General features: G+C 43.8%; 2 protein-coding genes across 2 annotated transcripts; both read right to left on the minus strand.

The window, feature by feature from the left end:
- Positions 1 to 28,408: 28,408 nt before the first annotated feature.
- Positions 28,409 to 29,377, minus strand: LOC309560977 (olfactory receptor 6C74-like; the record flags this gene model as incomplete). Its single annotated transcript, XM_082264682.1, has 1 exon — positions 28,409 to 29,377. The coding sequence occupies one exon, from the start codon at positions 29,375 to 29,377 to the stop codon at positions 28,409 to 28,411; it is 969 nt and encodes a 322-aa protein (XP_082120808.1).
- A 23,610-nt stretch (positions 29,378 to 52,987) lies between these two features.
- On the minus strand, positions 52,988 to 53,929 carry LOC309559785 (olfactory receptor 8A1-like; the record flags this gene model as incomplete). The annotated part of the gene is made up of 1 exon (XM_082263219.1): positions 52,988 to 53,929. One exon carries the CDS (start codon positions 53,927 to 53,929, stop codon positions 52,988 to 52,990), a length of 942 nt encoding a protein of 313 aa, XP_082119345.1.
- Between the last annotated feature and the right edge of the window lie 18,160 nt (positions 53,930 to 72,089).

Raw genomic sequence — 72,089 nt, forward strand, 5'->3', positions numbered from 1 at the left:
TCCTGGGGTGTGTAGTTCTGTTCTCGTATAAGGCTATGGAGCCATTTTTGGTGGGGACTACATGCCACAGAATGCTTTGCTGATTGCTGCTGATTGGCTCTCTTTTCCCTGCCAATGAGGATGCATAGGTGGGAGCAGAACAAACAGAATCAGTGTCAGTGAGGAGAAGGAAGGGGGAAAACCCCCCGCAGGGGCTGACAGACATTCTCTCCCTCACTGAAAGCCTTGGTCAGCTTGGCATGGTGGGGGAGATGCAAGGCACCCACTACAATAGTATGAGCATGGAGTGGTATATGTGTTTCAAGTCTAGCTTTTATAACATTTCAAAATCTGCAAGAGGAATATTGGATTCCATTTTTTTTTCAATACTTAGTTATGCCATGCTCTGCTGGTGCAATGTAAACTGTGCAAGTGGACATATATTGACACTCTTCTAAAGTCCCTAAAGTCTCTGTTTCCTTAACAAAGAATCTCACTCAACTTTTAATTCTGCACAGAACCTATTGAACCCCATAACATCAAGTCTAATGGGGTTGTAGGGAGACCCCACAATGAGCCTAATGTGAGGTAGAGCTGGACACCATGCTAGATATGCAGTGGAATTGTCCTAAATTATTTAGGTACTAGAGATACCATGAATAATGTATTTTAAATGAACCTAACCAATGGCCTTGCAAGATATATATTGGGTAGATGAGGAAGACTCTACTACAACAGTATTTTGGGTGACAAAAGGGCCCTGAAATGATTACTTATCCTGAAACAAATGTTGCTCTTGACTCCCACCGCAGTTTTTGTTCATGTGATCTCACTTAGCCTCGGTTCACACTAGGGCGACCTGTGAGGCGACCTGGTCACCTCACAGGTCGCCGCAGGTGGCCTCCCATAGGGAAGCTACGGACCCGTTCTAATAGGAGCGACACAAGTCGCTCCGACCTAGAAAAAGGGTCCGGAGCTTCTTTGGGGCGACCAGGAGGCGACCGCCATAGACTTCAATGTTATGAAGTCCGTGGCGGCCGCTCCGAGGTCGCGGCGCGCTGCTCGCACCGCGATCTCGGAGGTCGCCCCTGAAAGTAGCGTCGCGCTAGTGTGAACCGGCGCTTAAAAGAGCTTGGAAGACTTATGTTCAGGCAAATGACTTAGTTCAAACTTTTTCTTACTATAAGCTGATATTGATTGACCTCAGAAATGTAGTAGTGTATCAATGGTCAGGATAGAGTAGACAACTTCATGAATACCAAAAAGGCAATAGGTTTGATTTACTAAAGGAGTAGAGGCTGTTCACGTAGGGAGAAGAATGTTAACTTGCCAAAGAGACTGTCTTCTTAGCTTAGTAAATAAGGTAAAGCTATGATCATTGTGACTCTATAATCATTATGAACCATCCAAGCTAGAACCATATTTTCCTTCTTGCACATTCTTGGCTCTTGTGAGCAAAGCTGAGCTGAATAAAGTGAAAATGTACTTTGCAAAGTGAACAGCCTATACTTCTTTAGTAAATCAGCCTCAATGTTTGAAAGTAAAATACAATAATAAGTTAGCTGCAGAGAGATTTTAGCATAAATTATACTAATCCACTTACCTGCTCAGTCAGGTAGCTGACTCCTTATCATTTTTGTTTTTTTTGACAATTTGTACCTTATATTCTTCTAATGCTGAATATTGTACCAACATCCCCATGAGAACAACAAAGATCAGTATTAGAGACAGACTGGATGTCTCTATCTATCTCTTGTCTATAATCTACTTACTATTATTTGAATGTGTTTTAAATATTAGTCTTTAATTAGTATTGAAAGAGCAAGTTGTGCTTGTTGAAATCAATCTACACTCAAGAAATGTTTTACTTGCTTGTTCTTGTACCTCCTTATATACTGTATATATATATATATATATATATATATATATATATATATATATATATATATACACACGCACCACACATCTGTATGCCTTTAATTAATCCACTGAGTATTTAAATGTCGTTGCATATTGATCCCACAGGACATATCAGAAATATTATAAATAGTAACCCTTTTATTCACATTTGTATTAGCAAAAAATAGCTTTTTTTGCCTTAATTATTTCATAAATACAATTCATATGAATGTATTCATTCACGTAGAAAGCCATTTTAGCCTTCTTTTCATGCAAAAAAGGACATCTTACTAACACTTTCTGTACTAAAGCCTCACTTCCTAGAGTTGACATTCATACCTTCTTAGGCAGTTCAAAATAGGTCTAAACCTCCTCACTAAAATGCCATGTAAGTTTCAACACATTCATGTAACTTTCTAAAGTTTGTTTTAAATTTATTAAAATCTGTAGCCTTTAATAAAATAATACTTAGTGATTCTGAAGGCTTTTGTTCATGCTATTCCTGCTACGAGGTGACAGCCATCTCCTAAGTATGCATTTGTGTTGACTCCCTGTCCCTTGTTGAGACTACAGGCAACCATGCCAACACTAACTGTGCAGACACGAAATTCGTCCAGAGTAATGGTGTGCTGCAGATGATGGAACAAGTGCATGTAGACAGGATGAAGTTCTGAGAAGGTGGGGTAGATCAGCAGCAGTTAGCTGAAAAATAATGGATGATAAAAAGGAGAAACAAATGGCCATTGCTTATGATACACAGTAGTTTAGCAGACTAAATGTCATCTAGTTAGAACTTAGTTAGAGTTACTTCAAAAAGGACTTGAAACTATACCTAAGTTGACAGGGCATCATTTTCAAAGTCCTTTTTTGCTCCCTATTTATTGACTATATTTGAATTTTTTGGCTGTGTTGATGGGATTTGGGCTTGTGTCAAAGGACAAATGCAGCTTGCTTTCAGACACATTCTGATGGATTTGACGTCCGTTTGAGATGCTTTAGTGTTTGTTGACAGGTACATTTGATCTGCATTGAAACGGAAACTAAACCCTCCTATCCTTTACAGCCAGCTTTTGTCTTTTCTGCAGTTGTCACAGTAATGCACATGCAATCAGTTATGACACCAGCCAATTGATGGTTTGACAGTTTAGTTGAGAGCACAAGCAAATGTGATATATATCATTCATGACCTTGAATGTAATTGCTTATATTTATAACTAATAGATTTAGTTCCCTTAACATCCCTCTGATATGCATTTTCCTTTTTTCTAAGCCACATCAAGCTTATTTTTCATTACCATGGACTTGTATCAGGAAGTTATCCTTTGGAGATGAAACATGGTCCTTTGACACAGGACCATACACATCTTCTAAGGTTTACTTTATCAAAATGAAACTTGGAATATTCAGGGCCGTCTTTAACCACCTCCCACCCGGCCATAGTACATATACGGCCGGGCGGGAGTCTCGTCCTTCTGAATGGACGTTCCGGAACGTCCTTCAGAAGTAGAGAGATCGCGCTGCCGCGGGCGCGGCAGCGGCACGATCCCGATGTGCCTGTGTCGCTCGGACATACGGCAACAAAATTCGGCAGGAGGGCCCTGTGATTGGCCCTCCTGATCACATGACAGCTGTGTCCAATCACAGCTGTCATGTAATGTAAATACAGCCGTTGTAACGGCTTTGATCTCTTCTTTTCCTCACACAGATCCTGTCAGTGAGGAGAAGAAGAGACAATCTGTGCTGCAGCCAGGGAATCAGTGAGTGTGAAGCATTTTTTTTTTGCTAATTACACACTGATCACCCTGTTAGTGTCCCCAAAACACAGTGTCCCCAAAAACAGTGTCCCCAAAACACAGTGTCCCCAAAACACAGTGTCCCAAAACACCGATATAAAAATCATCAGGCGCACATCTGTCCGTGGATCATCCCGCGCACATAGTCACCTGATCTGCTACACCTGTCTGATCTGACACATCTGTCCGTGGATCATCCCGCGCACATCGTCACCTGATCTGCTACACCTGTCTGATCTGACACATCTGTCCGTGGATCATCCCGCGCACATCATCACCTGATCTGCTACACCTGTCTGATCTGACCCATCTGTCCTTGGATCATCCCACGCACATCATCACCTGATCTGCTACACCTGTCCGTGATCTGACGCACACCTGTCCCAGTGAACATCTCACTTCAACATCTGTCCCAGAAATCATCTGTGCACATCTGTTCACATGGCGAAAAAATTTTATAGCGGTGAGGAGGCTGTCCAAATTATCCAGAGTATATCAGATGAGAGTAGCAGGGAACTCTCTCCGTCAGACTCGGATAGCGAGTATGAGCCAGTAGAAAGCAGTGGCTCAGAAATGGAAACGGAGGATGACAGAATCCTTACAAAGAGGATCAGGAGATTTGAGCAGGCGCAGGCTTCTACCAGCAGCGCAACAACTCCTGAGGCCTCCACCAGCCGCGCAACAACTCCTGAGGCCTCCACCAGCCGCGCAACAACTCCTCAGGCATCCACCAGCCGCGCAACAACTCCTCAGGCATCCACCAGCCGCGCAACAACTCCGCAGGCATCCACCAGCCGCGCAACAACTCCGCAGGCATCCACCAGCAGTGCAGCACTCCACGTCCACGAATATACGCAGGCATCCACCAGCAGTTCTGCAAGTCCTAGTGCAGTGGCAAGCGCAAACAGGGCATCATCCCTGCATGACAGGCCAGCTGCTGGTAACGGGGCGTCCCACCCACAACGAGGCAGGGCCCATACTAGCCTTCCGGATGTTCTGTTATATCCGACATGGCTGCCCGATACTTCAGCAGAACTTGTAATTCCCCCTTTTACAGCACAGCCAGGCCCTCAAATCCAATCAGATAATGTAACCCCACTTTATTATTTTCATTTGTTTTTCACGAATGATCTGCTGAACTACATCGTGGAGCACTGTACGCCAGCCAACATATTGCCAGCAATCCGGATTCATCCTATGCCCGCCCCCTTGTTTGGAAACCCCTCACCGTGGAAGAATTTAAACTTTTCCTTGGACTGACCCTCAACATGGGTCTGACAAAAAAAAATGAACTCCATTCCTACTAGTCTACCGTACCTTGCCATCATATGCCAGTCTACTCCTCTTTGATGCCCAGACACCGTTATGAAATGATAATGCGATTTTTACATTTCAACGACAATGCCCAGTGCCTCCCCCGAAATCATCCAAATTATGATAAATTATTCAAAATTCGGCCCCTAATCAATTTTCTTTGCTCCAGCTTCAAGCAAATGTTTACCCCTGATAAAAACATTTGTGTGGATGAATCCCTAGTCCACTTCACCGGAAGGCTTGGAATAAAACAATACCTCCCAAGTAAACGTGCCAGATATGGGGTAAAGTTTTACAAAGTATGCGACAGGGCCACAGGCTACATTTTCAATTTCAAAATTTATGAGGGAAAGGACAGTCAGATAAACCCCCCTGGGTGCCCTACCTATATCGGAACAAGTGGCAAAATTGTCTGGCAGCTGATAGAACCACTGCTTGGGAAGGGTTACCACCTATATGTTGACAATTTTTATGCAAGTCTCCCACTTTTCCGCCATCTATACCTAAAAAAGACTGTGGCCTGTGGGACAGTACGGTCCAACCGCAAGGGCTTCCCACAGAGATTGATCAGCCAAAGATTAAATCGGGGGAAAAAGCCAGTATGCGCAATGAAGAGGTACTAGCTCTGAAGTGGAAAGATAAAAGGGACGTCTACATCCTTTCCACAATACATGAGGACACCCTGGTGGAACTTCAGACAAGACGAGGTCCCATCCAGAAGCCAAAATGCATCCATGAATATAACCTATTCATGGGGGGGGGGGTGGATATGAGCGACCAGCTGATGCAGCCCTACTTGGCCACCAGGAGATCACTGTTCTGGTATAAAAAAGTCGCCATTTATATAATTCAGCTAGCCCTGTTCAATTCCTATGTCATTTTTTCCAAGTGTACCCAAGGATCCCTAACCTATTTAAGATTTCAAGAGGACGTTATCATGGCCCTTCTCTATCCCCATGGCCACCCCCCCCCCCCTGAACAAATTCGCTCTGATGCATTAGCCAGACTTCATGAAAGGCACTTCCCGGATATCCTCCCTTCTACCCACACAGGCCACAGACACCAAAAAAAATGTCGTGTATGTTCACGTAGAGGAATTTGCCGCGACACCAGATACTACTGTCCCCAATGTCCCTCCCAGCCAGACCTCTGTATTGTAGGGTGCTATTGTGTTTATCACACTTCAGTACACTATTAGTAAAGACATTTTCCCAGTTTACACTATCTGCTATTTCTGTGTATGACCCGGACTGTTTATCGACTATGATGTGAAGATATTTTTTCAGTTTCTGCTATTTCTGTGTATGACCCAGACTGTTGAATGACCATTCTTTTTGCCTGCCTCCTGGAACTGATTATTTGCTCTGCCACTGTACTATTCAACACAGGGGTCTCACACAGGTGAGGGGCTCCAGAATAGAATTTCCGAGTGGAGAAAACTTTTTTTTCTCGAATTAGGGTCTGGATCTCGGAGGCTTCAAAGAGATTTGGGTGGGAGAAGCCTCTACCTCTGTCCTCAGGTCTTACCTGACCAAGGCCCCCAAGCCTTATAGTGCTGCCTGCTGCCACCTGAACTGGCCATGCCTATGCCTGCCACCTGAACTGGCCATGACTATGCCTGCTAACTGAACTTCTGCCAGGACCAATACTTTGGAATATCCCTGCCTGCTGCCTGGAAAATTCCTGAACATCTCCATTGGCTGCCTGGACCAATGCTTTTCCTGTGCTGGGACCGTATTTGTGCCTGCTAAAACCACAGGTAATCATTATTTTTACCCTTTGCTCAGCAGAATGTATTTTGGGTTGTAATTCTTGATCTGTACATGCTATGTGTTAGAAGCCTGACTGTGCAACTTGGATGTTGGACCTCTGTATGTGGCCAGGCTGTGGAAAAGTCTCACACATGTGGTATCGTCATACTCAGGACGAGTAGCAGAATGCATTTTGGGGTGTAATTTTTGCTATGTACATGCTATGTATTAGAAATATCTTATAAATTGACAACTTTGTGTAAAAAAAAAATACGTTTTTATTTTTTCCCACATTTTCCAAAAACTTGTGGAAAAAAATTACATCTTCAAAAGACTTATTATGCCTCATAGAATATACATTGGGGTGTTTTCTTTCCAAAATGGGGTCATTTTGTGGGTAATTCCATTGTTCTGGTGCTCCAGGGCCTTCAAAAATGTGATAGGTTGTTAGGAAATGAAATGTGTAATTTATGGCTTTCGAACGCCTGACCGTGCTACTTGAATGTTGGGCCTCTGCATGTGGCCAGGCTGTGGAAAAGTCTCACACATGTGGTATCGCCATACTCAGGAGGAGTAGCAGAATATATTTTGGGGTGTATTTGTAAGTTTATGTATGTCATGTGTGAGAAATACCTTGTTAATTTAACAATTTTGTGGGGAAAAAAAATCTTCATTACCAAAACTATTGTGGCCAAAAAATTGCAACTTCAAAAAACTCACTATGCCTCTTACTAAATACCTTGGACTGTCCTCTTTACAAAAAGTGGTAATTTGGGGGGTATTTGTACTCTCCTGACATTTTAGGGTCTGAAGAAATGAGATAGGTAGTCAGTACATCAGGACTGTTAAATTTTCAATGATACGTAGCCTAGCTTGAGGGCGCTCTAACTTTCACAAAAACCTATTTTCATACACTTATCAGGATTTTTTTTACCAAAGACATGTAGCAGAATACATTCTGGCCTAAATTTATGACAAAATTTGATTTTATTGGATTTCTTTTAAAACAGACAATAGAAAATATAATTTTTTTTTTTTCGCTATTTTTTCGCTTATATCACAAAAAATAAAAAATCCAGTGGTGAATAAATACCACCAAAAGAAAGCTCTATTTGTGGGAACAAAATGATATAAAAATTCATTTGGGTACAGTGTAGCATGACTGAGTAATTGTGATTCAAAGTGCGAGAGCACAGAAAGCTGAAAATTGGTCTGGGAAGGAAGGGGGTTTAAGTGCCCAGTATTGAGGTGGTTAATATAGATTGGACCCAGGGCAAACATTTTCTTGGGCCCCCCTGCCCCTGCAATCACAGTACCCCTTATCACATCGCAGCGCCCCGTTACATTACAGCCATTTACACATCACAGTGGCCATTTACACATCATGGTGCTCCTTATTACAGTGCCCAATTACACTTATCGCACTGCTACTTTAAAGTGGAGTTCCACCCTAAATTTATACTTACCTCCATCTTCTCGCTCTGAGTCACCTGAAAAACAAATGGACGCAGAAGAGGATCGCGCTGGCTTCAAGCTGCCCACACCTGAGATGGCAGCGCTGGACAATACTTTTTCAAGGTAAGTATTTCTCCTAAAAGGTAAGTGCAACCCGGGACAGATCAGAGGCTAGCCATTGTGGAATGTACTAGCCCTGACTGTCCCGGGGGTATTTTTACTAAAAAATGTATTCCCAGGGTGGAAGCTCCATTGACATCTAGGCGTCGCGGCTGGAATCGCCTCAATTCTGCCTGCAATCCCACATCGCCGCAAATCATGGGATGCTGTTGTGATCCCCATCACTTTTAATGGCACCCCCATCACAGCGCAATTTTGTCGCGATTGTCATCCGATGAATCACGGTAAAATCGCGCAAACAGAATCGCAGTATGCCTAGTGCCAAAAAGAACTTCTTTTGGGCGACAGTTGTACCACAATTCTGTTTGCATGATCTTACTGTGATTCGTCGGGTGACAATGGTGGAATAATCGCGCCACAATTGGGGTGCCATTAAAAGTGATGGGGATCACAAGGGCATCCAGCGATTTGGGATTGCAGGCAGAATGGCGGCAATTACGCCTGTGATTCGGGACGCCTAGCTGTAAAAGGAGCCTTCCAGATTACAGTACCCTTTATCACAAAGCCCCTTTTTACATTACAATGCCCCTTATCAAAATGCACCAAACTGATAAAAATTGTTATTCAAAGTGTGACAGCGCTGAAAATTGACCTGGGCAGGAGGGGGGGTAAAAGTGCCTGGTACTGATGTGGTTATAACAGAAGAGACCCTAGTGGTCCCTTCTGTTATAAATGCCCCCCGTGCCTGCCAGCGATAATGTGATTTGAGGATTTGAGTCACGTATGCGCAGCTCGCATAACATTTAGAGAAGGCTCTGTGTGTTACGGCTATGTCACCCCCGTGCACATGTGCAGGAGTGACGTCACTGCATCCTGTCCATTCAAGTCAACTCTCCTTCTCCTGGTTTGAGGCCATGTCCTTGTGTTCATATTGAAAACATTGTCCTTCTGAACCTTATTCACACAATTAACATACACTATATTACCAAAAGTATTGGGACGCCTGCTTTTACATGCACATGAACTTTAATGGCATCCCAGTCTTGGTCCATAGGGTTCAATATTGAGTTGGCCCACCCTTTGCAGCTATAACAGCTTCAGCTCTCCTGGGCAGGCTGTCCACAAGGTTTAGGAGCGTGTCTAATGGGACTCTGTCCAGGTCAGTCAACTTGCTCTACCCCAAACTTGCTCATCCATGTCTTTATGGACCTTGCTTTGTGCACTGGTCAAAATCATTTGGTGGACAAATCAAGGTCCATAAAGACATGGTTGAGTGATTTTGGGGTGAAGGAAACTGACTGGCCTGCACAGAGTTCTGACCTCGACCGGATAGAACACCTTTGGGATGAATTAGAGCACAGACTGTGGGCCAGGCCTTCTCTCCAACATCAGTGCATGACCTCACAAATGGGCTTCTGGAAGAATGGTCAAACATTCCCAAAGACACACTCCTAAACTTTTTGAACAGCCTTTCCAGAAGAGGTGAAGCTGTTATAGCTGCAAAGGGTGGGCCAACTCAATATTGAACCCTACGGACTAAGACTGGGATACCATTAAATACAGCATACAGAATACAGAATACTTTATTAATCCCACAGGAAAATTGGGAAATTGTTGCAACACAGGCACACTTAACAAAGGCAACACAAGATCACAACAATGAACAGAACAAGATACAAAAACACAACAAAATTACCAACAGTTACCAACTAACAGCCATTAGCACCAAATAAAGCAAATTAAAACGACACTACAAATAAAACTATCTATACAATTAATATACAACATAGGATAAAATCAAACTACCAAATGCAAATAATCCACCAATTTCTCTAACATTACCCCAAATAGTAACTAACATAATACCAACATACTTTAAAAACAACATAAAATCCTGCCCACGTGCCTGGACTGGAACCTGACTCAACGTAGCGGTCCAGGCACGTGGGCACTCGTGGAAGCCTGAGTCGGCCACTCCTGCCCCTCCACAGTCCAGTGCTCCACTGACAGTCACAAGCTCTCTGCTCAGGGAGATGTGAGAACCTAGTGGTCATCAGTGTTTGATTGCTCGATTCTCAATGTTAGAGGTGTCGGGGGACAAATGCAGCATCGAAGCAATGCTGCATCCACCTAGGTAAGTATGAATCTTAAAAAAAAAAAAAAACATACTTCTCTTTTAAAAAGCTGGAGGGCTGTAGCTTAAGGATCCCTGTTGTACACCCACTGTTGACCCCTGGCATGGTGTGTTTTGTCTATGTTGCTCTAGCTTTTGTGAGTATATCTACTTTTAATAAATCATGTGGTTTTAGCATACTAATGTATGGTACTTTATTCTCTCCTCTACCCATTATTACTTTTAGGTGCTGCCTTTGGACAACCAGTGAAGGACCATGGGGGCGGTAGTGGTATTCTGAGTGGTGGTCCACCAATTGGATGATTGCTGTGCTGTTGATTTCTTAGCACAAGGAGATCATTACTGTTTGGAAAGGGAACTGGCACACATGTCTGTGAAATGGTTTGGAATTCTTAAAAGTGGACTTTATCATTTTCAAGATTTCACATTTGGATTTGGCAATATATTTCTCTTTGAAGTTTACTTCTTTGTTCGGCAGAAGTGAATTATGTGTTATGAGACTGCTACTTCATCATTTACTTGATGCACATTGTTTATTATGGTTTAATATGAGTTAACCTTATTTTTTTACACACATATTTTTGTATTTATCACTACAGAGATATTGGTTTGGCACACCATTTAGAGTAATATGTTTTATAATTCCTTTGTGTCTGGAATATAGGTTGCTGCATTACCTCCTTTCACACAAAGCACACAGTTTTTTTCTGTGTTTATTAAATCTGTAGCTTTCATTAAAATAATACTTGGTAATTTTGAAAGCCTTTGTTCATGCTATTCCTGCTTCAAAGTGACAGCCATCTCTGAAGTATGCATTTGTTTTGTCACCCTGTCCATGGTTGAGCCTACAGGCAGCCATGCCAACACTAACTGTGCAGGCACAAAACCAGTCCAGAGCAATAGTGGGCCACAGATGATTAGGGATGATCGAACGGTTCGGGTCGACCATCGGTTCGACCCGAACATTGGATGTTCGATATTCGGCCGAATACCGAACTTTTTGCGGCAAAAGTTCGGTATTCGGCCACCAGAACCGCCCAAAATGCACTGGGACAGGAACTGGGCTTTAAAAGCCCGTGATTGGCCCAGAAACGTCTGCAAAAGCCAATGAGGGGGCAGGAGTCTCCTAGGAACGTGATTGGAGTGACTACGGGGACCAGAGGCCAATCAGGAGTGAATACGCCCCACACTATATAAGATGGCCCCGCCTAACCCCTAGCACAGTTATCCAGAGCCTGTTGAAGAGAGTTGAAGCAGTTCTGTCTGACTCCTGCTTGCTACACTACATTTCCTACATATCGACTGGTTCTAAAGCTCCATATAGCAGAATTGTATTTAGCTTACAGCCAGTGTAGTTAGATACAGCGATTGTGCTGGTTCTTAGAGTTAACAAAAAAAAAAAAAAAAAAAAAAACTTAGGGAACAGTGTCAGTCTTCTGCTGTATGGAGCTTTCTATTTAGTGGAAAGGGATATCTAGTGTAGTTAGGGAACTTTGTACTACATTAGTTAGATTTGAAAATTTAGTTTCTGTAGGGAAAGTGTGAGGGTTCTGTTTAGTGAGCACGTGGCACAGTGCTGCTGTATCACAGCAGGTATACGTGCTTGCTAGGCAGCAAAATACAGTGACAACTTAACGCCTGTTGTTCAAAGCGTTAGGTGCACTGTACAAAAGCCTTTGCAACTGTGCGTGACACGCAACTGCTGTGCTGTATCCAGCGACAACTGTGGGTCGCATAGCAGTGTGCGTTTTTCACCGCACACAGTTGCCAACGCATCAGTGACAACCTAACGCCTGTTGTTCAAAGCGTTAGGTCCACTGTGCAAAAGGCTTTGCTACTGTGTGTGAACCGCAACTGCTGTGCTGTATCCAGCGACAACTGTGGGTCGCATAGCAGTGTGCGTTTTTACACCGCACACAGTTGCCAACGCATCAGTGACAACTTAACGCCTGTTGTTCAAAGCGTTAGGTGCACTGTACAAAAGCCTTTGCAACTGTGCGTGACACGCAACTGCTGTGCTGTATCCAGCGACAACCGTGGGTCGCATAGCAGTGTGCGTTTTTCACCGCACACAGTTGCCAACGCATCAGTGACAACCTAACGCCTGTTGTTCAAAGCGTTAGGTCCACTGTGCAAAAGGCTTTGCTACTGTGCGTGAACCGCAACTGCTGTGCTGTATCCAGCGACAACTGTGGGTCGCATAGCAGTGTGCGTTTTTCACCGCACACAGTTGCCAACGCATCAGTGACAACTTAACGCCTGTTGTTCAAAGCGTTAGGTGCACTGTACAAAAGCCTTTGCAACTGTGCGTGACACGCAACTGCTGTGCTGTATCCAGCGACAACTGTGGGTCGCATAGCAGTGTGCGTTTTTCACCGCACACAGTTGCCAACGCATCAGTGACAACCTAACGCCTGTTGTTCAAAGCGTTAGGTCCACTGTGCAAAAGGCTTTGCTACTGTGCGTGAACCGCAACTGCTGTGCTGTATCCAGCGACAACTGTGGGTCGCATAGCAGTGTGCGTTTTTCACCGCACACAGTTGCCAACGCATCATTGAGAAATATGCCTGGTAGACCAAGAAAAGGCATACGTGGCCCTGCTGCGGAAAGGGGCACAGCTTCTAGGGTGTCTAGAGGCAGGGGTGGACGTGGTGGTCAGTCCTCAGCCAGGCCACCATTTGGATTGTTCTCCGGCAGTGGCCAAGCTATACGTCCACAGTATGTACAGGAGGTGGTGGACTATATGAACAAACCCTCATCATCGGCATCATCTGCAACTACAGTGACCCAGGCAGAGAAAAGTGGTCAGTCTTCTGCAGTTGTCAGAACAAATACAGATGAGTCCATGTCCACCTCATGTCCTCCCTTAGACCCAATTTCAGACATGGCAGAGGAGTCAGCTGAGCTGTTTGACCACAGTGTCGGCCATCTACTCCAGCCTGATGCTCAGTCCTTTATGGAGTCTGATGTTGGGTCTGAGTTTGAGGAAGAGGCAGAGCAAACAAGAGGGGAGAGCAGACGGCCCGCTCCATCTAAGGCCGCACCTGTTGTCTCCCAGGCCAGGCCTGATGCTCAGTCTTTGATAGAATCAGATGTTGGGTCTGAGGTTGAGGAGGAGGCAGAGCAAACAAGAGGGGAGAGCAGATGGCCCGCTCCATCTAAGGCCGCACCTGTTGTCTCCCAGGCCAGGCCTGATGCTCAGTCTTTGATGGAGTCAGATGTTGGGTCTGAGGTTGAGGAGGAGGCAGAGCAAGCAAGAGGGGAGAGCAGACGGCCTACTCCATCTAAGGCCGCACCTGTTGTCTCCCGGGCCACTATACACACCTCATCTTGCTGGGCCTTTTTTGAGACATCCCATGCAGATAAAACAGTTGCGATCTGCAAGATTTGTAAGAAGGGTATAAAACGTGACAAAAATGTCAACCACCTGGGTACAAGCTGCCTAAACAGGCATTTGACAACCCACCACTCGGCCCGTTGGCAGGAGCATTTAAAGAACCCACAAAAGGGCCAAAGATTGGTCAGTCGGCCTCCTAGTTCTCCTCGCGCTCCTCCTCATGCTCCATCTGCTCCACCTGCTCCACCTGCACATCAGTCTGTTCCTGGCCCTGCTATAGTCACTCGTCACCTGTTGGCAGCCTCCACTGGCAGGGATGATGATATAGCAGGCAGTGTCGCATCTACCTCCAGCACACCACCAGCTGTATCATCTAGACGCCAAATTTCGATTCCACACATGCTGGAACGAAAAAAAATGTATACTCCCCGCCACCCACATGCCCAGCGTCTAAACAGTAGTTTGGCTAAACTACTGGCTCTGCAACTATTACCATTTAACCTGGTAGAGTCTGCTCCCTTCCGTGACTTCGCAAAATGTGCAGTTCCACAGTGGCAGGTGCCAAGTCGGCATTACTTTTCCCGTAAGGCCCTGCCATCCCTATACCAACATGTGGAAGGCAATGTAGTGTCATCCCTGGCCAAGTCAGTCAGCCGTAAGATACACTTGACGGCTGACACTTGGTCAAGCAAACATGGGCAGGGACGGTACATTTCTGTCACTGCTCACTGGGTGACACTGCTTGCCAGTGGAAGGGATTGTAGCCAGGGCTCGGTGCTGCAGCCAGTGTTGCCCCCACGTCTGCAAACAGCTGGTGGTGTCGCTGATCCGGGTAGATCGATCACTTCTACCCCCTCCTGCTCCTCCTCCTCTACCTCCTCCATGCCCTCCTCTGCAGAATGGTCCTTTGAATATGATGAGATACCACGTAAACGTTCAAAGGGCTATTCTATGTCTCAGGCCAAAAGGTGTCACGCAGTGCTGCAGCTTGTGTGTCTAGGGGACAGGCAGCACACTGCCCCTCAGATTCTTGGGGCTCTGCAGGCACAGGCCCAGAGGTGGTTGACACCACGCCAGCTGCAGCCAGGGATGGTGGTTACTGATAATGGGTCAAACCTCCTGGCCGCCCTTCGTCAGGGAAAGTTAACCCATGTGCCATGCCTGGCGCATGTCCTGAATCTCGTGGTACAGCGGTTTTTGAACTCGTACCCGGGAATGCAGGATGTGCTAAGGATGGCAAGAAGGGTGTGCAGTCACTTCAGGCGGTCGTACAGTGCCACTGCACGTTTGGCCGAAGTGCAGCGCGAGTTTCACCTGCCGGTACACCGCCTCATCTGTGACATGCCCACCCGCTGGAACTCCACCTTGGCTATGCTGCAGCGCCTGTACACGCAGCAGAGGGCCCTCAATGAATACCTATGCGAGTACGGCACCAGCACTGGCTCTGCGCGCCTGGGCTTCTTTTCACCACGGCAGTGGCTTTTGATTAAGGATGCATGCGCTGTCCTCTCGCCATTTGAGGAGGCCACAAGGATGGTCAGCCGGGACAGCGCATGCATCAGTGACACCCTACCGGTACTGTTTTTGTTGGAGCACACTCTGCGTGGCATTATGGACAGGGCACTGGAGGCAGAGCAGCAGGAGGAAGAGGAGGACTTCCTTGCCTCTCAAGGCCCCCTTTATCCTGAGAATCCTGACCCCATTATGCCTAGCTCCCAGAGGCCCGAGCAGGATCCAGGGGTGGAAGAGGAGGAGGAGGACGATTCTGCGGGAACTTTTGCAGGGTTTGAGGAGGAGGAGGAGGAAGACATGCGGCAATCTGCAAGGCCTAGTTTGACTCCCTCGGGACACTTTGGAGTAGTACGTGGCTGGGAGGAGGAGGAGCCCGTTGAAGATAATGTCGTTATGAGTGACCCCGAGGAGTCAGCTTCTCAGGCCTTCGCTAATTTGCGACGCATGGGAAACATCATGCTCCAGAGCCTGCGAAAGGACCCCAGAATCAAGGCCATTAAAGAGACTAACCACTATTGGTTGGCCACCCTACTTGACCCCCGGTACAAGTGTAAAGTCTCGGAGCTTTTCCCATCCACCCATAGAGTCCACAGGATCAAATCCCTTGAGGACAGTCTCAAGAGGAATCTGGTGAACATGTTCCCCGACTCCCGTAGGGTGCAGGGGCGGGGACAACCTACCATGGATTCTACTGGTGGTCACGAGAGGAGCGTTGGAGAAGGCGTGCGGTTGACGGATGCCTTTCGGTCTTTTTTTAGTCCTCACCGCCCAGGCCTCTCAGCTGCCACATCGCATCGACACCGTCTGCATCACATGGTGGACGATTACGTGAGGGCACAAAGTGACACAGAGGGCTTTTCATGTGACGAATCCGATCCACTGGCATACTGGGTCTTAAGATTAGACCACTGGCCAGAACTGGCCCAGTATGCCATGGAGTTGTTGGCCTGCCCTGCTTCCAGTGTCCTATCGGAACGGGCATTCAGCGCAGCAGGAGGATTCGTCACAGACCATCGAACTAGACTCTCCACCGACTCAGTCGACCGTTTGACATTCATTAAGATGAATCAGTCGTGGATATCAAGCTTTGATGCACCTGATGCAGACCTTGTAGACTAGGCTATCGTTGTGATGTGGCAGTTGAGCCTCAGTTTAAGCCTGGACCATGGTGCCACCCTCAAACCCTCCTCTCATTCTCTTTACGTTCACAGAACCTCATTTTGGTTATGACAAAAACGACAATGTTTGCGCACCTGTTCCACAGGTGCACACCTTTACAATTTTTGGGCCTCCTTCAACACCAGCTCTTTGGGGTTAAGGTGGGGAGGCTATGCTAAAACAAAAACGACAATGTTTGCGCACCTGTTCCACAGGTGCACACCTTTACAATTTTTGGGCCTCCTTCAACACCAGCTCTTTGGGGTTAAGGTGGGGAGGCTATGCTAAAACAAAAACGACAATGTTTGCGCACCTGTTCCACAGGTGCACACCTTTACAATTTTTGGGCCTCCTTCAACACCAGCTCTTTGGGGTTAAGGTGGGGAGGCTATGCTAAAACAAAAACGACAATGTTTGCGCACCTGTTCCACAGGTGCACACCTTTACAATTTTTGGGCCTCCTTCAACGCCAGCTCTTTGGGGTTAAGGTGGGGAGGCTATGCTAAAACAAAAACGACAATGTTTGCGCACCTGTTCCACAGGTGCACACCTTTACAATTTTTGGGCCTCCTTCAACACCAGCTCTTTGGGGTTAAGGTGGGGAGGCTATGCTAAACAAAAACTACCATGTTTGCGAACCTGTTCCACAGGTGCACACCTTTACAATTTTTGGGCCTCCTTCAACACCAGCTCTTTGGGGTTAAGGTGGGGAGGCTATGCTAAAACAAAAACGACAATGTTTGCGCACCTGTTCCACAGGTGCACACCTTTACAATTTTTGGGCCTCCTTCAACACCAGCTCTTTGGAGTTAAGGTGGGGAGGCTATGCTAAAACAAAAACTACAATGTTTGCGCACCTGTTCCACAGGTGCACACCTTTACAATTTTTGGGCCTCCTTCAACACCAGCTCTTTGGGGTTAAGGTGGGGAGGCTATGCTAAACAAAAACTACCATGTTTGCGAACCTGTTCCACAGGTGCACACCTTTACAATTTTTGGGCCTCCTTCAAAGCCAGCTCTTTGGGGTTATGGTGGGGAGGCTCCGCCAACACCAAAACTACCATGTTTGCGCACCTGTTCCACAGGTGCACACCTTTATAATTTTTACGCCTTCTTCAACACCAGCTCTTTGGGCTTACAGTGGTATGGCTCCGCCAACACCCAAACAACAATTTTTGCGCACCTGTCACACAGATGCATATCATTGTAATTTTTTTCCTTACAAAGGCAATTATTGCTTTCATTACCAGCACTTTCATAGGGATATGGTGTCAAGGCATCGTCCGCACCACCAAATGCCCAATTTTTAAGCATCCTTTACTTCTATTCAAAGTCAAGAGACAACAGTATTCATCCAAAACATCTCTAATCTTGTTCACTCTGCACTACATTGTGGCCCCTACCCCTAACCCTCAATGTATCCGTGCATATATGTCTGTTTCTTGTGAGATTTCAAGTTAAAGTGCACCAAACACCATTTTACATGAAATAAAGTGCAATTACATACATCTTTGGACTTCTTGAAACATTTGGTAATAAAAGCCCCATTGTGGAAATACACCCGTTAATTATATGCACATTTAAAGAGACAGCACCTTTTTCCAAAAAAACCTCTAATCTTGTTCCCAGTGCACTGCATTATGTCCCCATCATACACATTGGCTGAGCCGTTGATTAGGAGCAAAAGAAAGGTGCGGTTAAGCAAAAAAGTCATTTTTGAAGGTTTGGTATGCTGTAATTCTGGTTCTGGACATGCTACAGAGCTGAAACTTCACAGGTACACCTTTTAGACCCCCCAGACACTAAATCCAAAGAAATCTCTTTTTTTTTTTTTTTTTTTTTAATTTTTTCAATAATTGGCTATCTATCAAAAACGACAATTTTTAAGAACTTTTTTTTGTGTGATTAATAGTCCCTGGGGCATGACCCAGAACCCTAGGCACTTTTTAGGGGCATTTATTGGGTTTTAGGGCTTAAAAATGGTGTTTTTTGATTACAGAAGTTCGGGTCCCATTGATTTCAATGGGGTTCTGAAATCCGAACCGAACTTTCGTGAAGTTCGGGTGTTCTGGTCGAACCGAACTTTTCAAAAGTTCGATCATCCCTACAGATGATGGACCATGTGCATGTAGACAGGAAGTAGCTCTGAGCATTTTCAGTAGTTAGCTGAAAAATAATGGAACTTATTGCATAGTGAAACAGTTTTTTTCCCTTTAGTAAATCAACCCCTGAATGTCATCCAGTTAGAGCTTAGATCTACTTCAAAGAAAAGTGAAAACTATAAAATTTGTTTAACATCCCTCTGACTTGCATGTATCTCTTTCAAAGCCAAGTCAAGTTGATTTTTCATTATCATGGGCGTATATCAGGAGGTTATGCACTGGAGTTCAAACAAAAGCCCACTGACACAGATCTTCTCAACTTAGCTATTTTGGAAATGCTATTTGGAATACCAAATGCTAATTCTGCTTGTAATAAAGTTGAAGATTACTCCTATGTAAGCATCCAAGCACAAAATTTGGGAAGTTTTGCAGCATATCCTTCACATATATGATAACATGACTTATTTTATACAGTACAAGGTGCTGGAACATAAACGTATCACAAACATTAAAGCGGAGTTCCGGGCACAAAAACGATTTTTTTTTTTTTGTGCCCCTCCGCTAGGTAGACCTGACCTGAAAAGGAATTGGATAGTTATTTTTATTTTTTTTGTTTACTCACCTTTTTATTGAAGATCGTAAATACTCACCTCTGACTGCTTCCTCCCTCGGAGCCGCGGCTCACCCCGTCACTTCCTGCGCTGCGATGATTCCTGGGAGCTAAACGTCATCGCTCCCAGGAATCAATGCGCCGCACCGGCCCCGCTCGTCACTTCCGGGCGATGCTGCATTCCCCTGCTAAACAGCTTATGGGCATGCCCAGAAGCTGTTTAGGAATGCGGCGCCGCGCCGGAAGTGACGAGAGGGGCCGGTGCCGCGCATTCTGGGAGAAGAAGACACGGAAGAAGACGCAGAAGAGGACCGCGCTGACTTCAGCTGCCCACAAGAGAGATGGAAACGCTGTGGAAGAAATTTTCTAAGTAAGTATTTCTTCTAAAAGGTAAGTGCGAACCGGGACAGATCAGAGGCTAGCCATTGTGGAATGTGCTAGCCCTGACTGTCCCGGGGGTATGTTCATCAAAAAATGACATCTGTGCCCGGAACTCCGCTTTAACATTGTCACGCGTGACAGCACTTATGTTCTGTTCACAGCTGAGCGTTCTGGATCGCGGACAGAATTGCCGTGATTCCTCCTGTGAGTCTAAATCGCTGCAAATTGCAGGATGCTTGTGCGACACCATTACTTCTCAAAGGCAGTTCAATCACGCCACGATTGAGCCACGATCGTCGCATCATAAATTACACTGCAATCATGGCAAATAACAATTCACGACACTATCTTTCAAAAGAAGCTCCTGCTCCGCAGAACAATTTATCGCAGTGCAATTTAGAATCGTGGGCAGAATTGCAGCGATTTCATTCCTGACCTGGATCGCTCAGGTGTGAATGGAGCCTAAGGCAAGAGGGGGGAGTTGAAAAGGATCTAAAGTAATCCTTTGAAATCAAGCACAGTGGGCTCTTTAGTGTTTCTAAAATGAATATGTGTTCCAGGGGATAAAACAGTAAAAATGTAAGCTGTCATTGGGTTAGGTCTATAACTTAACTATTGATAATACAGATTGTTGTTATAATATAACAGGACTTAAAGCAATGCTCTAGACCAGGGGTCTCCAAACTTTTCAAAGGGCCAATTTACTGTCCCTCAGACTTTAGGGGGCCAGATTGTGGGCAGTGGGGGTAGACAATGTTCCACGCCCTGCATCATCAAGAATAAACATGACCGCAGGGTTGGAGGTCAGCAGGAGGAGTAGCGCCCTAATATTGGTATCAGTGGGAGGAATAGTGCCCCATCATTGGTATTACTTGGAGGAATAGTGCCCCATAGTAGGTGTCAGTGGAAGGAATAGTGCCTTATATCATTGGGAGGAATAGTGCCCCAAGGCCAAGATAAAGGCTAGCAAAGTCCTGCATCCAGACCTCGGGCCACAGTTTAGAGACCCCTGCTCTAAACCAATGTTTCTTAACAATTTTTTCAGTCGAAACTAATACTTTTACACAATGCAGCAACATCCACCCATGTAGGGCACCCAATGTTGGAGCTAAATTATTCTTCCAAAGAAAATTCACCTTTGCATGCTGGTACTGACTGTATTCCATTGTTTCTTTTCTTCCTCAGTTTCCCTTACTCAGTTAATGTGACTCCAGGGCTGACAGAGAGGGACAGAGGAGGTGCAAACAAGGATGTTGTGCAGGCACTGGACATCCCCCCTTATCAACCGATAACATCATGGTTGGTAGGATGACGGCAGCTGGAAGGTTGAAATAGTGTACAATGAAAACCTGTGGCTTTCTGTAACTAAATTGGCTTCATACAATTTGTGGACAATTTTTAGGTATTTTGCCAAGGCAACCCTGAAGAAACCTGAAGGCACCGTGATTGAAAAAGACTGCTCCAGAAGAAAGGATACAAATAAATGCAGCTGCATAGTAATTAATACATTAAATAAATGCTACAATTTAATTATTAATACATCACTAAATATATTTTTTTAATATAAGCAGTTTAAGGACCTCCACTTGACCCTGTATTAGCCTCTTACAGTCACTGTACAGTGCAGTAAATGTGCTGACAAGAAGCATGCTGATAAGAGGAGAAGGAAGAAAAAGACATTGAGATGAGTTCATCACTGTGCTGCTTCTCCTTTCACTGTCCAGTCTCATGCTGTAGGAGGGTCCAGGACAACCTGAGAACAAGGGAAGTGGGTTGAATGATATTGGTCTTTGGACTGAGGACATCTAGTGTCACAAAAAGTACTGTGGTGAAAATTTCTGAATTGAAGATGAAAATTTCAGCAAAATCTGGTTTAAACATTTAGTAGGTACAGTTATAACTTGCAATCCTACCATTTAAAACATGGTGCTAATCAGAAGCCATTTTTCTATTTGAAGAGGGAAAATTTCAGACATGTAACTATTTTAAGCTGAACTTTGTTATATGTAATAACTCAACTTTATACATATTCACCATTTCAAGAACAATGCAATGTAATTTTCTAAAATGTGCAGAAATCTTTCTAGATGTTTATCTACAAGTAATTTTGCAACTTGCTTAGCCCATGGAGAAAAGGTTTGCTTTATGTCTCCCCGAACAGCACATGCTGACCTTTCCTTTCCTCTGTTTAAGCTGTGAGTCACTCAAGTTGAAGCTTGTACAAGGCTGAAGATTATTTCTCTGCCCCATAGGATACTGCAGGGCAAGTCATCAAATGCTATAACAATAGTGGAAGGGGAGAAGGGTATGTGCTCTTCCATTGACTTCCAAAGGTTTTGCTATTCTCTTTAGTGGCATTTTGTTAACCATCACAGTCAGACTGCATATTTAGGTATCAGACCTTCAATATTGTAAAAATGTGTGAAGGCTCCTAATACCCAAAAAAACGTATGTATGATAAACCACTTCCCCTTTAAATGTGATAAACACTTAAAACGTAAAAAAACTATGTAAATTAAGGCACTGTTCAGTTAAATGCGCATCTCAGAAAATGAAAAATTGTGTAATTAACGTCTACAAACTATAAATCCATTAAGTGCATCAAAAAAATTGAATAAAAAAATAAGACACTATCATTGAAATGTAACTATAAAGTGTCAACGTAGATATATTCCATAAATCAGAAGTCTTTCCAATGACGCTATTCAACGAAATGCATTGTGGTCTGTTTACCATCTGAGCTTAGATTTATCCATTGACGTCACTTCCTGCACTCTTGTGGAACGCACGTCAGCCGCGGTCTCTGAGTGTCTAGGTGACAGGTGAGAGAGTCAGCTGGCTACACGGTGGGGGATGCAATTTTTGCTTTGGCGATTCTCACTAGTGCCGGTCTGGGCACTTTTCTTTGTAAGCTTATCACCTTGAGTGTGTGTATTGGCTCCCCAATAAAACAGAGTTGCACTATTATTTGTTTATGTCCTTTGCTCTTATATACATCCTGGTTGTGGAGAGGAGAGAGAACGTGGCCAAAGTTATTTGGCACCCAGCTATTTGAGAGGCGATTTAGGTCCCAGTGGCCTGGGACCTTCTGGTGAGCATTTTAGTGTGTATTGGCTCACGAGGTGGAAAGGTTCTTTGTAGCAACTCTACAGGCACGGTGTTGGTGTATGGGCGGACCATATATTTCGATTTTATGGTTTATGGACTTTATTCATCTACTCATCCATATGTTGAAATAGTTTTTTATTCATTATTTATGCACATGAGCACTTTCAGCATGATTTGTACATCGTATTAATTGAATGATAACTGTATTGTATTTTTTCTTATTCACTTATGCAATTATGGAATATATGCACGATGACACTTTATAGTTACATTTCAATGATAGTGTCTTATTTTTTATGCAATTTTTTATTGCACTTCATGGATTTATAGTTTGTAGATGCTAATTCCACAATTTTTCTTTTTCTAAGATGCACATTTAACTAAACAGTGCCTTACTTTATATATTTTTTTAGACCTTCAATACTGCCAGATATAGCACAAAAGTAGGACCCCAGCTTGCTAATTGGACAATGAAAAATCATCTGCAATTCTATGAGCCATCACTTTGATCACTCTGTTCTCTCCCCTTGTCAGTGCATGCAGAAGTGTCTGGATGGCTCTTAGCGTTACCTCTCCCTCTCCACAGATTGGTGTTGCTATAAAATTACAGGAGACTAAAATCAAGACACTTTAAGGTATTTACATTAGTTCCCTTTAAAGATGCAGTGTTTTTTTAATGAATACCTGGATTATTTGGTGTTTTTATATTTTGAAAATCCATACATATTTTAGTTTTTAGAGGTTCAGTCTGTTACTAAACCTCAGGTGGTGAATTTCAAACACAAGCTGCTTCCACTAAAAACTTTGCTATCTCAAGTGAAGTTATGAAGCTCAATATGCTAAATTTTTCATAACACCAAAATAATGAATAAATAAATGAATCCAACAGTGAGAGAGTAACAGCTTCATAATTTATATTGAAGTTTTACTCCAAAGAAAAACCGAAGAGAGAATAAAGCTTGAATTAGGACTTTAATCTAATTGCAAAGCTCAAGAATAATAATATACACCAGTGGCATCGCTAGCACCTGGCACCTGGGGCACGTGCCCCACATAATGATATTTGGTGCTCCTGGTCCTAATTATGTAAACTACCCACCATTCAATTTGACTACTTTTTACTGTGTATAGTGCACAGTCTGAACTGTCATATTGGATGTCGGCAATTCCTCTAGCAGTCCTGGGTTTTTTAGTAGGGCGCTGCTCCTGCCCCAAGCCTACTTGTATGTTTGTCTCTGGGAGGCATAGCAAGTCAGTGAACAGACATTTCCATTTACCTTGCAATTATAGCTGGGGACGTAATGTCACTGCCAGCATGTGAATATCAACCTCCGTGCCTGCTCACTCCCTATCCCCTGCCTGCATGGGAATAATCTTGCTGATAGCTTGTGAAGAAGGGGTGGTCAGGGGACTCTTTGACCATTAATGTAAGGGGACAAACTAACCACCAATGTAAGGGGTCACACTGACCAATTAGTACTGACTACTTATGCAAGGAGGCACTCTGAGCACTGATCACCAATGTAAGGAAACATGTTAAGCACTGACCACTGCTGTAAGAACTGAGTGTGCATGTTGCAATGTGCAGTTGCCCTCTGCAAGTGCATTTGCCCCAGAGCTTAGTAAATGAGGTAAGGCTTCAGTTTGCAAAGAGTACCCAATCACATGCAAGGAAAAAAAAAAATAGCATTTTTGCTGGCACATGATTGGATGATAGAAGTCAGAAAAGCTACTGCTCATTTACTAAGTTCTGGAGCAACTGCACTTGCAGCATGCAACTGTGACCACAGACCACTAGTAACTAGTGCCATACTAAGCACTGACCACCAATGTAAGTGGACACACTGAACACTAACCACATTGTAAGGGAGCATGCTGTGCATGAACCACAAAATGAAGGAGGCCCACTGAGCACTGCCCACTAATGTAAGGGGATGCACTGAGAGTAACGAGGCACTCTAAGTAACAGTGTGGACATGCTGACCTCCAATGTAAGGGGTCATGCTAAGTACCAATAAGGGGAGCACACAGCTCACTAATACAACAGGGACACTTAGGGCCTGTTCCCACCATCCCATTGTGGTAATACACAGCAATGCATGGTAAATGCATTAGACCAAATAATAGTGTAGTGCTTTGAGCAAAATTACTCATAAAGTGACACGTGCAATAAATAATTGAAAATCTCATATATACATCAATCAAATAATAAATCTGTAAACTTCTATGAACATGCGTGTTAAATCAAACATAATGAATCTCATGATTGGGCACAAATTTCAAAAATCGGTCACTGGTGAAAAAATGTGTAGTCCATAAATAAGTCCCATACACCATGCAATCACTGTGCAATCTTTGCGCAATCACTCTATGGAGATCCAAAAGCTATCCTTCAAGCCATGTGCTTTCTTCACATCAAGAACACACCACCGCAGTGCCCTTCACCACCCCTTCAGAGTATCTTCTCACCTGATACTGTGGACCCCAGTGTATAAAATGGGACATATGCGCTTTTTAATACAATTGCTCAAAAGTTTATCCATTCCTGAAGCTGGACCTCGAGTCACAGTCCCTCAGAGACAGGTGTAGATCAGCCAGAAAAGGAAAGAACAGACATCCAACAGTGCAGACCGCTTTAAAAGATTTATTGCTAAAAATAAGTATTGCACTTACATGTATACTTTAGGCCAGTGGTTCTTAACCTTGTTGGAGGTACTGAACCCCACCAGCTTCATATGCGCATTCACTGAACCCTTCTTAATTGGAAAAATAAAATATGATTTTATGAGTCTAGTCTCGTGAGGGGCACTGCCAGAAAATAAGGTGTTGTTTACAGAACTGAATTAAACGTATCATACAAAGTAAAATGTACAGAGGTCAGTAGGCTGTAGGGCAGCGTACAGAGGTCAGTAGGCTGTAGGGCAGCGTACAGAGGTCAGTAGGCTGTAGGGCAGCGTACAGAGGTCAGTAGGCTGTAGGGCAGCGTACAGAGGTCAGTAGTTTGTAGGGCAGCGTGCAGTGGTCAGTAGGCTGTAGGGCAGCGTACAGAGGTCAGTAGGCTGTAGGGCAGTGTGCAGTAGTGATTAGTTTGTAGGGCAGTGGTCAGTAGTTTGTAGGGTAGTGTACAGTGCTCAGTAGTTTGTAGGGTAGTGTACAGTGCTCAGTAGTTTGTAGGGCAGTGTAGCAAGGTCAGTAGCATGTAGGGCAGTGTATAGAGGTCAGTAGTTTTTAGGGCGGTGTAGAAAGGTCAGTAGGATGTAGGGCAGTGTACAGAGGCCAGTAGCATGTAGGGCAGTGTATACGGGTCAGTTGATTGTAGGGAAGGATAGAGTGGTCAGTAGGCGTTAGGACGGTGTACAGAGAATAGGGCAGAGGACAGGAGTTGACAGGACAGAGGATAGGACAGTGTACAGGGATCAGTAAAGCCACACACCAGGGGGCTGGGAGGGCACACACCAGGGGAGGGTCAGGAGGGCACACACTGGGGGGGGGGTCAGGAGGGCACACACCGGGGGTTATGAGGGCACACACCAGGGGGTTGGAAGGGCATACACTGGGGGGAGGGTCAGGAGGACACACACACTGTGGGGGAGGGTAGTGAGGGCACACCAGTGGAGAGTCAGGAGGCCACACACTGGGTGTCAGGAGGGCACACATCAGTGGTTGGGAGGGCACACACTGGGGGAGCCAGGAGGGCACACACTGGGGGGGGTTGGGAAGGCATACCATGGGGTATCAGGAGGGCACACACTGGGGGGGTGGGAGGGCATACCATGGGGTGTCAGGAGGGCACACTGGGGTGGGGTTGGGAGGGCATACCATGGGGTGTCAGGGGGGCACACACTTGGGGGGGTTGGGAGGGCATACCATGGGGTGTCAGGAGGGCACACACTGGGGTGGGGGGTTGGGAGGGCATACCATGGGGTGTCAAGAGGGAACACACTGGGGGGAGTTGTTGGGAGGGCATACCATGGGGTGTCAGGGGGACACACACTGGGGGGGAGGTGTTGGGAGGCATACCATGGGGTATCAGGAGGGCACACACCAGGGGGCATTCACAATGCTTATTGAGCTAAATGAAAAGGACATGCATTTCCATTTGTCAGCTAACAGCACATCTATGCTAAGCTGCAGTAACTCAGCAGACTTAGCATAGAGGTGCTTGCAAACGAATCCACCATGTACAGCTAGCTGAGCCTACCTCCAGGAACATTCACTCGGCTCCCTCTGCTCAGCTGCTCACACTTCCCTCTTCCAGGCGGGCGCGATCTCCGTGGTCAGGTACATCCCCATCCCGCCCACTCAAGCAGCAAGCAGCCTGCAGGAGATAGGCTGGAAACCTGCTGGGGGAGGTACAGGGGGCAGAGCGTCAAGTGTCAATGTGTAATGGCTGTGAGTCGTCCCGACCGCAGCTCTGATTTCCCGGGGGGGGTTGGCCTCACAATCAGTAATATTTTCTCGGGGGGAGCAATTGCCCTGTTCCCCCCCCCCCCCGCCGAACCCCTGAGACTGACTCACCGAACCCCTGGGGTTCGATCATCGAACCCAGGTTAAGAACCACTGCTTTAGGCATATCATAAACTGGCAGAAGCCTTTTTCAAAGAACAGCATTTTTGCTGGCATATTATTGGTTGATGGAAGTCAGCAGATCTTCTGCTTATTTACTAAGCTCTGGAGCAACTGCACTGCAAAGTGCACAGTCCATTTGCCTTTAGTAAATCATCCCCATATGTGTATATTGCGTGTGTAGAAAGTCGTACAGTATATATATTGGAGTCATTTTTTATCCTAACTGGCCTTGTGTATGGTTGTGTGTGTATTTGTGTTCTGTGTGCTTGTACTCTGAGCATTAAATTGTAAGTTCCTTTGAGTGATCTTGAAAAATTCAGTGTTCTCTCCCCAAATATGGCAAAATATGTATGCGCTAAATGTGAGCAAAATATATAATAAAAAAAAGATAAAATTCTAACAGATAATGGGGTTGATTTATCAAGGGTAAATTTTAATCCATTCTGATCCAAATGGTCAAATGGAAATCTACTGGTTAAGACCAGCATTAGGCATGTACTAGAGGGGAGAGAGATACTAGTAGGTAAATTTGGATCATGCTTGGAGCTATAACATAAAAATATTCACTATATCATAGCAGAAAAATATGTACAGAAAACACCTTAAAAATAAAATAAACAGAGATTAAATACATAGGGTATATATTTTTTAAAGTAATCAAAAGAAAACCAATTGTATGCCTTTACAGTAGTTTGAATATCAAATACACATAAAAACAAGGAGTTTTATCATAAAGAATATACTTCTATCAGAAGGTAAAGCCATTAGAAACATTACATATCCGATATTTGTACAATTGTTTGCTTGTTCTATTTTTAAATGCTTATATTTTAGAAACTCGCCTTCACGTTCAATAAATCTCAACAATGAAAACCAACGTAACGTTACTTATTTTCCAAAAACCTTTCTGAGCAGTTTGTGCTTATGTAAATATGTTTGTTTTGACCACAAGATACCAAAAAGATTAAATCTTTTCTTTTATTATTATTTCTTTATTAAAAAATAGCAGTTAGGCAACAAAAACTATCATTTGTTTTGTCTATGAGCTACAAATGTACTCCTATGTAGTTTAATTTGCTTAGTGAGGCTTAATGTCTTCTGAACTTTATAACATTTATTTATTTAGCTTTCATAACATAAGTTTGCCATTTTGGCAATTTATGTCATGAAAGCTAAATATCTAAAGCTAAATATTTCTTCTTAGCCCATGTGTTTTGCCATACTTGACCCTACACCTTCTGAGACATCTTCGAAGAGCTGACATCACATCTTTATTCTTTAAACTGTAGATCAATGGATTTAGCATTGGGACTGCAGCTGTGTTAAAGAGCGAGAAAAACTTTTTGGAGTCTGTAGAAGTTGTTGGTACAATATACTGGCAAGTTAGAATCACGTAGAGAAGTACAATGACAGTCAGATGGGAGGAACATGTATAGAAGGCTTTACGCCTACCAGTACTGGATGAAATTCTTAATATGGTAGATATAATAAATAAGTAGGGGATAAAAGTCAGGAGGAAAGGTAGGAGTGTAGCGACAATAAGTCCTTCGGTGAGGTTCAGAAGTTCCAGAACGGAAGTGTCACTGCAAGTTAGCATTGAAAGTGTCGCCATCTCACAAAAGAAATGGTTGATTTTGTTGGAGATATAGCATGTAAATCCTGATACAGTGACAGTTGGTGGAATGACCACTACAAAACCCAACACCCAACAGCACATGGCCAACAGAACACAGGTTTTATTGCTCATGATAGTGTGATAACGCAAAGGGTTGCAGATGGCCACATAACGGTCAAAGCTCATAGCTGTCAGTATAAAAAGTTCATGTCCTGTTAGTGATGCAAACATATACATTTGAACCAAGCAACTAGCATAAGAAATCATTTTATTTCCTGTAATATGGATAACAAGACTCTTATGTAGAGTGATGGTGGAGGAGGACATGTCTGAAATAGACAAGTTGGCCAAGAAAAAGTACATTGGTGTATGGAGATGACGATCAAAGCAGACCAAGAGCAAAATGGTCATGTTACCACCAAGGGTGAGGAGATAAATAAACAAAACGAGAATGAAGATCGGATTCTGAAACTCTTTGATGTCTGAAATTCCCGTTATAATGAAGACGAAGGTTGTGTGATTTGAAGGGTTTGTATACATAGCTGCTTTCTGAAAGATTTAACCTAAAAAAGCTGTGCATGGAAGAAAAAAATTACTGAACTAATTTACCATCAGTTTAATGCATATGTATAGGCAACATAAAGGAAAAAGAAAACATAGTACATCTCTATAATGCATTGAACTTTTTTTCTTCCCTAAATTCATCTCTGTGGACTACAGAACACCTCTTCCCTCCATGTTATCGAGCTGATTGGAGAGGATTGTTCTGTACGCCAAATCTGGAGACCAGGGTGACAAAGCTGATGATCCATAAATACAGTGCAGTGAATAAGTGAAGTCACCCTAAGACAGGAAATATGTTATCACCAGGATCAAGCAAACATAAAGGATAAAAAAAAAAAAAAATATTGCATCTTTAACTGCTAAGCACATTTTAGTTCTTGGAACACCTTAAGAAAGTGTTCTTAACAGAGAGAGTAGCTATGCTGTTAGATACTCCACTGTATGAGGCAAGAGCAAAACACATAATATTCGGGAATATTTTTTTTTTTTGCTGCAATGGGGTCAGGAAAAAATTTCTCCCCCCGTGTGGCAACATTTTTAAAACCCAAATTTAAAGTCACAGAAACAGATATGCAGTCAGTTAGACATTGTATCACCAACCTTCTTTTTCATGGTCTTAAGTTCACATTGCTGTTATAGCAGTTGTACAGGTGATCCAAATGCATTGACTTTGGACTTGATAAAACACAGTGGACCAACACTAGCAAAAATGATGGCTCCCCAAATCATCACAGACGTTGGAAAATGTTGTATTTCATTTGGAAATTAAGGTCCCAGAGTCTGGAGGAAGAGTGGAGAGGCACAGAATCCAAGTTGCATGAGGTCCGGTGTAAAGTTTCCAGTCAGTGATGATTTGGGGGGCCATGTCATCTGCTGGTGTTTGTCCACTGTGTTTTATAAAGTCCACAGTCAGTGCACCCTCTACCAGGAAATTCTGGAGCATTTCATGCTTCCCTCTGCTGACCAGCTTTATGGAGATGCTGATTTCATTTTCCAGCAGGACTTGGCACCGCCCACATTGCCAAAAGTACCAATAGCTGGTTTAATGATCATGGTGTCACTGTGCTTGATTGGCCAGCTAACTCGTCTGACCTAAACCCCATAGAGAATCTGTGGGGTATTGTCAAGAGTAAAATGAGAGACACCAGACCCAACAATGCAGACGAGCTGAAGGCCGCTATCAAAGCAACCTGGGCTTCCATAACACCTCAGCAGTGCCACAGACTGATCACCTTCATGCCACGCCACATTGAGCTAGTACTTCACGCAAAAGGAGCCCTGACCAAGTATTGAGTGCATAGTATACTGTGCATGGACATACTTTTCAGTAAGCCAACATTTCTGTATTAGAAATCCTTTTTTTATTGATTTATTGATAATATTCTAAATTTTCTAAAATACAGAATTTTGGGTTTTCACTAGCTGTGAGCCATAATCATCAAAATTTAAAGAAAGAAATGCTTGTAATATATCACTCTGTGTGTAACATATCTATATAAAATATATGAGTTTCACTTTTTGAATTGAATTACTAAAATAAATGTACTTTTTGATAATATTCTAATTTTATGAGATATACCTGTAGAGTATAAACAGACAGAAAGGTGCAAGACTTCATTTGGACTTTTACACTTTTTCTCAGAGAATGTATGTTGGGGGTGGTTGTTTTGCCTTCCTGTGGACCAAATCTCCTGGCATTTTAAAAGGGTGGACTTGATGGACCTGTCTTTTTACACCAAATTTATCATGTCACTACATTACTTTACCTATAATCACTAATGCAAAACTCCCTAAATATAAGATATGCATTAGAATGAGCAGGCAAACAATAAGAATAAATGACCTAATTAACCTCTTGGCTTCGGCCACACGCAAATATGTGACCTCTTGGCAGGTGGACCATGGCGCTGAGCGGCCGCATATTTGCGTGCATTAGTACAAATACAGTTGCGCCAAGAGCGTTCACCCTGCACGCACCTGGCATGTTACCGGGGGCTAACAGAAAGCTCCCAATTGCTGCTTCCAATCATGGCAGTCACACGATCATGAACCCCACCCCACCTCCCGCCATCCTCAAATCAAAAATAATTATAAAAAATGGCAATAAAAACTATATTGAAAAGAGAATAGTGATAATAACAATGTAAAAATTTGACACAATACACAATTTCTCAAAGAAGTTGAGGTAACTATGGAAAAGAGCTACTAGTGCAAAACATGGAATACCTTTTTTTCACACTTATAAAACACCCTTCAGTTAATCTTCTTTGCACACAGGGAAATAAAATTCAAATTATGTCCCAGTGGGAGTCAGTAGAGATAGGGTCTAAAATAAAACAAAAAAAACATCATAACTCTAGAAACTGATTTAACTTGAAATCTGTGAATACATTTAGCAAAACTTAATATCATCCTTAAAACAGTATTAAACCCCCATACATGTAATATATTGCAGCTTACCAGTTCTTAGATGTGTTGGCTGCTTTAGTTTTCTTTGTTTTAGACTGTTGTACTTTTATTTTCACATGGTGATCCATCTAATAACACACTTCCTGTCCTAGGATGTCTCCACATTATATGGAAGAGCAAAAGAGATTTCTTTGGGCAGCAGCATTGTCAATCTGGGGAGAATGTAGCATTAGAAGCACTAGCTGATTTAGATGAACTTGAGTAACAAATTACAGCTGTTGCAGCAACATACAGTAAATTAGTAAAAGCTGAGCATTGTAAACATCCAACTTGGAGGTAAATTGTTTATCTCAACTCTCTAACTGGCACTTTTGCTGGACAGCTTGTTCTGGTAAAGGAAATAAAAGACTTACCAGGTGAAAATAAAGGAAAAAAAAAAAACTAAAAAGAAAACGAATGTGGCTACCACATGTATTGATTGGTAAAATCTTTCCTGTAGTTAGTAGACGCGATAACTTTTGCGCAAACCAATCAAAATACGCTTATTGCAATTTTTTTTACTAAAAATATGTAGCAGAAAACTAATTGGCCTAAAATGTTAAAACATTTTCGTTTTTAATTTTTTTTATTTGAGAATGTTATAAAGCAGAAAATGAAAAATATTGCTTTTTTTTTTCAGAATTGTCGCTCTTTTTTTGATTATAGCACAAAAAATAAAAATAAAAATCGCACAGGTGATCAAATACCACCAATTTTTGTGGGAAAACAAGGACGTCAATTTTATTTGCGTCGCATCACTGCGCAATTGCCCGTTAAAGTAATGCAGAATCACAAAATATGGCCTGGTCATTAAGGGGGAAAATCTTCCGGTTCAGAAGTGATTAAATGTTCATCCATTACCTATAACAGGTAGATAGATAGATAGATAGATAGATAGATAGATAGATAGATAGATAGATAGATAGATAGATAGATAGATAGATAGATAGATAGATAGATAGATAGATAGATAGATAGATAGATAGATAGATAGATAGATAGATAGATAGATAGATAGATAGATAGATAGATAGATAGATAGTCAGCCTGTTAATTTATTTTTATGAACTGGAGGATGAAACTAATACACTAAACAGAAACCCAGATAGACAGAAAAAAATAAACTGCATGCAAATAGTGTTCTTAGTTGGACCCAAACCCAGCAATACAAGACAACTGTGTCAATTTCTTAGCCACCACATTGGTTAACAACAGTCTTACCTATTTGGTGGGATGCTGTTTTGTACTCTTGTTCTTTTGGAAGGCTTATCTTTTTTTAGCAAGCTTACCAAATTGTCAGGTACAGTGCCCAAAAACATGCATAGTGAAATTGTTAAAATGTAGGGTGATGTAAATCAGAATTTTAGCAGTGTTTCTAGATTCTGCACATCTGGTATGTATGCATTTACCCTACTGATGACAGAAACACAATATTTTACCGCTGGTCCTATTTATATACTGTACACCCCCTATATCAGTGTACATTGAGGCTTTGTTAGTACTAATTAGCATATTTGTTACAAACATAACTCCCTCGGCACTCTGCAGTAAATGTTTACCTTCAAGGACGTGGGTTTGAAGTAATAATTAGCAGTAAAATGTATATATACATCAGTTTAATTAGTTTATTACTTACAGTAAAAAATGAGTGGTTTGTTGTTGTCTGATGCTGCTGACTGATTTTGCTGTAAATCTTATTTTAAAAAAAGCACGTTTTTGTTACATTCTCTACAAGGAAAAAAACAATCCCCAGAACCTAACCTTTTACCTTTTGAGCTCCAATCTGCCTTAATAATCCTCTGGAAATTCCAAATTTAAAGTTTTAAGGGAAAGGTACCAGCAGTCCTTCTATAACTACCTACACCAACATTGTATTACCATGGGATATTTTAGGTATCATAGAGTACCAATGATAAAGCCTAGTATCACAAAATCCTCTATGCATAAAAACCTTTTTAGTATTAATATAAGATAAAAAGCAACGCTGCAAACAAAAATTGAGTGAAAAAATAGTGAATTCCACAACCAAATAGCAGTAGTTGTTACAGTGTGCCTCTTACCAGATCAGTTGGGCCAAAAGTAATATTGGCCCCTAATGCATGAAATAATCACATGTGTAATTCCACTGGGAAGAGATATTCATCACTCAGCAATGATTGATGCAATAGACCAAAAAAAAAAACCCCCAAAAGCATACACTTCCATTGTGAGGCCCATTTAAAAGGGGTGCCTATATATAAGTCTATTGGAGCTTAACCACTTAAGATTTTACCCCCTTCCTGACCAGGGCCTATTTTGCGATTCGGCACTGCGTGATTTTAACGGACAATTGCGCGGTCGTGCAACGCTGTACCTAAACGAATTTGACGTCCTTTTTTTCCCACAAACAGAGCTTTCTTTTGGTGGTATTTGATCACCTGTGCGATTTTTTGATCATGCGCTATAAACAAAAAAAGAGCGTCAATTTTGCAATTTTTTAACATTTTCGGCCAATTTGTTTTATGCTACATATGTTTGGTAAAAAAAACCGCAAAAAGCGTATTTTGATTGGTTTGCGCAAAAGTTATCGCGTTTACTAACAAAGGGAAAGATTTTTGTCATTTTTGTTGTTTTTTTAAACGCGTAATGGCGGCGATCTGCGATTTTTTTTGCGGTACTGCGACATTGTGGCGGACAGATCGGACCCTTGACTGACATTTTTGACACTTTTGGGGTTACCAGTGACATTTCTACAGTAATCAGTGCTATACATATGCACTGTTACTGTAAAATTACACTGGCAGTGAAGGGGTTAACTTTTTTTGAGAGGGAGGGGTTATGTGTGTCCCTAGGGGCGTGATTCTAACTGTGATTGGCTGTGGCTTGAGCTGTAGGAACAGTGATCAACAGTCCTACATAGTAGGACCGTATGATCACCATTCATACACAGGGGAGAATGACAGGCGGCTTGTTTACATCAGCAACCTGCCTTTCTCCCTCTGCACCGACGATCACCGAGTGACCGGCGGACATCGGGTCCGCTGGTCACACGCGCGGGGGGGTCCGTGACTGCGCAAGAGCGGGAGCGCGCCTCTGGGGGCGCTCGCTCCCTAGACCCTCACAGGCTAGCGACATAGTACTACATCGCTTTGCCTGTGAGGGGCTGACCGCCGCAGTAAATAGTCGTGCGGTGGTCGGCAAGTGGTTAAACAAATCAGCATACCAATATCCACAATAGTAGCCAAACAGCAGGCACATGGTTAGCATACACCGACATTATTCGTCAATCGGTGAGTTAGGACACCCTACGCGTTTTGTTGGCAGTGACGTCTTTGGGGGATGGGCCTCCTTTATTATTGCCTCACATCCTCTCCTTTCCAGACCTGCAGCTAAGAGTGGGAGGATTTCAGCAACAGAGGTAGTGCTGTCAATTTAGAAAGCAGAACCAGGTGTGGCCAGATGGTAATTGATAACCTACAGGCTTGTGAATCAGCAGTGGCAATACTGATAGCCATACTGCCTACAATGCCCTCTCATCTCATTGTAGCACCAGCAGGTATGTAGCACCAGCAGGTATATATGAGAATAACAATACTGCTTTTAATTCAGGAGCAGTGCAGCAGTGTTGACAACCTGTTACAGGAAGCTGGATGTGGTAGATTCCACTGGCAGGATTACTAAGTATTTGTGAGACTTTGCAGCGGGACTAAGTGAAAACTGTTGCATGTACAATTATGATACAAGACATATTCTTTTGTTTTTGGGAGGCCATAGTTCTACTTTAAGGGTATGGGGCAGACATGTACACTTGCTCCCCCATCCCACACTGTAGTGCTTAATACCTATCTTTAGTCCCATACACAAATTAGTAGGAGGTATGGTTGTACTTGGCCATGTGCCAAAATAGTCTATTAAGATACCATACCAAGGGTATAGTGGAGTGTTAATTATATATGCAAACAATCAATTTTCCTATTTTATTTGTTCAGTATTTTCCATGCACTTAATATGTTATTTGTTTTTTTTTTTTTGCAGGCTGGCTGGTAAGTTGATCTGGGAATTTTTTGTTTGTTTTTGTTTGACATGCGTCGTCCTTCCATGCCCTCCTTGCTGTTAAGGCCTGTTATAGTTTGGGGCAGTTGCCATTTGTTCATACCAAGGATACAGTGGAGCATTAGTAATATGTGCAAACAATCCATTTTCTTTTTTTCTTTTTTTTTTTAAATATTTTCCAGGCACTTAATACATTATGGGTTTGGGAACAAACTGGTTTTGCAGACCATGCCAGGCTTCCCTTTCTCCAAATTTGTACTTGGTCCCATTAACATCTGTTTTACTTTCTAAGCTGTGTGGTCAGACAGGTTCCCCCTCCCCCATCCAACAACGCTGCTAGAAAGGATAAAGATTTGTGAGTGAGTTGCAGTTCACAAAAAAAGATCACACAGCCAGCATTGCTACGTGTCTATCAGGGTTGCTTTTAAACAGCCAGAGATCAGTGGATGGATCACAGAGAACTGCAATGCAGAACCAAGTATTATTAAAGAACCCCAACCCTCTGTCATTGAGGAGCTTGTTCTAAAGGGTGAACCGAGCCTTTAAAGCAGCCCAAATGCCAATTAAAAAGATTTGGCTAGAATAGAGTAAGGAAGAATTAAATTATTAGTTGCTTTTTCTATCTGTGAACCCTTTGAGGAGATTTTTCCCCAGTTTCTTATTTCTTACCCTTAATAACACTGGTAGCCCAGTCTCTTTGGAACCTATATACTGTACCAAACGTTCTTTGACTTCTAAAATCTCGCCTTGGACTTCAGTTTTTGGAAACCCTAGATTCAGAACTGCTCTTTCCCACCTAATGATTTTCAATGGGGGAAAGATCATAATACGGTTGATTTATCTAAATTCCAGGATGGTTTGGCTTTTGTGTCTTTCTCCCACCTTCAACATCAGATGTTGGTTCCCCCCCCCCCCGCGCTTGGAGTTTGGCTAGAGTGAGCATGCATCAGTCAGTGACGTCACAAGACGGTGGGGCCACCAGGTGACGTTGCCAGATGGCCCCCTCTTACCTATTTAAGAGTTGTCAAATGGCAAGCAAGGCATACGGCGGTTTGCCTTAGTTGACGCTGGGCTGTTTTTTTTTTGGGGTCCGGAGGTGGCTTCAGCATTGTGGTTGACGATGGATCTACATCGGGGATACATTGTTTTTTTTTTTCCTTTAATTTTCAATAACTGTCTTTGTGTTTTATTATTTTTTGACATTTTTATGGTGAATGGGTTTGAGTATTGTGTACCCCATACTCATTCACATAGGGGGGCCTTTGTTAAAGGGGACTTCCAGATTCCGATAAGCCCCCCTCTTGCAGACTCCCAAAACCACCAGCCTGGGTTGTGGGGAAGAGGTCCTAGTCCCTATCAACATGCCCCTAAGCACCTCCCATATTGAAGGTATGTGGCCTGGGATGGTTCAGGAGGGGGGGGCTCGCTATTCCCCCTTTCCTGGCATGCTGGGTGTGGGGTTAAAACCCATACCAGACCTGAAGGGCCCGGTATGAATTGGGGGGAGGGGGCCCACGCCATTTTTCTTTCACTTTTTTATTGCCAGCAATAGTTTATTTTTTATTCATCTGTTAGCGGGGAAGCCCATTGACAGCTGATGACTCATTGGTTGTTAAGGACACTGTAGCCGTTTTCTCTGCCCCACTCCTTAACAACTAGCTATTCACTACTCCCTGATTGGGCAAAGCTTTACCCAGTCAGGGCTTAGAATGTACTGTGCAGCGCGTGTGTAAATACCCACTGATCTCCCTGCAAATTTGGCAATGTTCAGGCTGAATTTTGCTCTGCCCAAACCGATCGCCCAACTCTACTCTTTACCAGATGGTATTATACCCCATTACGTTTGCACTGGGGATGCACCGATACCGAGTATTTGTACGAGTACTCGGACTCAAGCAAATGCTCCGATACCCAAAGCCAATACCTTTGGGGTGCGATTTGAGCCCATACAAAACGAATGGGTGAAAATAGCACTGTAAAGAATCACATGTGATTTGAACAGGAATGCGGTGTGATTCCTGTCCAAATCGCATGCATTTCCTGCACCACTCCTGCGTGAATCCAGACTTGTCATAATGACTTCAGCCTGGGTTCACGCAGGAGTGGTGCAGGAATCCGCGTGCAACTCAGACAGGAATCCCACTGCATTCTTGTTAAAATCACATGCAATTCTTTGTAGTGTGATTTGAGCCCATTCATTTTGTATTGGCTCAAATCACATTGCAAAGGTATTGGTACTTGGTATCGGCAAGTACTTGACCGAAAGTATCAGTACTCATACTCCCCGATAAAAAAACAGTATTGGTGCAACCCTAGTTTGCACTCAGTTTATCTTCAGATTTCCCCTTCCTGTTTTCATGGCTGTCCCATTCCTGTTCTTTTCTACATATTGTATATTTTAGGAGTGTGAAAAATTAGTTTCCACCTGGCAAGAGGTGCTTCAACTAATTAACACACTTATAGGTAAACCAGTTTCGTTTAAAACATAAACTGTGTGAATACTGATTAATATAAAATATAAAGTGACTGGTGAATGAATTAGTATAATAATAAAACACACTATTTTCTCAATAAAGTGGCATAAGTCCTCATAAAAGTGCGCAGTGCAAACAAATGTGCAATATAAAACTTGCTTCCAATTTGCAAATCACAGTAATAAAAATCAAAAAACAGTCCAGCATAAATTAATTCAAAAGAATAAAAATAAACAAGTGTCAAAAAATAGATATATCCAAGTCTTTGTGAGTCAGTGCCAATAGCAGGTAGAATCTTCTATACAGTGCTCAAAACCATCTGAGGGTGGTAGGTGCTCCCCAAGAACGTGAGTGACCAGAGTGTCACAGATCATAAACCAACTGTGCACCCCCTTGTTAGTGGGTGCTCACCTTATACATGATTATAACAGGCACATATAACAGGGGCTCCTTCTTAGGGTTGACCCTTCCAGATCCTATTACTCCAGTGGTTCGTAGCCCAGATACGGTTTAAATTGGCCCATATACAGGGAATCAGTGAAAACAATCCATCCAAACCGTGACACTCCAGCAGCAAGTATCAGCGTGGTATATACTGTTTTTAAACATACATGGTTTGTTGCAATATGGCTACAGTGGTAAAGAGGGAGACACTATTACGCAGAGATGTATAGTAACGAAGTAGAACTACTTAAGTACTGTACTTAAGTACCGAAATGCGGTATCTGTACTTTCCTAGAGTAGAATTTTTTTCTCCTACTTCTACTTTTACTTCACTACATTTTTTCGATGATTTCGATACTTCTACTCAAGTATTTTTTTTTTGTGCTGCATAGTTACTCGTTACTTTTAAAAAAATTACCACTGCCAGAACAGTAGATGGCAGGTTGCATAAAGCTCAAAAAAATGTGTATAATGTCATTTGTAAATCAGCGCATACGAAAATAAAGACTGTGTATAATAAAAGCTGCTATAACAAATCTTTCCAATAAAAAGAAAATATGAAACAAACAAATAAATGGTGCTACAGCGCTTAAAGTGCATCAAGAAACTACTAACAAACACAGGTTAATCATTTGAATAAATCATTTGAAATAATAAAAACAATATGATGTTCATACTTTTGACTTCTTTCTTTAATAACTACATAACACAGTACTTGTACTTTTACTTTCAGTACTTGAGTAGAATTTTTTTTTTAAAACTACTGGTACTTTTTACTTTTAGTACTTAAGTAGCAAATTTTTTGAAAAAACTACTTGCAATACTTAAGTAAAAAAAATGTTGAATACTTTAGTACTTCTACTTAAGTAACTTTTTCTGCGAGCACTTCCACTTCTACTCAAGTAATTTTTTGATCGAGCACTTGTACTTTTACTCAAGTAGAAATTTCGAGTACTTTATACAAGTCTGCTATTACGGCAGTCAGTTCCTGTTCGTCCTTTTGACATGTGTAGAGCTATAGATACACATGTCCCGTCGGAATATGTCTTCATTGTACTTCGATAAAATGGCGCCGTCCAGAATATAAACAGTAGTAAGCATCCTGCCATCCAATCATATCCCCCTGAGGAAGACACGCGGTCCCTGGGGTCGTCACGTGTAGGGGAGGGGCAAGGACGGACGGAGCGCTTCACTGTTCGTGAGACTGTCGGGCTGCACCAACGTGGGAGAAGGTATACAGCCAGTGCATCTCCCGCTTTATCACTAAGGCTTGATTCGATATATGGATATTTATATGCCGCTTGTAAAAAGTGCATGGATGCACTGAAAACTGTTCAATTTATTTTTCTTTTATTGAAATAAAGATTTAAAGAGGTATAAGCACTATTGGAGGTTTCTTTTTTGCATATACCACGCTGATACTTGCTGCTGGAGTGTCACGGTTTGGATGGATTGTTTTCACTGATTCCCTGTATATGGGCCAATTTAAACCGTATCTGGGCTACGAACCACTGGAGTAATAGGATCTGGAAGGGTCAACCCTAAGAAGGAGCCCCTGTTATATGTGCCTGTTATAATTGTGTATAAGGTGAGCACCCACTCACAAGGGGGTGCACAGTTGGTTTATGATCTGTGACACTCTGGTCACTCACGTTCTTGGGGAGCACCTACCACCCTCAGGAGTTTTGAGCACTTTTGAGCGGCTGACCCCGCTGATGTCGCGTGCGTCAGTCACGCACCGACTGGAGTGGACACTGGACGGTGGACGGACGGTCACGGCGGCAGTGACGGTGGCACCGGCACTGCAGAGCGGAGCGGAGAGGAGACCGGACCGGAATCGGATCCATCCAGACCAGGCAGTCACCAGGCCGCGCAGCGTCTCGGAGCGGAGGTCATCTGGAAGAGACACCACACCAGTGCAGTGAGTGGAACAGGAACAGTCAATCCAGTCGGTCACCACCGGCCCATGTTGGAGAGGACGATATAAACCCTGCTGAACCCTGTCAGCTGACCGCATTGATTTGTCTGGAAAGAGGCAGTTGGATCATCCCCATGATTTTGCAGAGTGCTGTTTATATACCGTTCTGGTAAGAGGCAATCTAGGTTATTGCATGCACAGTGAAGAGCACTATTTCTTTTGCATGGTCACAAGAAATCGGTTTTTGAAACATGTCATAATTTGCACTTACTTCATATCCATCCGGTAAGGAGGAATTTTACCAGGTGGAGGGATTTCAAAATCACCATTTGAATCTATCACCATTTGTCATGTTTATTTCGTATCACCAGGTTATATAATTGAAAGGGTTTCATCACTCTGAATTTGGGACTTTATTATTATAATAATTTTGGTCACATTGATTTATGTACATTGATTTGTTCATATTTATTTGGATTTAGCGCACCACCTATATTTACACAAAATATATTATCTACCTAATACACGGAGACATGGACAGCAATAAAAAGCTGACAGAGGCTTTAATCCTTCTCCATCATACCCAAAACAAAAGAAAATGTTTTTGCTGAAGTTGAGTATTAAATCAAACTATGTGTTAAAGATTTTCATGTCTACAACTTACAGTGGGGATCGAAAGTTTGGGCACCCCAGGTAAAAATTTGTATTAATGTGCATAAAGAAGCCAAGGAAAGATGGAAAAATCTCCAAAAAGGCATCACATTACAGATTAGACATACTTATAATATGTCAACAAAAGTTAGATTTTATTTCCATCATTGACACTTTCAAAATTACAGAAAACAAAAAAATGGTGTCTGCAAAAGTTTGGGCACCCTGCAGAATTTATAGCATGAACTGCCCCCTTTGCAAGGCTGAGACCTGCCAGTGTCATGGATTGTTCTCAATCATCGTCTGGGAAGACCAGGTGATGTCAATCTCAAAGGTTTTAATTGCCCAGACTCATCTGACCTTGCCCCAACAATCAGCACCATGGGATCTTCTAAGCAGTTGTCTAGAAAACTGAACTGAAAATAGTTGACGCTCACAAAGCTGGAGAAGGCTATAAGAAGATAGCAAAGCGTTTTCAGATGTCAATATCCTCTGTTCGGAATGTAATTAAGAAATGGCAGTCATCAGGAACAGTGGAAGTTAAAGCAAGATCTGGAAGACCAAGAAAAATATCAGACAGAATAGCTCGCAGGATTGTTAGAAAAACAATTCAAAACCCACGTTTGACTGCACGATCCCTCCAGAAAGATCTAGCAGACACTGGAGTTGTGGTACACTATTCCACTATAAAGAGATACTTGTACAAATATGGCCTTCATGGAAGAGTCAATAGAAGAAAACCTTTTCTATGTCCTCACCACAAAAATCTGCGTTTGAACTTTGCAAATGAACATATAGATAAGCCTGATGCATTTTGGAAACAAGTTCTGTGGACCGATGAGGTTAAAGTTGAACTTTTTGGCCGGAATGAGCAAAGGTACATTTGGAGAAGAAGGGGCACAGAATTTAATGAAAAGAACCTCTGTCCAATTGTTAAGCATGGGGGTGGATCAATCATGCTTTGGGGTTGTATTGCAGCCAGTGGCACAGGGAACATCTCAGGAGTAGAAGGAAAAATGGATTCAATAAAATTTCAGCAAATTTTGGATGGTAACTTGATGCCATCTGTGAAAAAGATGAAGTTAAAGAGAGGATGGCTTCTACAAATGGATAATGACCCTAAACACACCTCGAAATCCACGGGGGATTACATCAAGAGGTGTAAACTGAAGGTTTTGCCATGGCCTTCACAATCTCCTGACCTCAACATAATTGAAAATCTATGGATAGACCTTAAAAGAGCAGTGCGTCAAAGACAGCCCAGAAATCTCAAAGAACTGGAAGACATTTGTAAGGAAAAATGGACAAAGATACCTCAAACAAGAATTGAAAGACTCTTGGCTGGCTACAAAAAGTGTTTACAAGCTGTGATACTTCCCAAAGGGGGCAGTACAAGATATTAACTCTGCAGGGTGCCCAAACTTTTGCAGAAGCCATTTTTTTGTTTTCTGTTATTTTGAAAGTGTAAATGATGGAAATAAAATCTAACTTTTGTTGACATAAGAATGTCGAACCTGTAATTTGATGCCTTTTGGAGATTTTTCCATCTTTCCTTGGCTTCTTTATGCACATTAATACAAATTTTTACCTGGGGTGCCCAAACGTTTGATCCCCACTGTACATCTTCCTAAAGGAAACTTGTACTGTCAAACCTGTGTCAAAAAAAGGCCAGCAGAGAGCAAATATTTAGTCATCCGTATCCCCTGTAGGCTTCCTGTAGCTGATATTTTCCATTAAAGTCCAACTCTAGGCAACTTAAAAAGTATCACTTGCAGTGTCAATGAGCCTTCTCAGAGCTAATTATTCATCTAGAGTGATACTAAAGTCTCAGTTTTGTTGCTTAAAAATAACAAACATGTTATACTTACCTGTTCTGTGAAGTGGTTTTGCACAGAGCAGCTCAGATCCTCCACTTCTCAGGTTCTCCACAGCAAGCAGCTTCATATGGGGGCACCCGAGCCGAGACGCAGCTCCATGTGTCCATTCAGACATGAAGCTGCGGCTAGGCCCAGCCCTCTCTCCCCTTAATTGGCTCACTGACTTTGATTGACAGCAGAGGGAGCCATTGGCATTTCACTGCTGTCTCGGCCAATGAGGAGGGAGAGTCCCAGGCAACCGATTCTCTCTTGCAACATCGCTGGATAGAGATGGTCTCAGGTAAGTATTAGGGGGGCTGAGGGGGGCTGCTGCACAAAGAAGGTTTTTTATCTTAATGCATAGAATGCATTAAAACCTTCTGCCTTTACAAATCACTTTAAAGTGGTAATAAAGCCAAAATTTTAAATGTGTTTCAATTATAGCTTATCTATCAGATATGGTGGCTGTATCAGATTTCCTTTTTGCTTTGTTTTTTTTCCTTCTGTCCTTCTGGCCAGTACCACACCTCCTGTATTAGTTAGACTCAACTCTGGAGGAATAACCACCGCAGGCAGCAGCTTTGTAAGTCTAGTGGGGAAGGGGAGTGTTCAATGTATGAACAGATTTAAATACACTAACATGTATATATATAATTTATTTATTATGTTTTACATTTTTTAAACAGCACTGTTAGGAGCTTCGATTAAATATCAGAGGTCAAAACAGAACCCTGATGTCCAACTTTTGAGAAAGTGATTGAGGACACAGTCTTCAATCTCTATCTCTGCAGCCACCGCTGCACAAAATGACTGAACAGGAAGAGCTCTGCACAGCCTTCTTGTTCATTCACATAGTTTACTATGCTTCATTTATGAATGAACACAGTGAGTGATCGGTACTCATCACTCACAGTATTTATTTAGAAAAGGAAGGGGCTGGTAAATGACGTAATTAACTGTCCCTTACCCTGATCCTGAAACATCCCAAAGAACAGCCAGTGAGAGGGAGAGAAGGGGAAATCAACAGTGCTATAGAGGGAAGGAGGGACCAGGGGAGCACACAGAGGGCCTGGGCAGCAGAAGGAAGGGGGTCCTGGACTGGGGGTGGCATTTGCTGGAATCAATCCTCTGTAGATCCCCACTGCAGCTGCTGAAAGCGGCAGAAGGGAGAGCAGGAGAAGCCAGTTTTCAGCCATACCAGGCCATACCGATAACTAGTCATTTGTCCTCTGCCTGCTGTTTTTTGACACAGCTTCCAGAGCTCAGTTTTTCTTTAAGCAAATGTTTAAATAGTGCATTGATCGGTCGTTTAACCACTTCCATACAGAGCAGTTACACCCCCTTCCTCACCAATTTTCAGCTTTCACACACTTTGAATTGCTCAGTCTCAGTCATGCAACGCTGTACTCAATCAAATTTTTTATCATTTTTTTCACACAAATAGAGCTTTCTTTTGGTAGTATTTAATCACCACTGGATTTTTTATTTTTTCTGATATAAGTGAAAAAAGAGCGAAAATTTTGAAAAAAAAACATTTTGTTTTAGTTTCTATTATAAAATTTTGGTAAAATGTATACTACTACATATCTTTGGTAAAAATAACTGAAATTAGTGGTTATTATTTAGTTTGTGTGAAAGTTATAGAGTCTACAAGCTATGGTGCCAATCATTGAAAATTGATCACAGCTAATCACACCTGATGTACCGACTGCCTATCTTGCCTTATGGCATTAAGACCACTTAGGCTCCATGTACACGGGACGCTGGAAATGGACGTTTAGGAGCAGTTGGGCGTTTTTTTCAGAAGTCCCTGAACGCAGCTCCATGTTATCTTATCTGTCCATGTACACATGGTAGTTTACAGTCATTTGCAGGCAGTTGCGTTCAGGGACTTTTTTTAGAACGCAATTATATTGCGTTCGAACGTGTGTTTCCCGACGTTTCAAACGCAGAAACGCGGCCGAACGTGACTAAACGTGACTGAACGTGATGAACCTACGTTCAGCCACGTTATACGTTTTTTTTCTTCCATTCAAAATCAATGGTTCCCTATGGGAGCCTATTGATTTGAATGGAAGTCGCACCGCAAGTCGGATCCGACTTGCGGCGCGACCTGCACTGTGAGAATCTTGAGGGGGAACTCCACGCCAAAAATGGGAAAAAAAACTGCGTGGGGTTCCCCCCCAGGTTCCAAACCAGGCCCTTCGGGTCCGGCATGGAATTTGAGGGTAGCCCCACGCCGAAAAAACGGCGTGGGGTCCCCCCCAAAATCCATACCAGACCCTTATCCGAGCATGCAGCCCGGCAGGCCAGGAAAGGGGAGGGGACGAGCGAGCGGCCCCACTCCCCCTGGACCACACCAGGCCACATGCCCTCAACATGGGGGGGTGTTGGTGCTTTGGGGCAGGGGGAGCTCTGCACCCCCCACCTCAAAGCACCCTGCCCCCATGTTGATGAGGACAAGGGCCTCATCCCCACAACCCTGGCCGGTGGTTGTGGGGGTCTGCGGGCAGGGGGCTGATCGGAATCTGGAAGCCCCCTTTAACAAGAGGGCCCCCCAGATCCCGGACCCCCTCCCTGTGTGAATGGGTATTGAGGTACACTGTACCCCTACCCATTCACCCCATAAAAGATAGTGTATGTAAATAAGGACAGGAGACGTTTTGGAAAGTTTATTAAAAATCTTCATCCGGCTCTTCGTGGGTCTTCTCCTCTCCGGGGGTCTTCTGCTCTTTTGCTGTCCGCCCTTCTGCTGTCCTCTCTTCTTGTCTTCTCCTCTCCGGGGGTCTTCTGCTGTCTTCTCTCCGTGGGGTCTTCTGCTCTTTTGCTGTCCGCCCTTCTGCTGTCCTCTCCTCTCCGGGGGTCTTCTGCTGTCTTCTCTCCGTGGGGTCTCCTGCTCTTTTGCTGTCCGCCCTTCTGATGTCCTCTCTTCTTGTCTTGTCTTCTCCTCTCCGGTCTTCTGCTCTTGTGCTGTCGGCTGTCGGCTCTCCTTCTTCCTCCGGTCCTCCTCCGACGACGTCTCCAGCGATTATGCCGGCCTCTGGTCTCTGCAGCTTATTATATAGCCATTAGGGGCGTGGCCGCCAGATGACGTCATCGGGAGACCACGCCCCTTGTGTCACATGTGACGTCACATGTGACACAAGGGGCGTGGTCTCCCGATGACGTCATCTGGCGGCCACGCCCCTAATGGCTATATAATAAGCTGCAGAGACCAGAGGCCGGCATAATCGCTGGAGACGTCGTCGGAGGAGGACCGGAGGAAGAAGGAGAGCCGACAGCCGACAGCACAAGAGCAGAAGACCGGAGAGGAGAAGACAAGACAAGAAGAGAGGACATCAGAAGGGCGGACAGCAAAAGAGCAGGAGACCCCACGGAGAGAAGACAGCAGAAGACCCCCGGAGAGGAGAGGACAGCAGAAGGGCGGACAGCAAAAGAGCAGAAGACCCCACGGAGAGAAGACAGCAGAAGACCCCCGGAGAGGAGAAGACAAGAAGAGAGGACAGCAGAAGGGCGGACAGCAAAAGAGCAGAAGACCCCCGGAGAGGAGAAGACCCCGAAGAGCCGGATGAAGATTTTTAATAAACTTTCCAAAACGTCTCCTGTCATTATTTACATACACTATCTTTTATGGGGTGAATGGGTAGGGGTACAGTGTACCCCAATACCCATTCACACAGGGAGGGGGTCCGGGATCTGGGGGGCCCCCTTGTTAAAGGGGGCTTCCAGATTCCGATCAGCCCCCTGCCCGCAGACCCCCACAACCACCGGCCAGGGTTGTGGGGATGAGGCCCTTGTCCTCATCAACATGGGGGCAGGGTGCTTTGAGGTGGGGGGTGCAGAGCTCCCCCTGCCCCAAAGCACCAACACCCCCCCATGTTGAGGGCATGTGGCCTGGTGTGGTCCAGGGGGGGTGGGGCCGCTCGCTCGTCCCCTCCCCTTTCCTGGCCTGCCGGGCTGCATGCTCGGATAAGGGTCTGGTATGGATTTTGGGGGGGACCCCACGCCGTTTTTTCGGCGTGGGGCTACCCTCAAATTCCATACCGGACCCGAAGGGCCTGGTTTGGAACCTGGGGGGGAACCCCACGCAATTTTTTTCCCATTTTTGGGTGGAGTTCCCCCTTAAGATTCTCACAGTGCAGGTCGCGCCGCAAGTCGTCCTGATCTGACTTGCGGTGCGCCTTCCATTCAAATCAATAGGCTCCCATAGGGAGCCATTGATTTTGAATGGAGGCAGAAAAACGCTGCTAAAAGCAACGTGGCCAAACGTGCAATAACGCAAATGGAAAAAGCTACTGAAAGCACGTTTAACAGCTGCTTTTTCCCGGCGTCAGAAATAGCTTTGCAGGACGTTTTTTCTAACGTCCCGTGTACATGGAGCCTTACGCTTGAGTGGCCCCCAGGACCATTTCATTGGCTCTTTACCCTGATCAGGGATAGATTGTGTCAGAGTGACACTCTCCATTCCTGATCGCCGCTCTGCGCGCCCCTGGGGGAGCGCACGAGCGGCATGCACAAGGGAAGTGCATGTGGCCGGCTGTGATTGGACACAGCCGGTCACATGGTAAAGAGCCATTTTTTTAATGGCTCTTTACACCGATCAGGGATGGGCTGTGTCCCGACGGACACACCGCATCCCTGATCACAGCACTGCGCGCCCCTGGGAGGGAGGGGGGCGGGAGAGCAGCAGATCCGGGCGGACATCATATAACGCCCACCCGGATTGACGAAGTGTTCCTGCCGGCGTCATTTTACAATGGCCCGGTAAGTAAGTGGTTAATATAATGTCCAACAGGTAAGCAGTTATTTATCTTCCCTAAGTCCTGTTTTTTTGTGTGTATGTGAATTTATTCTTTTTTGTAATTGCTGATCTGTTTTCCAGTGTAACATTCTTGGTTGCATTTGTTATATTAAATGAGATACACCACATTACTAAAGTTACAGCTGCATGGTCCTATATTGTTGAAGATTCCTTTTTGCATGCATGTAACATTAGGTGATTTAATGTGGCTGCCAGGGCCCGACTGGGCCGGAAGATTTCCCAGTAGGCCGACTGCCCTGGGGTCGCTTTGAGAGCAGCAGCACTCAGAGGGCCTGCCCGCTTGCAAGTTCCGCCGCTATGTGATTGGTGGAGTGGCCGTCGTTGTCCGCTCGCTGCTAAGGGGAGGCTGAGCAGTGTCACTGCAAAACGCCTATCCTCTCCGCCCAAAGCTTCTGAGAGAGAAGCTGAAGGCAGAAGCAGAAAGTCAGCTAATTAGCTGACGACCAATAGATTGAGGGGGAGGAGCTCTGCTCTCTGCTGGGAGACCCACACGTCAGAAGAAGCATCCCTGCAGGCACGTGTGAAGAGGCACTGAGGCTGAGGGGGAATCAACTGACAAAGTAAGTAATAATCAGCAGTGCAATTGATCCCATCCTTCACCACCACTGCCCCTGCTGATCTCACCACCCCACAGATCTTATCCCTGATAGGATGGGGGGCAGCAGTGGCGGTGGGGAGCATGGCACCCCTCATCACCACTGCCACTAATCTCCCCTCACCACTATAGCTGCCACTGATCCCACCCCCCTCACCACCCCCACTGATCCAACCCCCCCACCACCCCCACCCCTGCCACTGATCCCACCCCCCCTTACCACCACCACTGCCACCGATCCCACCCCCCTCACCACCACCACCACCGCTGCCACCGATCCCACCCCCCTCATCACCACCACCGCTGCCACCGATCCCACCCCCTTCACCACCACCCCTGCTGCCACTGATCCCACCCCCCTCACCATCACCGCTGCCACTGATCCCACCCCCCTCACCACCACTGCTGCCATGGATCCCACCCCCCTCACCACCACCCCTGCTGACACTTATCCCACCCCCCTCACCATCATCACCACTGCTGCCACTCATCCCACCCCCCTCATCACTATCACCATCGCTGCCACTGATCCCACCCCCCTCACCACCACCACCACCGCTGCCACTGATCCCACCCCCCTCATAACCACCACCACTGCCACCAATCCCACTCCCCTCATCACCACCACCACTGCCACCGATCCCACCCCCCTCACCACCAACACCGCCGCTTCCACCGATCCCACCCCCCTCATCACCACCACCAAAGCTGCCACCGACCCCACCCCCTCATCAACACCACCACTGCCACTGCCACCAATCCCACCCCCCTCATCACCGCCACCACTGCCACCGATCCCACCCCCCTCATCACCACCACCACTGCCACCGATCCCAACCCCCCTCATCACCACCACCACTGCCACCGATCCCACCCCCTCATCACCACCGCTGCCACCGATCCCACCCCCCTCATCACCATCACCACCGTCCCCCCCCCCCCTCTCACCACCACCACCACTGCCACTGCCACCGATCCCACCCCCCCTCATCACCACTACCACTGCCACAGATCCCACCCCCCTCACCACCACCACCACTGCCACCGATTCCACCCCCTCATCACCACCCCCCCATCGCTGCCACTGATCCCACCCCCCTCACCACCACCGCTGCCACTGATCCCACCCCCCTCATCACCACTGCTACCAATCCCACCCCCCCATCACCACCACCACTGCCACCGATCCCACCCCCCTCACCATCACCACCGCTTCCACCGATCCCACCCTCATCATCACCACCACCAAAGCTGCCACGATCCTACCCCCCTCATCACCACCACCAAAGCTGCCACGATCCCACCCCCCTCATCACCACCACCACTGTCACTGCCACCGATCCCACCCCCCCTCATCACCACCACCGCTGCCACCGATCCCACCCCCTCATCACCACCACCACCGCTGCCACGATCCCACCCCCCTCATCACCACCACCACCGATCCCACCCCCCTCACCACCACCATCACTGCCACCGATCCCACCCCCCTCATCACCACCACCGCTGCCACCGATCCCACCCCCCTCACCACCACTGCTGCCACTGATCCCGCCCCCTCACAACCACCACCACCACTTCTGCTGATCCCACCCCCTTACCACCACCGCTGCCACTGATCCCACCCCCCTCTCCACCACCACTGCCACTGATCCCACCCCCCTCTCCACCACCATCATCACCACTGCTGCCACAGATCCCACCCCCTCACCACATCCACTGCCACTTATCCCACCCCCCTCAGCACTGCCACTGATATCACCCTCCTCACCACTACTGCCAGGGCTGCCGTTAGAAATTATAGGGGCCCTGTATAGCCTACCAGACCTGTTTTTTATCCTGAAGCTATTTCCCCATACCCTGCAGCAGCCGGCAGCAGAAAAAAAAGAAGAAGCCGTCAGTGCTGCTGTAGGGGCACAAAGGACAGCAGGGGGAAATATGTAATCAACTGTGGTTTACTAGAACAGATCTCCTGTGGTCCCCCCCCCCCTCTGCAGCAACTGAAAATTGGTGGGAGGGAGAGAAGATGAAGCCAGCAGCGCTGCAAGGAAGGGGGACGCATACAGGGGAGCCTGGGCATCAGGGAAAAGGGGGAATCTGATCATGGACAGGAGGGGGTGATCAGTATAGAGGGGAGCAATCGCAAGAACCAAAGCAGCAGTAGAGGGAGGAGGAAAAGACAGCTTTCAGCTGCTGCAGGGAGACCTATACAGGGGATCGGTTCCTGTAATTTTCCTTCTGCCACACCAGTCACCCTCCTTTTCCATGATCTGATTCCTCCTACTGCCTGGGCCCTCCTGCTGAACTAATGGGGCCTGAGCCTCATACAGGAGGCCTGTACCCAGCTCGCTCCTCTTGGCCCTGCTTCCTAGCTGGGGGGGGTGCCTAGGGTGTCAAAAATCTTTCCACCAGCCCTGGTGGCACCCGAATAGTATATGGCTGCAGCTAGGCCGGGGAAGGCCAGTAGTGACGTAATGGCACTAGGTGGTGTGATTTTTATAGGAAGGCACTGATCTTGGTCTTGGCGCCTTTCTACACCAGGGGCGGGTAAGACTGGACCCCTCCGCAGCCTCTGACATCTCCTGTACGTGTCTGCACAGCCTCTGACATCTCCTGTACATGTCTGCACAGCCTCTGACATCTCCTGTACGTGTCTGCACAGCCTCTAACATCTCCTGTACCATGTCTGTAACCTCTGACATCTCCTGTACCATGTCTGCAACCTCTGACATCTCCTGTACCATGTGCGCACAGCCTCTGGCATCTCCTGTACCATGTCCGCACAGCCTCTGGCATCTCCTGTACTATGTCCGCACAGTCTCTAACATCTCCTGTACCATGTCCGCACAGCCTCTGACATCTCCTGTACCATGTCCGCACAGCCTCTGACATCTCCTGTACCATGTCCGCACAGCCTCTGACATCTCCTGTACCATGTCTGCAACCTTTGACATCTCCTGTACCATGTCTGCAACCTCTGACATCTCCTGTACCATGTCTGCAACCTCTGACATCTCCTGTACCATGTCCACACAGCCTCTGACATCTTCTGTACTATGTCTGCAACCTTTGACATCTCCTGTACCATATCTGCAACCTCTGACATCTCCTGTACCATGTTCGCATTATCTCTTTTCTTTTATAATGTCTGCAGTCTCTGATGGGGAGTCTGGAGAGGAGTCAGGAGTGGGAGTGCCACCGGGATGGGGGTCACGGGAGAAGTCAGATGTATGTGGACTGTGGAGAGAAGACTATAGGATAAACCCAGAGCCAACAAGCTGGAGCCAACTGACTGAGCCCTGCACGGTGCACCTGAGAGGAGGTCAGTGACAGCTTCGCCAGACCAGTCTGAGTAGGGGTCAGTGACGTAAGGGGGAAGTGAAAACAGTAATGTAAGGGAGCACTGATATAAAGGCCCCCCTTATATCAGTAACCCCCCCCTTCTTTCTGTGGAAGGTGGTCTCTGGTCACATTTTCAGAGTTCCTGGGGTTCCCCTTTACATCAGAGTCTGCAGGGTTCCCCATTACAGTGCAAGGGGAACTCTGCGAAACCTCATGTAAAGGCAAACTTTGATTATTTTTTATTCTGGTAATATATCACCATCGCAATAAGTGGACTGTTCTTGATAATTGCTCCACTTTTAACTGGAATTTGCTCCTATGTATGTATGTATGTATATATATATATATATATATATATATATATATATATATATATATATATATATATATATATATATAAAACCCTATGTGATTTCATATCTGTCTTATCTACATATAATACACACTTCACATGTGCTTTAAAATTCATGGTTTTCCCTTTTATGATCAAGAAAATAATGACGCTGTGCTGTTGGGCCGGTATAATAATGCTATGGGGCTGGTATGAATTATTTCCAGGGCTGGTTTTTATCCCCAGTCTGGCCCTGGTGGCTGCACAGTTTTCAGTGCTTACTGTTGCAATGCTTATTGTTTTGTTTTTTTTTGTTTTTTCAGAATCTTTGCTAAGTGCTGTTTGGACTAGAACAAGAAAGTAGATGTCCCAAAAAATTGTCCTAAACAATGTATGTATTTAACTGTGTTGTTACAAGTGCATAAATATAGGTACATAATGATCTGAGCTATTTAATTTATGTCTTTTATTTTAAAAATCTTCTGTGAGCTCCTTGTGTTGCAAGGGACATTTATGTTTCAGAATGTTGTTAGCATTTAAAATATCTATGATATTTAATTTAAAAATTTTGACTCGGGTGGAGAAAATACTACATTTTATTTCATTTTTCTAACAAATTTCACACAAATATCACAAACATATTACATTTATGTTTGAAAAATATACTTCTAAGTTAAAAGGAATAAAATGGTTTCAGCGTGCCCATAATTTTTCTCCTAAAGGCTGCTTTTACATCTTTGTTTTTCAGGCTGTAGATCAGAGGATTCAACATAGGTACAGCAGCAGTGTTAAACATAGAGAAGAGCTTATTGGAGTTCACGTTATTGGAGGTTGGCCTTAAATACTGGCAAATCAAAGTAACGTAGAGTAAAATAACCACTGTAAGGTGTGAGGAACAGGTGTAGAAGGCTTTCTGTCTACCAGTGCGGTTACAGATCTTTAATATAGTTACAATTATAAAAATATAAGTAAGAAAAGTAAGAAAAGGTGGACAGGTTGCATCAAAAAGCCCACCAAAATAAATTGATAGATCCAAATAGTAAGAATAGACGCAGATGTGTTTTTCAAGAAGCAAAGGGTCACAGAAGAAGTGATCTATCTCTAAAGACAGATGACAACTGACCAATAAAAAGTTGATAAGAGTGGGGAGAATTTGAATGAACCCTAACAGCCAAAAAATGGTGGCCAAAAGAGCACAGGTTCTATGATTCATAATCACATGATAATTTAAGGGATTACATATGGCTACATAACGATCATAACTCATGGCTGTCAATATAAAAAGTTCATCACTTATGAGAGAGGCAAAAACATACATCTGTGCGAGGCAGCCAATGAAAGAGATTGTTTTATCTCCCAAAATAAAATTAATGATTACTCTGTGTAGAGTGGTTGTGGAGGTACACATATCCAGGATGGACAAATTGGCCAGAAAGAAGTACATAGGAGTGTGGAGATGGCTGTCTATGCAGACCAGGAGAAGAATGGTCGTGTTAGCAGCAAGAGTTATGAGATAAATAAGTAGGACTAGAAGAAAAACTAAAACTTGCAGTTCTGGAATATTTGAAATTCCTTTAATAATTAAATATTTGGTATTGGAATCATTTAAATACATGACATAGTTCACAACAAAATATCTTTAGAAATATAAACATGCATTATCCTTAAAAAGTCAAAATCATTTAAAGTGAAACACTTGACCCTTGTATACAAAGAGAGCAATGGACAAAGAGAAGAGTCAATGCATTAAATCATTTATCTGTCATTTTCATTTTTCTAGCTGTACCCAATAGGTGAGATTTGATTGGTTGCTATGGATAACTGTTCATCTTTTTTTTAATTAGGTGTATTCTAATATTATTACTGCAAATACATATTATGCCACACATGCTTAATTAATAGCTCATAAAAACATATCATATTCTTTCACAGTTTCTTCTTCAGGAGCAAGATTGTTACGGAACGGAAATATCCAATATAGACAAAAGTGGAGATATCCAATTTTTGCTCTGTAGCTCCAGAGTTGCTGACATATAGAAGCTGATTTACTCAATAAATTGTATTTTTTGCATGCCAAATCACATGCAGATAAAATAAATAAGTAGAAAATTGCTTTTCATGTGATTATAATTTACAATTTTTGAAGTGAAGATTCTGTAAGCCTTTAGTAAATCATCCCCAAAGTATCTGATCTATGAAAGTTCTATATGCATCTGTGTCTTACTTGCATTTGTTCAGCCATAAAAACAGCAGGACTCATATGTTTCAGTAACTACTACGAAAGTGCCGTACGAGAGGACGGGCAACCATATAAAAACTGCATAGCTGCTCATCCAGCAAAACTGCACGTGCTTTCATTCTGTGAAAATAAATCAGCGTTTTTTCATTATTTTAGGATTTTTTTGTATAATATATAAAGTTGTAGCTTTTGGGCAAAGTGAATGTTCTATGGTGAACTTTGCTTTCAAGTGAATGGTATAAGTTTGAAAGTGTAATGTAAATATTGGCTCATCCGTGAATGGAAAATGAATGTTGCTCATTAAATGTTCTTAGGGTAGTTTCTCTTCTGAGTGAAGGTTCTTAAAGGGATTGTAAAGGCAGGTTATTTTTTTATCTTACTTCATTCTATGCATTAAGATAAAAAAAAAACCTTTCTGTGTACAGCAGCCCCCCTCAGCCCCCCTAATTCTTACCTGAGCCCATCTCTATCCAGTGATGTTTCAGGAGTGTCTCAGCTGCTTGGGACTCCCCTTCTCATTGACTGAGACTTTACAATCACTTTAAGGAATTATTTTTAGAAAAGAATGTTCTCAGAGTATGTTGCATCCAATATTGCTTGTATTTGCCAGAAATCAATACATAACATCTAAAATAGTTAACATATTCTAGAAACTATTTGACAACAAAAACAAAACAAACAGGATTCATGAAGCGAATGTGACATTCCCCAGGACAAGACAACATACATTTCAGAAAATAACACTTTTCCCATATTAGAAACATTTGCAAGAGTGCTATTTGCATCATTGAGGGAATGTGGATACATTTGCACCAAAAATGTGTTATAAATAGACCCCCTAATGTCACCCTGGACTTCCTCTATTGTCATTAAATTCAGTGGTCTAAGAGGCATGGAAAGAAAGAAATCAAGCTGGACAGAAGCTAAAGTGAATGCAACCCTTATGTTATGGCTACTGAGCAAACCTGAGTTATGCAATTTTTTAGCCATTTTAAATAAATATTTATCATTTTTAGTCATTTTAACGTTTCTGTTTGTAATGCTAAATCTGTTTGATAGCTCCACCTGTGTTTTTCTTTTGTTATGTCTTTTGACATATTGTGAATAAGTCTCTTTACTAAAGATTTATACAGCTGAAACCCTTTACGGGTGGTCAGTTTGTGTCTTCGTGTTTTTTTGTTGAAACAACATAACTCTGTGCCAATGCACAATGGTTTGAGTTACTAAAACTGGAAAGTGCAAATCTGGTGCAGTGCTGCATAGAAACCAATCAGTCTCTAGTTTTTTTTTTTTTTCAAAGCTTAATTGAACAAGCTGAAGTTAGATTGGCTACCATGCACAGCAGCATCAGATTTTGCACTCTCAGGTTTTAGTAAATCAAACCCAAAATGCCTGTATCTCTGTTGGCAGTTCAACCACCACAACCTCCTCCCAGTCCTGCTGTTTTGATTGACAGTGACTCCCAGCTTTGCTGTCAAACTACATTCTGGAGAATTTACCTCTGCTTTATGGAAGAGGAGATAAAAAACAGGCTGCGGGGTCACATGACTGAAGAATAAAACCTGAGAAATAGATAAAAAAATGTATTTTGGACTGAAATCATTGTGACTGTGGTAACCATTTAACATTTACTGTTTTACAATTAGTAGTTGCTGTAATTCGTTCACATTTAGGTTAACCTCCTTGGCGGTATTCCCGAGTGTGGCTTGGGGTGGAATTTCAGTGCTATAAGCATTAACCCCGAGCCACACTCGGGGTACCGCCAGGGAGAAGTCGCTGGACCCTGGAAGAGGCTACTTATCTTGTCCCCGGGAACCCGCGATGTATTCCGGCAGCATACGGCGGACTGGATCTTCCGTCTAATGCTCTGTGCCCCAGCTTCCGTCTCCTGCGAGCGTCACGTCGCAGGGGGGGGTGGAACCGGTGGCAAATTCAAAAATTAAAACACACAAACACACTGATATATTGTAATCGTATTGGATTACATTACTAAAAAAAATTAAATTGACATTAGTTTGCCCCCCAGCGCCCTTGCCTGCAGTTTTACTGTACTTTATATACATCAGGTGTGATCAATTTTCAATGATTGGCACCATAGCTTGTAGATTCTATAACCTTCACAAAGACCAAATAATATATACCTATTTGGGTTTTTTTTAGATAAAGATGTAGCAGTATAACTTTTGGTCAAAATGTATGAAGAAAAATTGCTAAATTTGCAAAATTTTAAAACTAAAACAAAGAAAAATGCATTTTTTTACAAAATTTTCAGTATTCATTTATAGCGCACAAAATAAAAACCAAATGATGATTAAATATCACTAAAAGAAAGCTCTATTTGTGTGAAAAAAAGACGGAAATTTCATATGGGTATAGTGTTGCATGAGTAATTGTCATTCAAAATGTGAGAGCACTGAAAATTGAAAATTGGTCTGGTTAGGAAGGGGTTTAAGTGCCCAGTGGGTAAGTGGTTAAAATAGAATTCCCATTATTGCAATATAATACTATTGTATAATATATTAGTAGAGACGTTGATAACCTTCACTTAAATCACAAAAGTCATGTGAAAGACACATTTCTGTTAATTTGCACATGATTAAATAATTAAATTAAATATTTACACATTTTCATTTAAGTGAAGATTATTAACCCCTCAGTAAATTTGCCTCCTTATCACTACTCTCTTCAAATAATGATAGAGCTAAATTCTCCTCTCATGAGCAGAGTAGCAATAGGAATAGGCTGGAATCTAATAATTTTCAACAGTCTATTTAGCTATCTGACTTGAAAAAAAAGCAAACATTTTAAAAAACTCACCTTGAACTTTAATTATAATACAAATATTGTAGCCAAAACTCAGTGATTTGCATTCATTTACTAGTATTTTCTATATGTACCCACAAATAACCTCCTATAACACAGGCTGAGTCATGGTATGAATGCCTGGCTTTTATTCATCTCTGTACCTGTACAGTCTGCAGTCTCTAGAGATCATTACAACACAATTTCAAAGTTATTCAACAAAGTAAAGTTTGCTTCTGTGAAAGTAAAGTTTCAGATATGTTTTTTTGCAAATATTTATAAAACATCACAGTGATGCAAGAGGCAACTCTAGGACTGCAGTAAAATAAACTTATTTAGAGGGGAACTCCAGTTGTTTTTTAAAAAACTAAAAGTCAGCAGCTACAAACATTGTAGCTGCTGACTTTTAATTAACAGACAGTAACCAGCTCAGGACTCCATGACTGTCTTCACTGGGGTCAGTTCTTTGCCGCTCTTCAGATCCCCCAGTGCAGCCATCTTAGATGTGGGTAGGGCTGCTGTTAGAAATCACAGGGACCGGTACAGCCTACCTATCAGGCCCCCCCCCCCAATATATCAAGACAAGGTTTTAACCTAAAATACACTAAAATCATTGTTAGTGGACACAAACATAACAGAGAACCTGTGTGAATTAGCCCTTTCTAATTTTTTTTTTACATTTTTACATAAAAAAATAATATATATATATATATATATATATATATATATATATATATATATATATAAAAATTTTAAATGTTAAAAATGTTTACATCTATTTTATTTTATAAATTTGTTTAAATTATTTATTATAATGTTTAATTTTTTTTTATATAGATGTAGCACCCTACAAGGTAGGTGCTAGGCAGAAGCATAGTGGGTCTCGGCTGCCTAACAGCAGGGCCATGATTTTCAGCTGGACTGTCATGTCTCCCAGGTGTTGCTGTTGAAACTGGGGAGTCTCCCCACTGGCTCCATGGGAGGCTTCTCATTGAACAGTGGATAAAACCCAATCAGTGGCAGATTCAGGCTTGTATCTACCACAGAAGGTAGATTCTGGCGCACAGGATTTTGGGAGTGGGTATAAGTTTGGGGGGAGTATGACTGTCTCTCCTCCTGTCAGAAGGATCGGCTTGCCTGAGAGTACAGAGAGAGCTGAGCTGCGCTGCAGAGAGGACCCCGGTGTACCGAGGACCAGTGGAAAAAGAGGGGGCCCAGTTCCAGGAAAGCATTCCAAGTTCGTGAGTACTGTGAACTACCCCTGGGGGTCTGCCTAGCTGAGAGGGGGTCACTCTGGTGAAGGTCCAAGGGATTCAGGAGCTAGCTAGCGGTAAAGGGGGTGCCTAGTCAGAGGACCCTGAAGTGTCAGAGGGGGTGCCTAGTCAGAGGACCCTGAAGTGTCAGAGGGGGTGCCTAGTTAGAGGACCCTGAAAGTGTAACAGGGGCGCCAGCAGTTGGGCCCTGAAGAGTTAAGTGTACAGAATGCAGTGTACAGTGATGAGAGTAGCAGCAGCACAAGCAGTTACAAGGAGCTACCTCAGTCAGTGAAGGGCTGGAGGGAGCTGTTCACAGGACTTTTGAGCCAAACAGAGTATCAAGAGTCACGTCTCACTACAGTCCAGGATCTTTTGAGTTAACCAGAGTGTTAAAGTCAAAGTTCTTACACAGTTCAGCAATTCAGTGTTTGCAAGCGCCAGTAAGCATTGGTCGGCATCCAGCTGGCGTCAAGACAACACTAACAGGCCTTTTTCTGCAGAAGTGTCCCAGCTATACCTAGTTGAGCCAGAGGAGTATCCCACTCATTCCCTTCTCCCATCCCTAATTAAAATAAACAAAACAAACCAAAGATGCTGGAATGGTCATTGTCTCAAATTTCACACTTGGGTTTGAAGTGTTACAGGTAACAATGGCAGACCCACATCAGGCCCAATGCCTGGAAATATTGCTACTCATTGTTATTTTTTACAGGACAGGGAAGCCTGCAGCTCTGTAGGGGGGGGGGGCACAGTGAAAGGGGGGCACACAAGAAAAGGGGGGGTCAGAACAGGGAGGGGATTCAGCGTTGGAGAAATAATTATGGGAAGGATGCCTGTGTCTGTGTCTCTCCCGGCAGCAGGTGAAAGCCGGCAGGAGGGGGGGTTAACTGGCTTTCAGCTGCTGCAGAGAGCTGCACAGTGCTGTTGGGGTCCCCCTGTGTGCCCGGGCCCCCTTCAGGAGGACTGGTGGTACCCCCCTATCAGTGGCCCTGGATGTGGGAGTCAACTGTGACTTCCTGCTGTTGCACAGTCGACTCCCCACTGCAGATGTGTGAGATCGCTGTGTGCTGCTGAATTGGTCCCACAGCCTCCTGGGATGTGTGATGCATCCCAAGAAGCTGTGGGCGGGGGTAGGGATGGGGGGCAAGCTGACATATTTCTCGCCTAAGTGAGGACGTAACACATATATGCTGCCTCAATGGACTGGGCTTTTTTATTTGGTTGCCACATATATGCTTATTTGTCTTTGTGCTAGGAGCGCGTGTCATAGCACGCACCCAGCACAGAGACCAGGGCGTGACTGAGACCCCCGGGCCTGTACTAGCATTCAGGAACCCGGATCTCCTGATTCCTGGACACTAGATCACTGTGATAGTCTCTGATTGGCTATCACAGCGATCAGTCACTGTGAAGCCTCCCCTGTGTTTCTCTCTCTGTGAATGGAGGGGAGAAATACATTGTGCCTCTCTCTTTCCTTGCAGAGAGAGTGAAAAAAGTGTGTGAAAAATAATAATAATAATAACAATAAAAAATAAAAACAAAAATAAAATAAAAGCTAGATCAAGGTTTGATCTAGGTCAGTGCCAGTGTCTTTGGGTCAAGTAAGGGTCAAAGGTCAAGGTCAGGGTCAGTATATTTTGGGCAATTTGTTTTTTAAAAAGCATTTAAAAAAAATTCTCTGTCAAGATCAATGGAACAACTATAAGTCCTTCCACACATGCCAGGGTGCTAGGGGTAACCCTGGAATCTGCACTGTCCTTTCAGGCTCACATCCAATTCCTGTCCAAATCATGCCGCCATAATACAATAAAATTCAAAGTGCTAACAATAGTTTTCTTTTTTTTTTTCCATTAGAATTTTTATTAAATTTTAAAGGAATACAAGCAAAACATAACATATGTCAGTACATAAGTCAAGACAACAACAACAAGTACAGCAGATACAGCAAAGTCATTTGTAACCGATACAATGCCAGTAATAGGAGTCACAGGTTTGTGGACTGTAGGTGCTATATGCTAACGACATCGTGAGCACCTTACTTCCATTCTAGAGTGTAAATACTATAAGCAGGATCTCTATAACTCATGAGGGGAAGAGGGTGTTGGATCGGGGGGGTAGAGAAGGAGACATGGAGAGAAAAGTGGGAGAGCGGATTGAGAGTAGAGGCTGGAGGCGTGGGAGAGGAGAGGGGAGAGGAGAGAAGAAACGGTATAGAGGGGGGGGGAGGGAAGGGAGAAAGGGGGGGAAGAGGGGAGAGGGGGGGAGGGGGAAGAAGATGTATAGAGAGAGAGAGAGAGGGGGAGGAAGGGGAAGAGGGGGGGGGAGGGGAGAGGCGAGGGAGGAGATGGGGGAGGAGAGGAGAGAGAGAAGGAGAGAGGGGGGGAGGAAGAGAACAGAAGGAAGGGGGGGGAGGGGGGAAGGGGAGAAGAAGAGTATAAGCGGTAGGGAGGAAGGAGGTGCAGGGAAGAGGGGAAGGTGGGAGAAAAGGGAAAGGAAGAGTAGAGTAGGAAAAGGAGAGGAGGGTAGGGGAGAAGGAGATGTTTAAGCCGGAAGGAAGAGACAGCTGGAGCAAGGTGGAGAGAGGGCTTCCATTGCTCAGACGTGATCATTCATGAGACTCCCATACCTTCAGGTGACTTATGTACAATAACAACAGGGGGTAAAGTAACAACATGGGAATAAGGCAACAACTAGTCGGCAGAGCATTATTCATTTTCAGTATACATAGTAATCATATAAAACATTACTAATCCGGAAACCACGTGTACCACTTGGTCCAAGCTTTATCAAACCTAGCGCTATGTCCTGACTTGTAGGCAAGCAGCTTTTCATATTTGCAGTTGGTTTTGACCAACGCTATAACCTCCGAAGTAGTGGGTGTTAAATTGGATTTCCACTGTCTAGTTATGAGGCTTCTGGCCGCCAGTAGAATGTGTGTCACCACCGTACCACTATCTTTGGGAAATAGTTCAATCTCTATGTTCAATATTGCCAGTGTCGGAGAGGGGTGGGTCAGCACCCCAGTGATTCTAGATATCAAGGAGAACAGGCTGTCCCAAAATCCTTTTAGGCGTCTACATGACCAAAACACATGAGTTAAGTGGGCAGCCTCACCACATCCCCTCCAACACAGGGGTGAGTAGTCCGGTACAAATTTTGATAGTCGGTATGGTGTAAGGTACCATCTCAAATTTATCTTTTGTGACAATTCCCAGTGGTTGGTACACGACGAGGATTGTCGGATAGACCGAAAAGCTGCTTGCCATTGCTTGTCAGTAAACGTATCACCCAGGTCCTTCTCCCATTTCACGAAGGGGGTAGCTTTACTATACTCCAGTTTGCTTTGAAGGAAGTTGTAGAAAAGAGAAGTTCCCTTGACTGAGCGTAGGTTGCCCGATAAGAACTTCCATCCCTGGGACGGAATATACATATGTGGCGATGTCAAAGTGCGGAGGAAGTGGGAGATTCTCAAGTATAGATAATATTCGGTGGAAGGAAGCGAGTATTCTTCCTGAAGACTGGCAAACGGTTTTAGTACATCTCCTGTCAGGATATGATCCACAGTGAGTATACCGCTGTTGACCCAGGTTTTGAGTGAGGTGTGAGGAATGACTAGTTCCAGCACGCCCAATGGGATGGGGACTCTCACTAACGTGGGTTGCTGGCCGGAGCGAGCTATGAGCGTGCGCCAGGCCAAAAGTGAGGCCCGGAACGAGATGGGAAGCGCTGTCAGTGGTCTTGGGCACCATACGTCCGCCAAGAGCATCGTCCGCAGGGGGAGGGGGGAGCAGATCTCAGCTTCCATGTTGCTCCACACTGTGGAAGATGCAGGGTTCACCCAGTGCGTTAGTTGGGTCAAATGTGAGGCCAAGAGATAATCTTTAATGTCTACCATGCCCATGCCCCCTGCAGACCAGTGCTTAATCAGGTAAGAGTGAGCGCTTCTCGGTCTCTTGCCCCTCCACACCAGTCCCTTGAGTGCCGCTTGTAGGGAAATTATGATTTTCTGGGGTACCGGGATCACTAAGGTCCGAAATATATATAAAATTTGGGGCAAAAGGATCATCTTGAAAGAGGCTAGACGGCCCGACCAGGTAAGCTCCGTGTTTGAGATCCTGCGACACTCCTTCTCAATTTTTGCCACTAGAGGCGGGAAGTTAGCTTCAGCCAATAGTTCTACTTTGGGGGTTAGTTGAATTCCCAAGTATGGGATGCCACTTCTCTTCCAAGTATAGGGGTACAGGGATTGTAATTTTTGACATAAGGTCTGGGACATGCCCATCGGTAATATCAAGGATTTCGTAAAGTTGGCCTTGTAGTAGGAAGCCAGGCTGAATTGTTGTAGCAAGGAGTGTGTAGCCGCCAGCGACCGCTCAGGGTCGGACATGAAGATAATGACATCGTCCGCAAATAAACTAATAACATGGGTTCGCGTGGGGGTGGTAAGGCCTTTAATATTAGCGGAGGATCGAACTGCCTCTGCCAGGGGCTCTATAAGCAAATTGAAAATGGAAGGTGACAGAGGGCAGCCCTGCCTTGTCCCATTTGTTATGGAGAAGGACCTGGACAGCATGCTAGAGGAGTAAACCTTCGCCGAGGGGTTGGAGTATAGCGCCAGTATTGCGTGTAAGATGGGGCCCTGAAACCCGAATCTCTGTAACACCCTAGTCATATACGTCCAGTGGACCCGGTCGAATGCCTTCTCCGCGTCCAATGAGAGCAGCAGCGAAGGCACCCGACCGGATCCAGCTCTATCCACCAGCCCCACCACCCTCCTAGTAGCATCTGAGGCCTGGCGGCCTCTAACAAATCCTGACTGATCTGGATCGATAAGATCCGGCAATATTGGGTGGAGTCTAAGGGCCAGTACCTTGGCATACAATTTCACATCAGTGTTCAGTAGCGAGATTGGCCTGAAATTAGGAGGAGGAGTAGGTTCTTTGCCCGGTTTGGGCAGCGTGACCACATACGCTTGCAGTAATTCACTAGGCAGAGAGGCAGAGGACACCGCGGCCGCAAACATCGTGGCTAAGTGTGGGCCCAGGGTTGACATAAACTTTTTGTAGTAAAGATTGGGGAGACCATCGGGTCCCGGAGATTTCCCTGTTGGTAGTGTACGGATGGCCCGCTCCACCTCCACCACTGATATCGGGGCATTAAGAGCCTGCAGCTGGGAGGCAGTAAGAGTCGGCAAGCGAACAGAGTCCAGGAAGGAGGATATGAGTGCCTCCGTTGGCTGGGGGGTACTAGGGTCATTTTTGAGGTTGTACAAGGACTCATAGTAACTTGCAAAAGAGTTGGCTATGTCTTGAGGGTTAGTTATTTTAGTGTTAGTATTAGGGTCAACGAGATAAGCTATTCTATTCTTAATGCGTTTGGCCCGCAGTTTGGAAGCCAACAGTTTCCCTGCCTTGTTACCAGCTGAGTAATGCGACAGTTTAAGAGCCCTAAAGTATTTATCTTGCTGTTCCACCAATAAGTCCCTCAAGTTAGATCTAAGGTCTCTCAGTTGTTGGGCCAATTGCGGGGTAGGGGATACTTTATTGAGGGGTTCCAGACGGGAGATCTCAGCCAGGAGCTCATCCAGGCGCCGCGTCCTCTGCCTCTTAAGTTGAGAACACATTTTAATAAGAACGCCTCTTATAAAGGCCTTATGGGCACACCACAGTGTTGTCGGGTCTGCTACTGAGCCCACATTGTGTTTGAAGTACTCCTCAAGATGCCCCCGAATTTGGGAGGCAAGTCGGGGAGACTCCAAGACCTGGCTGTTGGCTCTCCATAAGTACGCAGGGCCCGGAGATCGTGATTCTTGTAAAACCACAGTCACTGGTGCGTGATCGGACCATGTGATGTTATGAATAGTCGAGCTTCGAATATTCTGTAGGAGATGTTTATCAGTCAGGATCATATCAATGCGGGAGTAGGCATTGTGCCTGTGAGAATGAAAAGTATAATCACGTTCACCCGGGTGTAGGCACCTCCAGGTATCAAACAGGTCCGCTTCATAGAGAAGTGTCTGCAGAGCAGGTGGTGGGCGTCTAGGGGTGGAGGAAATGTCTAAGTTGGGGTCCGCTGTTAGATTGAAATCCCCACAAACTACCACAGAGCCATATTTCTGCTTGTCCAACATTCTAAACATTTTCCTCCAAAAACGCATCTGGCGTGTGTTGGGGGCATAGGCATTTAGTATCGTAAATGGGACATTGTTCAGATCACATTGCAACAGTACGTAGCGGCCGTTAGAGTCCACCAAAAGCCTATGCAAGGTAAAGGCAAGAGTGTCTCGGACTGCTATAAGTACACCCTTACGCTTCTGCGGGGCCGAAGCCATGAAAATGTGTGGGAAGCTCCTGTGGGACACAGCAGGGTGATGAGAGTGCTGAAGATGTGTCTCCTGGATGCAAAGAAGGTCACTTTTAAGTAGTAGTGCCTCCTTCCACATAGAGGACCTCTTGGCCGGGTGGTTGAGGCCATGGACATTCAGGGATGTAATGGTGATGGTCATTTTGTAATTATAAAAGGGCTAAGCTGATAATCCAGTGTGTACTCACATTTGAGGGGTAGAAAAGAGAGTCTCCAGGGCTGTACCCACAGCTTAAGGAAGCGAAGGTCCGTGGTTTCCAGGAACGATCTCAGTATGTTCAGGTGTTGTATGGTGATGTTGCCGACCGACAATAAAAAAGAGACAAAAAAGGAAAAAAAGAACAAAACAACAGAGCAAATATGGTACTTGCAAGGTAAATATAAAAGCAAGAGAACGAACTCGTGAGCAGGTATACTGCACATGTTTGCAGGGGGTAGTTAGGTGGTCAAGGTGACCAGACTCAGGAAGGTGATCCGTTAGATTGGATTGGAGATGGCAATCCCTTAGATGACTTTTTCCCCTTCTTCTTGTGGGAAATGGTGTGCCACTCCTCAGATATCGGGGAGATTCGTCCTGAGGGTTCCTGTGGAGCTGGGGCTTGCTCGGGGAGTAGGTTCCATGACCTCAGCAGGGTCAGGCCCTCCTGTACGGATGAAACTACATGCGCCTTGTTGTTGTATGTGATAGTCAGCTTCACTGGGAATCCCCACCTGTATATGATAGAGTGGTTCCTCAGGATTTTAGTAAGTGGGTGTAGTGCCCGCCTTTTCTGCAATGTGTGTTGTGACAAGTCGGCAAACAGTTGGATCCTAGAGTAGGGTTCTGATATTAGGGTTTTCTTCCTAAAGGCCGACATCAGGCTGTCTTTGACATGATAGAAATGAACCCTCATGATGACATCTCGAGGCACATCATCTGATAGATACGAGGGCTTAGGGAGACGATGTATTCTGTCTATAATAAGTTCAGATATTGGGGTGTTTGGGAGAACAGACAGAATAAGGTCTTTCGCATATTGGTCTAAGTCCCCGGGGTGCACGGATTCTGGAACCCCTCTAAGTTTCACATTGTTCCGCCTAGAGCGGTCCTCCATGTCAGCCATCTTAGACTTCAGCTGCTCTATCTCATCTTCATGGCTATAATGGGCATCGATGAGTTCGTTGTGAGAGGCAGCGAATTCCCCCATCTTGTTTTCTACCTTATCCATGCGGCCGCCCAAGGCCTGCACCTCCACTTTGAAGGAGCGGACACATTCCATAAAGTCATTGTGCATGGAGGCACGCAGGGACATCATCATGTCCTTTAGCCTCGGTTCTGAGACCGGTCGCTCGCTCGTGGGGAAGGTGTCTATGTTGGGAGATAGCTCCCTAGTGGAGTCCATAGAGGAGTGTCCCCCGTGGCTTACCTCCTCCGCTGGTGAATCCTCCGACAGCCGAGGTTTGCTCTTCACTGGGCTCCTCGACAGCGGAGTGGATGCCGCCAGAGATCGGGGTTGTCCTGCCTTCTGGGCCGAGGGCAGAGGAGGGCTGGGTGATGGCTGAGAGGACCCGCTGGAGGAGGCCGGAGAACCGCCGCCGCCGCCGCCATTTTGGCTGCGCTGCTTCTCCTGGGCCATGAAGAAATGCTGGAGCTGTCTCGGATGGCCGGTGTCTTTCTTCTTGCGAGCCATCGGGGATGAAGGAGAATCACCTCCCCTGCCTTTCAGCCCGAAAAAGAGAGTTGTAAAGGTCTGTGGGACGCCGATGTGTGCCGATTCCTTCCCTGGTCTGGCAGAGCTGCGAGCTCAGACGTCCATGCAGCTACGCGGCGACCACGCCCCCCTAACAATAGTTTTCAATGCCATCCACAACTCTGCCCCCAGCTACATCACAAACCTAATCTCAAAATACCAACCAACCCCCACTCTTCGGTCCTCCCAAGACCTCCTGCTCTCTAGCTCCCTTGTCACCTCTTCCAATGCTCGCCTCCAGGATTTCTCCAGAGCTTCTCCAATTCTTTGGAACTCTCTACCCCAATTTGTCTGACTGTCCCCTAATCTATCCATCTTTAGACAATCCCTGAAAACCCTTCTCTTTATAGAAGCCTATCCGGCTACTAACTAATACACTTTCACTTTCTCCATCGGCTCAACCCCCCCCCCCCCACAGCTATTACCTTTTGTATCAATTGACCCTCCCTTTTAGATTGTAAGCTCTAATGAGCAGGGCCCTCTGATTCCTCTTGTTCCAAATTGTATTGTAACTGTAATGTCTGCCTTCATTTTGTTAAGCGCTGCGCAAACTGTTGAATCCTGTATAATAATAATAATAATAATAATAATAATAATAATAATAATATTAGTGTCAGTGTGTTTTAGGTAGGATTAAAAAAAAAAACAATCAAAATGCACACTATTGTTTCTGGGCTGTACATACAACAACTGACATACACATATGTGGTATTGTTGCGATTGTTCGGAGCAGGAGAATTTATTTTGGGTTGTTCTTTGGCGGTAGGTTTTGGTAGTAACAAGAAATATACAGCTAAAGTTAAAAAAAATTATATATTTTTTTCCTATTTTGGGCCAGTTTTTTTTATAATAATAAAAAAATCAGGAGATATCCATTACCATTTACCACCAAATGAAAGCCCAATTTGTCCTGAAAGAAAAAAAAAAACAAGGTATAATCCACCTTGATGCACAAAGTAGTTGTGATGATATGTACGGTTTTACTAACACATGTCAAAATTGCGCTGAGGCACTTAGATTTGGTTTACCCTTAGGTGTGAAGGGGTTAATAACCATGAATAAACAGAAGGTACACTTAAATAGACTGCCACAGCAATTGCTTATCTTGTTAGTACATTTTGCAGTGTCATCTTTATTAGGCAAGATACCTGAAATAGTAGGACATCATAATCCAAAAATGATAACCAAAGGCCAAGTATTCTTAGCCTATTTTTTTTATTTAAACCCAAATAATAACCATTTCAAACATAAAATTTGAAACATAGAAAAAGTGTTGCCTTAACATTGTGATTATGTTGATCTTCTGCAATTTTTACAAACATAAATGTTTTTTCCACTGAATCTGTTCATTATTCAGCCTGATTTACTAAAGGGTGAGGTGCAGGTCAGTGTGGTAAGAATCAAATTGTACTACTACTTCCCATCAGGGATATGGGGTGACTCAACAGTCGGGGATACAGAGACCATTGATTGGGCAAACCTTTTTGTAATCAAAATGTTAATCTTGACAGATCACTAAGGGTACAGTTAAAAGTGAAAATGTTATTGCAATCACCATTAACCACTTAAGCCCCGGAAGATTTTACCCCCTTCCTGACCAGGGCCTATTTTGCGATTCGGCACTGCGTGACTTTAACAAACAATTGTGCGGTCGTGCGACGCTGTACCCAAACATATTTGACGTCCTTATTTTCCCACAAACAGAGCTTTCTTTTGGTGGTATTTGATCACCTGTGCGATTTTATGATCATGCGCTATAAACAAAAAAAGAGCGACAATTTTGCAAAAATAACAATATTTTTCACATTTTTTTATATGAAATTCCCCCAAAAAATATGTAAAAATCAAAATCTTTTAACATTTTAGGCCAATTTGTTTTCTGCTACATATGTTTGGTAAAAGAAAATTACAAAAAGCGTATTTTGATTGGTTTGCGCAAAAGTGATTGCGTTTACTAACTAAGGGAAAGATTTTTGTCATTTTTATTGTTTTTTTTTTTAACGAGTAATGGCGGCGATCTGCGATTTTTTTTTGCGGGACTGCGACAGATGCAGAGATAGCTGCCATATTATAGAACATTTCACTTTTTAAATGCAGTGTTTAATGCAGCTTTTCTATTCTTTTTTACTTTTTCCCTGGCCGACTAAGGTAGAATAAAGAAGAATGACTACAGAGAGGTGCAAGGAACAGGTGTAGAAGGCTTTACATCTACCTGTGCTGGAACAGATCCTCAGTATGGTTTTTAAAATAGGTATGTATGGGGAAAAAGTAAAAAAGAATAGAAAAGCTGCATTAAACACTGCATTTAAAAAAGTGAAATGTTCTATAATATGGCAGCAGACAGTAAACAGACTTTAGGATTCATGTTCATGTTGTAACTTAAAGGATTACAAATGGCAACATAACGATCATAACTCATGGCCGACAATGAAAGAAATTCATTGCTTGTTAGATCTGACAATACATTTGTGCCATACAAAATTATTTTATCACCTAATAGGAAGTTAATAAGCACCCAATGAAGAGTGGTTGTGGAACATGATATGTCAAATATGGACAGGTTGGTCAGAAAGAAGTACATAGAATTGTGGAGATGATGGTGCAGGCAGAACAGAAGGCAGATCAGAAGAACAATGATAATGTTACCACCAAGAGTAAGGAAATAAATACCAGAACCAGAAGAAAGAATAGAACCTGCAGATCAGTGTCATCTGAAATTCCTCTTAGAATAAAGTAACTGATCATGGTTTGATTCAGAGAATTCATAGAATTAACAGATGTGTTGCAATCCTGAAATGGAATGAACAAGGCAGTATTTTGACGCTTGATTGTCATCGAGTATAAACGTATTTGAAATGGAAAGCTTGATGTATATCTTACACATGCAAAAAATAAGCATGGCTTGAGTTTATTCTAATAGACCTTAACCCTCCTCTTATGTTAGGGTCAGAACCGACCCGTTTTCATTTTTGAATGTCTGTATCACATAAATTTGTTTATTGCATCAAGATTTTTTTACTTTGCCAGGAACCTCTATTTAAACAATGTAATAGAAAAAGAATCCTTTTCACTAAATTATAAAATACTGTGGTGAAAATTAAGACGTTTATGGTGTTAGGGTCAATTCTGACCCAGTTATAATATAGGATTATAGGACACTAATAAGTGCCAAAACTAAAATCATAAACACTCTCTCTGCTTAGTAACACTGACAGCCAATCACCTCTCAACCCTGTGAGCTGTAGTTAGGGAGGGGCCTATCTCTTTGCCTGCTTGTCTGCTTCTCTAAATGAAGTAAAGAAACATAGGACCAATACATTTCAGAGTTGCTGACTTTATTTTACCATTTTTTAAATTTAAAAATGAGAGGTATGCTATCAAAAGAAAGGTCTAAGGGGTCACACGAAAAATATTAAAACCAATCTTTTCAAGGATAAAGAAGCCTAACAAGGTAACCAAGAGGTAAGAAACAAATTGGATGATAAATAATTGTTCCGAGGGTATTTTATGGCTGATTTAAGACACGGGTCAAAACCGACCCGTTAACATCATGGATAGTAACAGAAAGCTAACATAAGGGGAGGGTTAAAACATGGGTAACATTCAGAATCATGGCCAAATAAAATATTGTTGTTAAAAAAAAGAAAATTTTTGGGTTATACTCTTGCAATGCCTGGGGTCATTGTCCTGCAGCAGAATACATTTAGGGCCACTCACATACCTCCTCGGTGGTATGGCATGATGGATATGTGTCTGCCTGTATTTCTCAGCATTGAAGACACCATTGATCCTGACCAAATCTCCAACTCATTATTGTACCGCTCTCCAGCCCTTTGCAAACAAACTACTTTTTGCTACAGCCAAAAAGATATGTGTGATTCGTTTTGTTATGAATCAAAATTCAGATGAAAGTTTCATTATTCAGAGATTCTGATGCATCACAAGAGTAACGGATTTCAATGAATCCAAAATAAAATATACAGACTCAACAAATTCCTTTGTAATCATTCATTTAATTTGGATAACATGATGCAATAGTTTGGGCCTTTTGGTATTGTTTGAAGCAGCTGAAATAACATTACATAACATAATGAATGGTCAGAATTAATTTATTTTATTTTGCATTAACATTTTTCAATATTATAAAAATATGAACTACATATGAAATGGAAACATATTGCAAAAATTACAGTAAGGTCTAAAAGTGAAATTTGATGGTGATTCCTCCTCCTATTGTGTTTGGGTTGGATTGAGGTAGATCTATCAGAATCTCTGAATCATAAGATAACAAATTAATCTGAATGAATCCCAAATTAATTTAGTTCCATTCGTTCTTTGGACTTTGTCAAAGTGCATAAGTAATCTCCCGAAATAACGAAGAATGTTAAAACGAATATAGCCAATATTCTGAAATAACCTCCAAAAATACAAACCGATTCAGGCAATGAATATGAAAAAGAAATCCGAATATAGGAAATGAATTCTGAAAACAAATCATTCTAGCAAAAACGAATATGACAAAACAAATTATTAGTTTAATGAATAAATCTGAAATGAAATAAAAAAAGATGTTTTGTGTACATCTCTACAGCCAAATATTTCCAATGTTTTTGTGCATAGTTGAGTTGCCTTATTTCCAAGCAAAAAAACAGAAACTGGGGTGCAGAAATATGGCAGCAGATGCTCTGGACTGATGAGTCAAAATGTAAAATATTTGGCTGTAGCAGGAGGCAGTTTGTTTGTTGAAGAGCTGGAAAGCAGTACAATAATGAATGTCTAAAATAAAGTAAGTGAACCAATGTGCTAACCAAAATTAAGATGTAACAACTAAATACATATATTTGAATAATGAATGTCTGCAGACAACATGGTGGAGGATTCTAGTAAGTTTGGGGCTGCATTTCTGCAAATAGAGTTGTAGATTTGGTCAGGATCAACTGTGTCCTCAATGCTGATAAATACAGGAAGATATTTTTCCATCATGCAATACCGTCAGGGAGGTGTGTGATTGTCCCCAAAATTACTCTGCAGCAGGACAATGACCCAAAACATTCAGCCAATGTCATTAGGAACTATCTTTAGTTTAAAGAAGAACAAGGAGTCCTTGAATGATTGTTTGGCTCCCACAGTGCCCAGATCATGGAGTCTGTCTGGGATTACATAAAGAGACAGGATTTGAGGCAGCTGACATCCGCAGAAAATCTATGGTTAGTGCTCCAAGATGTTTGGAATAACCTACCTAACGAGTTCCTTCAAAAGCTGTGTGCAAGTGTAGTGCACAGACTATATTGGTCTGGCGGATTGATCCCGGGCTCTATTCCCTGATACGCACACAACATTTCCCAATAACTCAACTCAAACAGGCTGTGCATGTCTTTTTTTTTT

Source organism: Pelophylax lessonae (genome assembly GCF_965119305.1).
Source record: "Pelophylax lessonae genome assembly, chromosome: 7".
NCBI classification, from domain to species: domain Eukaryota; kingdom Metazoa; phylum Chordata; class Amphibia; order Anura; family Ranidae; genus Pelophylax; species Pelophylax lessonae.